General features: G+C 38.4%; 5 protein-coding genes across 5 annotated transcripts in view; all 5 read left to right on the forward strand.

The window, feature by feature from the left end:
* Positions 1–5,536: 5,536 nt before the first annotated feature.
* Positions 5,537–6,502, forward strand: LOC140833321 (probable glutathione S-transferase). The gene is made up of 2 exons (XM_073197697.1): positions 5,537–5,925; positions 6,018–6,502. The coding sequence occupies exons 1-2, from the start codon at positions 5,614–5,616 to the stop codon at positions 6,360–6,362; spliced, it is 657 nt and encodes a 218-aa protein (XP_073053798.1). The 5' UTR covers positions 5,537–5,613; the 3' UTR covers positions 6,363–6,502.
* A 16,093-nt stretch (positions 6,503–22,595) lies between these two features.
* Positions 22,596–23,570, forward strand: LOC140835287 (uncharacterized). Its single transcript, XM_073200775.1, has 2 exons — positions 22,596–22,660; positions 22,880–23,570. The coding sequence occupies exons 1-2, from the start codon at positions 22,596–22,598 to the stop codon at positions 23,568–23,570; spliced, it is 756 nt and encodes a 251-aa protein (XP_073056876.1).
* Positions 23,571–24,306: 736 nt separating this feature from the next.
* Positions 24,307–24,870, forward strand: LOC140835288 (uncharacterized). Its single transcript, XM_073200776.1, has one exon. The coding sequence runs from the start codon at positions 24,307–24,309 to the stop codon at positions 24,868–24,870; it is 564 nt and encodes a 187-aa protein (XP_073056877.1).
* Positions 24,871–42,423: 17,553 nt separating this feature from the next.
* LOC140833793 (probable glutathione S-transferase) lies at positions 42,424–43,525 on the forward strand. Its single transcript, XM_073198205.1, has 2 exons — positions 42,424–42,915; positions 43,008–43,525. The coding sequence occupies exons 1-2, from the start codon at positions 42,604–42,606 to the stop codon at positions 43,350–43,352; spliced, it is 657 nt and encodes a 218-aa protein (XP_073054306.1). The 5' UTR covers positions 42,424–42,603; the 3' UTR covers positions 43,353–43,525.
* Positions 43,526–71,299: 27,774 nt separating this feature from the next.
* LOC140833795 (cullin-3A-like) overlaps positions 71,300–72,089 on the forward strand; it is a 5,876-nt gene continuing 5,086 nt past the window's right edge. The window contains exon 1 of the mRNA XM_073198206.1: positions 71,300–71,821. Coding sequence (XP_073054307.1) covers positions 71,658–71,821 — 164 coding nt within the window. The 5' untranslated portion in view covers positions 71,300–71,657. The remainder of the gene's footprint in view (positions 71,822–72,089) is intronic.

Genomic DNA, 72,089 nt, shown 5'->3' on the forward strand with positions numbered 1-72,089 from the left:
TAGGGATGGGTGGTGATACCCCTATAAGGATATGGGTTCGTTCACCTGATACCCGTTTATACAACCCAGGGTACCGGGTCGTTTTGTGAAAGCCCGGGTAAATCTTCCCTTCCCGGGTGTGATGGCTTTATCCGCAGTCCTTTTCCAATAGCCCGGGTCCTCATAGAGTTGGCCGGGTGCTTCTCACCTTTCCGGGTATAGTTCCCGGTTGCACAACCACTTGGGCAACCTCGAGAATGGCGCTGCCTCGATAAGTGAACCGCACTCGAGTGTGAGCATTGCAAGCAGTCCAATCCTTCAAAACAACTTGGGCTTGGAGTGTCCGAGAAGTCATCAGAAGCTAGTATGGTAAACCGACTTAGTAGATGACGCGGGAATCGAGGTAACTACCCATTCCTCTCCTATAAATATCAGGTATTAATGTCATTAAAAGATCGTGAAAAACCTTTGAACTTTAAGCACTCTACGTATTTTTCTTCAAATATTGCTCGAGTTCATCATCTTATAACCTGCTGACTTTATCATCGGAGTGGCTACGTCGGATATCCCTCCGGCGCCCATTCACGAGTTCTTTTCATTGTTCGCAGGTGTTGTTTAGGCCATTGTCTTCGTTCAAAACTCCCAAACATTATAAATTGTTGATTTGATCCGTTGGAGCTCCTTACCCGGCTCGCCCATTTCAACGAGATCTTATCAACTTTCAATAAAACATGGTACAAAACACAGCATAACTGACATGTATGATGCAGAAATGAAAAGGGTGAGGCATGCCTGATGAGTGGAAGAACCAAAAACGTTGCCAACGGAGGCCCGGGAGAAGTTTTCTTTGCAAACACAAGCCAACAACCTATGATTTCAGCTGCTGGTGAAGAAACCGAGGGGAGGATGTTTGAGGGAGGGGTGTGTCGGCTGCTTAGAATATTAGGTTTAGGGTAATTGGAGTTTAAGTGTTAATTATATAGTAAACAATTAATTAACGGGTCAAAATTTGTAGATTTAAAGTTTAAAAAGATTATTAAGCCTAATAAACTTAAAAGTAGGCCCATTAAATCCAAACGCACTCTCGAAAAATATTTCGAGTTGAAAAGATTTTGAAAATATTAGCCGAACCCTTAAAAAGTCCTCCGATTCGCTAAAATTTACGTACCGTTAAAAATAAAATCTCGCGGGTATAAATACCCTAATAAAATCCTATTTTAGAAAAATACACTTAAAATGCTCTAAACTAATTTATAAAAATTAATCGTGTCATTAAAATAATTTCCTGAAAATTCTCCGGTCTCCGATCCTCGTTCGAACGTGAAATGCAACTTAAAAATCTTAATGTACGAACTTTTAAAATTTCATGAAATAAATTCTATCATGCAATAATTATGCCTAAAATGCATAAAAATAATTAAACATAAATTAATGAAATAAACATGCTAAATTACCACTTCTTAAATAAATCTTTATTAGCTTATCTCAATACTCCATCTCCAGTCCGGCCTCACTTATTTAATTGAAAAGATGACAATTAAACTACTGCGTAAAATAAATAAATTTAAAGAAAAGAATTTAAATACTCATGCAATAAAAATCATTTTAATTTAATTACTAGAAATTATGCATGGCTTATACGCAGTCCAATTTACGGGTTCTATATTTTCGTTCATGAATTTGAATATTAGATTTTCTTCTAGTTTTGAATTTATAGAGTAGTTTTTCTTATGATCGGGACCACGATAGAGACAAACTTTTGATCTTGTTCATTCATTGGATTATTTGATTTATGAATTAATTTATGTTATTGATTAATGTTTGAGTAATTTTCGTGCTTTTAAATTGGGCAATTATTTGCATGTTTGTTGTTGATCTTGACTCGAAAGAGAATAGATTGAATTTAGCTTCAAAAATATTAATTAACACACGGTTAAATCGACTAGAAATAGTATTCGGTTTCAATGTGTGATTCTAGGCTGTGATTCCATCGTTGAATAATGTGTTTTTGTCTGATTAAATTCAATTAGAAATAATTGGACTAATAAATGAAAATATGATTATAAATTCTATAAATAGATTTATAGGTAATTCAGGGAATTTCATCGTGGCATCGAATAATTGGTGGTTAATTAATTCCAATGCGTGACAATAATCAAAGTTTGGACCGTTGTGTGTTCCCGATCATTTTGTTGAATTTGAAAATTTCTCAAGTTTAAATCTGTTCTACAATTTCGATCTTATTATTAATTTAGCATATTTTATTTTAATTTAATTAGTTTAAATTAGCATCAAATCACTTATTACTGTTTGACTAGATTAAATCGAATAATTTAAATCTTATTATTTAAATAATAGTCTGTGTGGGATTGATACTTGGACTTTTCGTCCATTTATTATAGTTTGACCTAGTCCGCTTGCTAGAATTTTTCTCAATCGAAATCGTCGTTTAGTCATATTGCTTTATTTTTCTATGTCTTTTTTATCACATTAATTTTAATTTAACAAATATGATCTTTATTCATGTGTCACGTATGATATAATCGATGTTAAATAAATCATATTTTATGGATTTAGTGATTCCAAAATTGACAAGTTAGTGCAATATAGAGTTTTTCTTTGTTCAAATTTATTATCATTGATATCAAAACTCCGTTGTCGATCAAACAAAACGGTACAAAAACAAAATCAGTTTATTGGACTTTTAAGACTAATTTTTCACAAATTTATTTATAAATAGTTTTATATATGGTAAGTAATTGCTGCAAGAATCCATGAGTTATTATTATTATTATTATTATTATTATTATTATTATTATTATTATTATTATTATTATTATTATAATATATATATATATATATATATATATATATATATATATATATATATATATATATATATATATATATGGTAAGTAATTGCTGCAACAATCCTAGAGTTATTATTATTATTATTATTATTATTATTATATATATATGGTAAGTAATTGCTGCAAGAATCCATGAGTTATTATTATTATTAATCCATGAGTTATTATTATTATTATTATTATTATATATATATATATATAACAATAATCCATGAAGTATTGTGAAACTTGGGGTTTTTTTATAATTAATTTAAAAATTAAAAAAAATCAAAAATACTTCAAAAAAAAGTTATTTTCAAAACTACTTTAATCCGCGCTTACAAAGCGCGAACGCTCGTCCACATAAGCACTATAGATTATTATTATTATTATTATTATTATTATTATTATTATTATTATTATAATATATTTATTTTGATAATTAATTTAATTTGAATATATTATTATTATTATTAATTTAATTCGAATGAAATATATAAAATATAAATATTTATAATATATGTTAATTATTAAATATTTTGTATTATTTAGTTGGGTGATTGAAAAATTAGAGATACGAGAGGATTGAAGGAGAACATATATAAAATCAACATTTAAAAAAAACGAGAGGATTGAAAATATATTTATTGTTCCATTTTAAATATATGAGAGGATTGAAAAAATATTTATGGTCTCATTTTAAAAATATGAGTGGATTAAAAAAATATTTATTGTTCCATTTTAAAAATATGAGAGGATTAAAAATATGATAAATATGAGAGGATTGAAAATTATTTTTATTTTTAAATTATTGTTCCATTTTAAATTATTGTTCCAAAAAAACGTACACAAGATCAATTGATCAAAGGATATTTTAGGAAGACTCATTTCGAATTATCTCAAAATTATATAAACACATATTTTATAAAAAAAATTAATTGTAAAACATATAATTATATATAATGGGTTTATTATTATTAATAGATTTATTAAATAAATAAATCTATAAAAATGAGAAGGCCAACAGTGAAGGAAGCAAGCAAACATTAATAATTACTTATATAATATATTAATATTGTATTTTTATGTTGTGATTAATATTTTATTTTAATGTTGTGACTAAAATTCAATTAATAATAATAGCTTAAATAGAAAATAAAAAATGTACATTTAGAAATAGAATGAAAATATTATAATCCAGTATAAATTTTATCGATAATATATGCTAAATTTAAACATCTTATTGGTATATTGATGAAAGACTATTATTTTTATTCTCCTTAATTTTCTCCTTTCAATTCTATCATATCTCTAATTTTTCAATCACTCAATCAAATAATACAAAATATTTAATAATTATCATATATATATATATATATATATATATATATATATATATTTCATTCGAATTAAATTAATTAATAATAATAATAATAATAATAATAATAATATATTTATAAATATACTTTCACGCTTGAGTTTTATGTTGCGATTGAAATTAAATTAATAATAATAGCTTAAATAGAAAATAAACAATGTAAATTTAATAATAGAATGAAAATATTATAATACGACGTAAGTTTTATCGATACTATATGCTAAAGTTAAACCTCTTATTGATATATTCGTGAAAGGCTACTGTTTTTATTCTCCTTAATTTTATCCCTTCAATCCTCTCATATCTCTATTTTTTCCTTTCAATCCTCTCATATCTCTAATTTTTCAATCACCAAACCAAACAATACAAAATATTTAATAATTAACATATATTATAAATATTTATATTTTATATTTTTCATTCGAATTAAAATAATTAATAATAATAATAATAATAATAATAATAATAATAATACTAATATTACTACTAATAATAATAGTAATAATACTAATACTAGTACTACTAATAATATATTTGAATTAAATTAATAATAATAATAATAATAATAATAATAGGTTTTAATTTTGGTTCACTATACTAGACTAGACCAGGTCCAGAACAACATTAAATAATTTATTATTTTTTAGGTTTTAATATTTTATTTATTATTTTATAGGTTTTAATATTTTTTGTAAACATATAATATTCATACATACATATATATATATATATATATATATATATATATATATAACACTTAATTGATTTTAATTCAAACTTTTGTTGGATGGATTTTAAAGCAATGGTGTTTTACTTTTTAATTATTATTTACACTTCTTTGATAAACCATTTTCTGTTTATGGTTTTCTAAATTCTAATATGTGCGTGTTTGATACATAAAAATATATTTTTTAAAATTAAACATAGAATCAAGTGTTTCTTTGGGAGAATAGCAATTTTTCCTTTGAATTAAGTAAAAAAAAAACATTTCATCGTGAAATCTATATTAGTAAATACTTATGTAGTTATAGAAATAGAATTAGAAAAACAATAAGTTTAATAATATCCAAAATATTTATAAAATGCGTTAGAAAAAAAATATTTGGACAATAAAAATGTTATAACAACAAAAAAATATTTTTCATATATAAATCGACCATATACAAACTTCAAAAAATAAATATTTATGAATTATCTACTCAATTATTTTTAGGTTAGGCCTCTCATCTAAATAAAAAAGAAAAAAGAAAAAAACTTTATTACTTTCGTAGCCTTGTTTTGTTCGCACTTTCGTAGCCTGACCAGTCCAATTTCCCTATAAGAACCAGAAAGAGCTCTCAACAAGAAAAAACTACACTGAATTTCGTTCGGAATTAAACTCAATCAAGAAATCTTGCTAGGATTATAATGGCGGAAGTGAAGGTATTTGGCGTTTGGGGAAGCCCATTTAGCCGCAGAGTCGAGATGGCGCTGAAACTGAAAGGAGTTGAATACGAATACGTAGAAGAAGATCTAACCAATAAGTCCGCACAGCTTCTTCAGTACAATCCAGTACACAAAAAGATTCCCGTGCTGCTGCACAATGGTAAGCCAATCGCGGAGTCGTTGGTGATTCTTGAATATATTGATGAAACTTGGAAAAATGGACCATCCATCTTGCCCAAAAATCCTTATGACAGAGCCATGGCCCGTTTCTGGGCTAGATTTATTGATGAAAAGGTATATTCTTCTACCACGCTTTATTTTTCAAGATTTCCTTTAGTTGGTGTAAAGCTAACTAATGTAAACTGGTAAAAATTTCCATGTTCCAGTGCTTTCCAGCAGTGTGGAAGGCTTGTTGGGGTGCAGGGGAGGAGCAAGTGAAAGCCAAGGAAGAAGCACCAGAACTGCTAAAATTTCTTGACAAGGAGCTAGAAGGGAAGAAATTCTTCGGCGGAGATAGCATCGGGCTGGTCGATATTGCTGCCAATTTCGTCGCTTATTGGTCTGTGATTATCACTGAATTGGTGGGACTCGAACTCATAACAAACGACAAGTTCCCGAATCTGTGTACATGGATGGAGGAGTACGTCAACTCGAGTTTTGTGAAGGAACACCTGCCTGATCGGGAGAAACTGGCCGGGATTTTCAGGGCTCTATTCCTTCAGACCAAATGAGAGCCATCTAGAATTTTCAGACCTTCGGTTTCTTGGACTTGCTTGTGTTTTGTTTTGGGGAAAATAAGGAGAATGAGGCAGGTGCTTTGTTTGTCTCACATGTTTCTATAAAGTGTCTCTGTGTGTGTGAAGTCAGTGCTTCAAATCTGAATAAAATTTTTAATTTTCTAAAAAGCTCAAAGTCAAATACTTTTTTCATATATAAATCGACCATATACAAACTTCAAAAAAAAAAAAAAAAAAATAGTGCCACGTGGTTTTTCATTCTTCTTAAGAATTAAGAATATTAATCAAGACTATTGAAAGATGGTCTCGCAGATTAATTTTATGAAATTGATCTATTACTATATTAGATCATAAAAAAATAATTATTTTTTATATTAAAAATATTATTTTATAACGAGAAAATTTTTGTTATAAATATAAATTAATGATACAATTTCACAAAAAGAATTATTCAAGTTAATGAGTAAGTATTTTTCACTAAATTAAAGAAGAGAAACATAAATGAGTGGGTCTCATGTGAGATCGTCTCACAGATCAAATTTGTGAGACGGGTCAACCATACCCATATTCACAATAAAAAGTAATACTCTTAGCATCAAAAGTAATACTTTTTCATGGGTGACCCAAATAAGAGATCCGTCTTACAAATATGACCCGTAAGACCGTCTCAACAAGCCAACATAAATTTAATGAAGTGGCACACAATAATCGAATGAAAGGCTTCAATGAATTGATTTGTCATGATATCTAATCTAACTAATAAAAATATAATCTCACCTTTCATGACAAAAAATAACATTTATATATTTAAACAGGTTTCTAATAAATATTTCTACTGTGTTTTTAAGATGAAATCCGTCGCTGCATATTGAGTAAATCTCCATATTAATTAATTAATTTGTAAATTATGCTAGCCAATAAACAACATTTGACATATCATGTGTGACAGACTCGTCCTAAAAAGTATCGATATGAAAAATCAAACTATCGAAGATTGATCAACTCAATCATCTCGGACACCTTATCACAGACATCCCATTTCAAAGTTTTTCTTCTATGACCATAAGTTTTTGTTGAATATTCATTTTTGAAGGGGGTTTACCTCATCAAAAGAGCGGGAAGTAAGTCCATCGTCATTGATACCCCGGGATGTCCGGGGTCATGGATAGGTCCTAGGACTTCCCGGGCCATGGAGCATATCCATGGATGGTGCCCGAGTCAGGATAGAATGATCTCGGACCGGTAAAATGACGAGGTGGATTAACGCCCCAAATCATGGAACTGCCCGGGACGAGGAGGGTACGACTAAATGAAATCATGAAGTGGGCAGTCAGTCAATAGGCCGGGCCATTGAATCACCTGGAACATGACTTCCCCGGGACATGAAATGCCCGGGCTTCTATATAAATCCCCGAGAAGCGTTCTACCCTAGTCACCTTGGTATGAGTGAAGCATTTAATGGCGCCGACTCGATAGAATATGTACAACCGACCTACCTCTGACAAGTAACATAAATGGTTGACAAAATCAGGTGGGCTGGATGTGACTAATATAAGATTTGACATGTCAGAACAATAGGGTATAATCAGCCACCCTATTACAATTAATGCTCAAACACAAAAAACGAGCTCATAATTGCATCCTCTACTATAAATACCAGGTTCTTTACTTGTATTTATTCTCTATTCAGATATTAACTCACACATTTAATACTCTCATTTACTCTCCATCTACCACACCAATCACACAGCCATTACTTGACCACATTGGTTTTATTGCTTGAGTACCCTGCTGACTTAAGCATCGGAGTGGTCACGCCGGACATCCCTCCGGCGCCCATTCACGTGGTTGTCTTCTTGTTCGCAGATATCTTAAATTACTCGAGGAGACACAAGATTCAAGCCAAACGTCCAACTCATATTTCCTTCAACATTTTGATAGCAAACACGGCAGAGTTCCCGACCCGACTCGTCCATTTCGCTCGTGTTGCATCATTGGCGTTGTCTGTGGGAAACTTGAGTTCTAAGGCGTTGATATGGCTCCTACTTGAAGTGCAAATCAAGACACCTCCCGAGTTCATGAAGAAAACAACACCCGCCTTTCTGGTGCAGGTGGCCGCCCCACCTGATGGTCCCCAGCCCACTAACCCCCGAGGCGTTGACCAAAATTGTGACGGATGTTGTCAAAACGTCCCTAGCGAAGCAAGACACCACCCATCATTCTAGTCACCCCGAACAGCAACATGAGCAGCCACATGAGGAGGAGAGAATGGAAGAGGAGAGGGAATCAAGCGCAGGTTCTAAGTCTCCCACTGTTGCGAAAGAATTGGAGGAGTTGAGGAAGAAAGTAAAAGTACTGGAGAGGCAGGTTGGTTCTAAGGGCAATGCTCCATTTGTAAAGGGTTGCCCATTTTCTGATTATTGTCCGAGAACCACTACCCGAGCATTTCAAATCAGCCAAAATCAAGGACTATGACAGGAGTTCTGATCCCGAAGAGCACCTTGCTCGTTTCGAAAACATGGCCATGCTGCATTGCTTTGGAGACCAAATTAAGTGCAATGTGTTCCTAACCACATTGGTCGACTCTGCACAAAGATGGTTTGAAGGGTTGGCACCACAAAGCATTCATTTCTTTGAAGATTTCCAAAAGGTATTCTTGCATCAATTTAGCAGCAGCAAGAAATACAAGAAGACTGTTTTCAGCTTGTTTGAGGTAAAGCAGAGACAAGATGAAACTCTAAGGGCATATATCAAGAGAATCAACCGGGTGGCCCTGGATGTGCCGGCCTGTGCACCCGAGACAAAAACTACCGCGTTTATGCAAGGACTGTGGGAAGGGGATTTTTCCGATCCTTAACCAAGAGGTTGCCCGGGAATTTTGAAAATCTCTTGTCCCGGGCAGAGAAATACATTAATATGGAAGAAGCGCATAACCAGAAGAGAGAATCTTTGAAGAGGTCGAGAGGAGACCGGGCTGTCAGGCCTGAAGAAAGAGCTCCCAAGAAAAGTGGCCCGGGACATTTCTCTCATGTACCTTTGAGAATTGTGATAGACGTAGTTTTTACGTGTTTTAATGCATTAGTTTGCGTGTGTTTGCATTGTGCATGCGTCCATTGCATTTACATTTGTGTTCGTTTTAGAGTAAGCATATGCATTTGATCGTTTCTTACTTGTGCGTGACAAATTTGTAGGTAAAACGACCGAAAATCAAAATTGGAGCGAAGTATGCAATCGAAGAAGAAAATGAACAGAAAAGGTGGCGCCCGAGCGGTAGAAAACTACCGCCCGGGCGTGAGAGTTGAATGCCAAAGGTGATGTCCAGAACATGTGGTGCTCGGGTGGTAATTTTCTACCGTCTGGGCTCGGGATTTATCTTCCGAAGAGCCAACTTACCGAAGACTCGGCGCTCGGGCGGTAATTTTATACCGCCCGAGCGCGACTGCCGCACATCCCAAGCAAGATTACAGAAGATGTGGCGCTCGAGCGGTAATATTCTACCGCCCGAGCGCCACCTATTTTTGGAAAAATATATTTGCCGATTCCTTACCTTAGTTGAAGAAAGGGGAGGATATGGGGAGGATTTTTGGACGGAAAAGGGACACTCAGACATAATTTCAGAGCCGCCACAAGCCTTGGAGATTTTTCGCGTCAGAAGTTGAAGATTTGAAGATTTCGGGCGTCGTCTTTGCGATTTTCGTCACGCCGAGTATTTCTGATCTAGTTTCTATTCTTTAAACTTTGTTTTGTTTAGTTTTAATATGAACTCGAGTAGCTAAACTTTTATTATTTGTTGGGATTTAAGATGATCCTACCCCGAACGTTGATTTGAATTAATTTATATTTCGATTGTTGCGTTATTCTTGTTTATACTACTATTTTATCGTGTTGTTAGAGCGTAGCTAACTTTGACAACGTTTTTATATTGTGAGTGAGTTCGAGAGAATAACTTGTGATAGGAACGATAGTGTAATCCGTGGATCTACAATTTACATAGATATATGAAATTGGATACGCGCCGATTGTCATAGTCCTAAGGTTCGAAAACTAGAGGATTTCATAAGTCGACATGCAATTCACTCTTGATAAATAATTAAAGACATTTAATTACTTCATTGAGTAGAATTAGTTTGGCATAGCTCGAGAGAGTGTGTTCCATTGAATAGGAAATTCCTCTCAGGAAGCATAAAATCAATATCGAACGAATTAATTAATTAACAAGGGGTAGATGAACCGATATTCCCAAAAAATTCATTTCTCTTTGAAGTTTAAATCTATCATTTTAGATATTCTATTTCATTCTTTAATTCCTGAATAATTTTATTTTCATGTTTATTTGATCACAATAGTAATAATCAACCAATAAACCTTCCTTGGTAAGGATTTAATAACTGAAAATAATAATTGTTAAATACAGTATTCAGTGGAACGATACTCGTAGTTACGTACATTGTAATATTACTTGACATCGTGCACTTGCGATTAATTTTTGAGCATACAAAACCATATTTTATTAAGGATTCCACACTGCAAGTTTTGCTCGCTCAAGTTTTTGGCGTCGTTGCCGGGGACTGTTAATCTACAATTTTATTTTCAATTATTTACTTTAGCATTCTCTGTTTTCACTTTGGTTGACACCTTCGAATTTTTTTTTCACAGATATCTCTCTTGTGCATGCCAAGGTCTCTAGAGTCTGAACTAGAGACATTCGATCCCGAGATTGAAAGAACCTTACGTAGAAGACGACAACAACAAATACTAAGAGACATAATGAACAGGAACGAACGTGAGGAGGAGCATCACGAAGATCCAAGTATCGAAGAGCCAAGGCGCATACCCATGCTTGAGTATGCGCAACCATCGCTTGATGGAGCACGTCCAAGCATAGTGCGACCAACTGTTAGGGAAAACCAGTTTGAGATCAAGACAACAATAATTCAAATGATCCAGAACACTGTCCAATTCGGGGGAAATGCGCTAGATGATCCAAACACTCATATCGCCGACTTCTTAGAAATTTGAGATACTTTTAAATTTAATGGAGTTTCAGATGATGCTGTTAGACTACGTTTATTTCCGTTCTCTTTGAGTGATAAAGATAAATCTTGGTTGAATTGTTTGCCTGTAGGTTCAATCACAACTTGGGAGGATATGGCCAAGGCATTCCCTTGAAGTACTTTTCTCCATCAAAAACCATGAAGCTGCGAGCGGACATAACCACCTTCTCTCAATTTGAGCAGAAGTCACTCTACGAGGCTTGGGAGCACTACAAAGATTTTTTGTGAAGATGCCCACATCATGAGTTGCCTCTTGGGTTAGTGGTCCAAACTTTTTACTATGGTTTAATTTCATCTAACCGAACCATGATAGATGCTGCAGCCTGCGGAAATCTGTTGAGGAAAACGGCCGAAGAGGGGTATGAATTACTAGAGGAGATGGCTGCTAACAACTATCTCCCTCAATCTAAAAGGAACACTCAGCGAAGGAATGCAGGAGTACAACAGGTAACTGACTTTTCAGCTGTCACCGCACAATTAGAAGCACTCAACAGGAAAATAGACAGCATGAACGTAAACGGGACAGTGATGCGCCTGCAAGAGATATTTTGTGAAAAATGCGGAGGAGAGTACTATGTTAAGGACTGTCAAGACAGTGGTCCTTTCTATATAAATGAGGAGGCACCAGTGAACCAAGTGGGAGTTCACAACCGTCCGAGGAATGATCCGTACTCAAACACATACAATACTGGATGGAGGCAACATCCCAACTTTTCATAGGACGGTCAAAACAGTCAGAATCAACTGCAAGGAGGACAATCATATGGGAAACAACCATAAATCTGATCCTCCTAGAGAAGAGAAGTGCAACCTGGAGCAAATGATGTCTAAGTTTATTTCATCCACTGAAACTAGACTTCAAAACCAAGATGCATCAATAAAAGGGCTCGAGAATCAAATTGGACAGTTGTCCAAGATGATAGCAAGTAGAGAGCCGGACACCTTGCCAAGTAACACAGAGACAAATACAAAAGAGCAAGTGAAGGCCATTGAGTTGAAGAGTGAGAAAGTTTTAGAGTCAAGAGAAAAAGATAAAACTCAAAAATTGGATGAGCATTCTGAACCAAAGTTAAGTCCTCTAACTCTACACCAGCACCCACTGCACAACCTAAAATTGTTATTCCTCCACCTTTTCCTACAGCACTGAAAAAAGCAAAACTAGATGCACAATTCGGTAAGTTTCTTGAGGTATTTAAAAAATTGCATATCAATATTCCTTTTGCCGATGCTTTGATGCAAATGCCTAGTTATGCTAAATTTTTGAAAGATATAGAGGATCACATGAAGGTGAATCTTACTGAAAATTGCTCTGCTTTGGTGCAAAACAAGATCCCACCGAAACTTAAGGATCCAGGGAGTTTCTCTATTCCTTGCATGATTGGAGATGTTGTTTCTCATAAAGCGTTATGTGATCTTGGTGCAAGTATTAACCTGATGCCTCTTTCTGTGTTTAGGAAACTTGGATTGGGAGAACCTAAACCAACGCAGATGTCTTTACAACTAGCTGACAGATCTGTCAAGTACTCCCGCGGAGTGATTGAGGATGTGCTAGTGAAAGTGGAAAATTTTATTTTCCCTGCGGACTTTGTGGTACTTGGCATGGAGGAAGACATAGAGATGCCGTTGATTCTGGGGAGACCATTCCTTGCGACTGGCAAGGCCCTGATTGATGTTCAAGAAGGAAAGTTGAGATTGAGAGTGGGTGAGGAAGAGATCACTTTTGATATTTTTAATGCACTTAAGCACACACTGCACTCTGATAGTTGTTATAGAATTGATGCACTCGTGTCTAACTATGTGCATGATACTCTTGGGGACCCTTTGGAAGCCACCCTCACAAGTGAATTGGAGGATGACGACTTGGATGCAGAAAAAGCTGAAATAGTGGCATACTTTAATGCCAACCATCCATGGAGAAGGCCGATGAGGATGAGACTAGAAGGTCTAGGAGAGCGCAGAGATTTGATCCCTCCAAAGTCAAGCATCGAGGAACCACCGACGCTTGAACTCAAACCCTTACCTCCGCAATTAAAATACGTATACCTAGGTGAAAATAACACTTTGCCTGTCATTATTTCTGCTGCTTTGACAAATGCTATGGAGAAAAAATTGTTGCAAGTTCTCAAAGAGCACAAAAGAGCATTCGCCTGGAAGGTGGCAGACATCAAGGGAATCAGTCCATCGATATTCATGCATAAAATCTTGATGGAAGAAAAGTACTCACCTCTCGTGCAACCTCAAAGACGACTAAATCCAAAGATGCAAGAGGTAGTGAAGGCTGAAACTATTAAGCTTCTCGATTCATGTATTATCTATCATATTTCAGATAGTGCTTGGATAAGTCATGTTCAATGCGTGCCAAAGAAAGGTGGGATTACGGTGATCACTAATGAAAAGAATGAACTTATTCCCACGAGAACTGTCACGGGGTGGAGAGTGTGTATTGACTATAGGAAGTTGAATGATGCCACCCTTAAGGACCATTTTCCCCTTCCCTTTATTGATCAAATGTTGGAGAGATTAGCGGGGCATGAATTTTATTGTTTTCTAGATGGGTATTCGGTGTATAATCAAATCACTATTGCACCTGAGGACCAAGAGAAAACCACTTTCACTTGTCCTTATGGAACTTTTGCCTTTGTATGCCTTTTGGTCTTTGTAATGCACCTGCTACATTTCAGCGCTGCATGACTGCTATATTCCATGATATGATTGAAACCTTTCTTGAAGTATTTATGGATGCCTTTTCTATCTTTGGTGCAATTTTTGATGAGTGTTTGCAGAATTTGAGATCCATGTTGAGAATGTGCGAGGAGACGAACTTGGTGTTTAATTGGGAAAAGTGCTATTTCATGGTACAAGAGGGAATTGTTTTAGGGCACAAGGTTTCAGAACAAGGAATTGAGGTGGACAAAGCTAAAATTGAAGTCATAAAGAACCTACCGCCACCAGCCTCAGTGAAGGGAGTTAAAAGTTTTCTAGGCCACGCCGGTTTTTATAGGCGGTTTATCAAAGACTTTTCAAAAATTGCCAAACCTTTATCTTCCTTACTCATGAAAGATGTGCCTTTTGATTTCAATGCTGACTGTTTACAGGCGTACGAGGATTTGAAGGAGCGCTTGGTGATGGCTCCTGTCTTGGTGGCACCGGATTGGGATCTGCCCTTCGAGATCATGTGCAATGCCAGTGATACGGCGGTGGGGGCTGTGCTTGGCCAGCGTCAAAACAAGGTATTTCATACAATTTACTACGCAAGTAAGACCCTTGACGAGGCTCAATTGAATTATGAAACAACTGAAAAGGAATTACTTGAAGTAGTATTTGCGCTTGACAAATTTCATTCATACATTGTTTTGTCCAAAGTAATTGTTTACACAGATCACTCGGCATTGAAATATTTACTTGCTAAAAAAGATGCAAAGCCACGCTTACTTCGGTGGATTTTATTATTACAAGAATTTGATTTAGAAATAAAAGATAAGAAAGGTGTCGAGAATGTGGTAGCGGATCACTTGTCTAGGTTAGAGCTGAATAGTAATGATTGTGTAGATCAAGCTATAAATGATTGGTTTCCTGATGAGCAGCTATTTGAGGTGAGACACTGACCTTGGTATGCAAATTTCGCTAACTTTCTTTTCACAGGCACACCACCACCAAATCTATTGTTTCGCCAACGAAAGAAATTCTTCTCTGACGTGAAATACTATTTTTAGGAGGAACCATTTTTGTTTAAGATTTGTGCAGATTCCATGATAAGAAAATGTGTTGCAGAGGAGGAGTTTGGGCAAATGCTCAACCATTACCATGACCGTGAGATAGGTGGTCATTTTGGACCAACAAGGATGGCATCTAAGGTACTTGAATGTGGCTTTTATTGGGCAACCCTCTTTAAAGATGCTCGTGCTTATGTGCTAACCTGTGATAAATGCCAGCGATCAGGTAACATCTCTAACCGTCATGAAATGCCGTTAAACAATATTCTTGAGTGTGAGGTTTTTGATGTATGGGGGATAGATATCATGGGACCGTTTCCCAGTTCGTTCACGAAAAAATATATCTTGGTTGCGGTTGATTATGTGTCTAAGTGGGTAGAGGCAGAAGCGTATGCCACTAATGATGCTCAAGTTGTCCTGAAATTTTTAAAGAAAAATATTTTTAACAGGTTTGGGACACCAAGAGCAATCATTAGTGATGGTGGCACCCATTTTTGCAATAAACTATTTGAAAAACTCTTGAGAAAATACGGTGTCGCACACAATATCTCTACCCCATATCACCCCAAAACGAGTGGTCAAGTGGAAGTGTCGAACCGAGAGATAAAGCGGATTTTGGAGAAAGTTGTAGGTGTCAGTTGGAAAGACTGGTAAGTGAGATTAGATGATGCGTTTTGGGCATATAGGACTGCTTTTAAAACACCTATAGGCACTACACCATATAGGTTGTTGTTTGGTAAAGCATGTCATTTACCTGTAGAGTTGGAGCATTCAAGCATACTGGGCCACAAAAACATTGAACTTTAATTTTACTGACACAGGTGAACGAGGTCTGCTGCAACTGGATTAGTTAGAGGAATTCCGGAACCTGGCATATGATCTTGCACTGTCATACAAGGAGAAGACGAAGAAGGCCCATGACAAGCGGATCATCGAGAGGGAATTCAAGGAAGGTGACAATGTTCTACTCTACAACTCTTGGTTGCGACTGTTTCCTGGAAAATTGAAGTAGCGATGGTCTGGACCATTCGTGATTTCTAAAGTATACCCGTCGGGAGCCGTGGAACTGCACGATGGGAAGGATGGGACATTCACGGTCAATGCCCAACAACTGAAGCGCTACATGGGTAGCATAATTGAGCCACAACTTGAAATCACCCGGTTCCAAGACAATTCAAACTGAGACCGGCCGACAGTCTAGCTCTCGACTGTAAATTGAAAACTACTTTTATTTCCCTTCTCTTGCATTTAATTTAATTTTTCTTTCTTGTCAGTATGTTTTATTTTCTTTTACTATTGTTTAGTTTTTATTTCACAAAAAAAAAAAAAGAGAGGTGGGTGTCAATTTTTCAGAGAGCTCGGCGCTCGTGCAGTCATTTCTACCGCTCGAGCGCGACCATTGATTTCATAATCTACAGAGCGCCCACTCATTTTGCGAAAAAATTCCAAAGAACCTGGCGCTCGAGCGGTAATTTTTTACCGCTCGAGTGCGCTTGCAGATAAAGACGTGAAATCTCTTTCCCTTTTTCATTCTGCGAAAATTTCTCCCCAAATCCCTAACTCTAACTCAACACCCTCTTTCGATTTTCTTGTGCAGACACTTAATCTCCACTCCATTTTCCGGCAACAAGGCACAACCCTCCTTAGGAAGCAAGAATAACCCTCTCCGGTCACCCACTATCTCCGTCACCACTACCATGGCTCCCAAGAAACAACGAGGTAATCCCGGTTCCTCCTCTTCATCTTCATCCTTTGATAGACATCGGTTTGTGAGTGAGGCGGCTAGGGCTAGATACGATCATGCTAAGATTCACAGAAACCCTATAACCGAGAGGGGATTTCGTAGACAATTTTAGGACAGATATCTAGGGCCTCTTGTGGATTTGGGCCGGCGTGGATGGGAACAATTTGGGACTCAACCCAAGGCGGCGGTAGTTTCAGTTGTTAGAGAATTCTATGCGAATGCGGCAGCAGGGAAAGATGGTAGGGTCTTTGTTAGGGGTCAACTAGTTCTGTGTGACTCTGTTACGATCAATGCACTATTAGAAACAGCGGAAGTTGATGACTCTCAATTTGAGGCATTGGGCACCGACTCTGATTATGATACAATCCTCGCAGAGCTGTGCCACCAGGGCGCAATGTGGAAACCGTTGGGCGGACCGCCGAGCTGTTTCGTTGAGAAGTATTTGAAATCGGAAATTGCCCTTTGGTACCTATTTGTGGCCCCACGGATGATGCCTGTCTCGCATAAGAGCGAGGTGCAAAAATAGCGGGCGGTGCTCCTGTATGCTTTGACAGCTGGATACAACATAAATGTAGGCAAGCTGATAAATTCTCAAATAATATTGAGTGCCCACAATAGTCATGTCGGTCTCTTTTTCCCCACCATCATCTCTGAATTGTGTGCGAGGGCGGGAGTTGTCTTCCGTGAGGATGAAGATTGGTTGCAGCCGATGAAGGCTATTTGTGTAGATGACTTAAAGCGGAAGATGGGAAAAAGACACGTCGACCTCCCCACTCAGGAGGAGGAGGCAGGTGGATCAAGCGCCGCCAGCCGTCGCCCACAGCCCCGCAGGCGCACCCAAAATGAAAAAATGGACGAGAGCCTTGCCTTCATAGCTCATCAGGAGCAGGTCAACGCAAATGTGGCGACCCATCTTGCCCACCTCGACTCCATGATGCGCACTATGCTCCTCCACGGGGGCGTAGATCCAGGGGCCATACCGCCACTTCCGCTGTTTGTTCCTCCCTACCAGTTTCAGTATGACTACCTTCCGCAAGGGGATGCCACAGGAGTGCCACCACCAGAACACGATGAGGATGAGCTTTGATTAGGGGAGTTTACTGTTTCCCCTTTCTTTTCTTTTATTTTGTCTACTGCATAATTTTGTTTTCGGATTATTGTTCGTTCAATCATTTATTTTGCATTTGTTGCTGTGTTTGCATTCATGTTTGCATTTGTGTTCTTCGTCTTTTGTGCAATGGGGACATTGCACACCTTCAATATGAGGGGGTCGTTTTCGTATTTGTTATCTTTCGTATTTGTCTTGCATGAGTGTCAGTTGATGGTGAAATTAGTAAATTGGTAGCCAGTGATGATTTTGGGCTAATTGAACTGCATGTTGCTTAGTCTTATCACTCGTTATGAATCCCCCGATGTATTGAATTTTTTTTATGCACACATAGTGGATTTTAATAGTGTTGTCGATGATAGTTAAGTTCAAAATAATCTGTGAGGGGAACTAAAGAAACATTAGATGCGAGTGGAACTTGAATGAAAATCTGTTGAAATGAGTGACTAACCAGTAGCATAAACTCAAGTAGAAAATCAAATGTATTCCTCAAATATCCTTCATCCAATCGTGCATAAGACCTAAAAATCCATCCCTAGGCCAAATAAATAAAAATACCCTATATCCAAAGCCTAGGGAGTACACATGAGAAAACTATGCACAAAAAAAAATGAAATAATAAAAGGGATGTAAGGTGAGGGAGAGCTAAAAAGGGATGGAATCCTATCCCAAGGCTAAAAAAGATGGAGATGTAAGGCGTTGAGGAATGTCAGAGAAAATTTCTGACAAGTGCATAGTGAAAATGATCTATGTACTCCCCATCTTTCTAAACCACTTGAGCACGTTGGCAATTGACTCCCTACATTTTATTGTTCAGCTATGAAACTCTACCACTGTATGTGTTTACTGGTTGGTCCCAAATAGAAACATGACTCAGAAAAGAGAAACTTGCGTTGACTGGTTGATTCGGCAACCCGCATGATTTGCGAATAAAACTGTTTGAAACACAAGCTAGAAAGATCCACAGCACACACGACCACACCTTTTGGAAAAATACAGTTTTGTTGTGATGTTCTGAAAAGGGGTAGTAATGTATGTTGTCATTTTACTAAGTGGATGTGGTTCAAAAACCCGCTGAGGCATGAGATGCCAGTTTGCTACTTCACCATCAGTTTAGTTAGTTTAATACTCTTCACTTTGTGTTTGTTGCATGTTGAGTTGTAGTCTGTAACCTATTTTGCTTGAGAGCAAGCAAAATGTTAGTATGAGGGGGTTGATAGGCGTAGTTTTTACGTGTTTTAATGCTTAGTATGCGTGTGTTTGCATTGTGCATGCGTCCATTGCATTTACATTTTTGTTCGTTTTAGAGTAAGCAGATGCATTTGATCGTTTCTTACTTTTGCGTGAAAAATTTGCAGGTAAAACGACCGGAAACCGAAATTGGAGCGAAGTCTGCAATCGAAGAAGAAAATGAGCAGAAAATATGGCGCCCAAGCGGTAGAAAACTACCGCCCGGGCGCGAGAGTTGAATGCCAAAGGTGATGTCCAGAACATGTGGCGCTGGGGTGATAATTTTCTACCGCCCGGGCTCGGGATTTATCTTCTGAAGAGCCAACTTACCGAAGACTCGGCGCTCGGGCGGTAATTTTATACCGCCCGAGCGCGACTGCCGCACATCCCAAGCAAGATTACAGAAGATGTGGCGCTCGAGCGGTTATATTCTACCGCCCGAGCGCCACCTATTTTTGGAAAAATATATTTGCCGATTCCTTACCTTAGTTGAAGAAAGGGGAGGATATGGGGAGGATTTTTGGACGGAAAAGGGACACTCAGACATAATTTCAGAGCCGCCACAAGCCTTGGAGATTTTTCGCGTCAGAAGTTGAAGATTTGAAGATTTTCGGCCGTCGTCTTTGCGATTTTCGTCACGCCGAGTATTTCTGATCTAGTTTCTATTCTTTAAACTTTGTTTTGTTTAGTTTTAATATGAACTCGAGTAGCTAAACTTTTATTATTTGTTGGGATTTAAGATGATCCTACCCCGAATGTTGATTTGAATTAATTTATATTTTGATTGTTGCGTTATTCTTGTTTATACTACTATTTTATCGTGTTGTTAGAGCGTAGCTAACTTTGACAACGTTTTTATATTGCGAGTGAGTTCGAGAAAATAACTTGTGATAGGAACGATAGTATAATCCGTGGATCTATAATTTACATAGATATATGAAATTGGATACGCGCCGATAGTCATAGTCCTAAGGGTCGAAAACTAGGGGATTTCATAAATCGACATGCAATTCACTCTTGATAAATAATTAAAGATATTTAATTACTTCATTGAGTAGAATTAGTTTGGTATAGCTCGAGAGTGTGTGTTCCATTGAATAGGAAATCCTATTGGAAGCATAAAATCAATATCGAACGAATTAATTAATTAACAAGGGGTAGATGAACCGATATTCCCAACAAATTCATTTCTCTTTGAAGTTTAAATCCATCATTTTAGATATTCTATTTCATTCTTTAATTCCTGAATAATTTTATTTGCATGTTTATTTGATCACAATAGTAATAATCAACCAATCAACTTCTGTTGCTAAGGATTTAATAACTGAAAATAATAATTGTTAAATACAGTCTTCAGTGGAACGATACCCGTACTTACGTACATTGTACTATTACCTGACATTGTGCACTTGCGATTAATTTTTGAGCATACAAAACCATATTTTATTAAGGATTCCACAGTGCAAGTTTTGCTCGATCAAATTTCCCGGGACCGAGAGATTCAAAATGCAGCTCGGACGTAGCCCCGCTTCCCAGTCCAGTGGCGAGGGCATCAAGGCCACAGCAGAGAGGGTACTGCACCCTTCATAAAGAGTGTTCTCACAACACTAATGAATGGCGGACCCTGAGGAAAGAATTCTGTAAACGTCCTATGCCAGCATCCCATCCCCCTCAAGATAAGTCTAGACAGCCACCTTGATTGTCTAGACGTCCCGGACCAAATATTCCTCTAATGTCAACAAACACCCCGAGCGGAAGCAGAAGGGGGGAAGCGAATTATCGGGAAGAAAGGGGCAGATCAGCAGAGATGAAGGACCCTTCCCCAAGCCGAGGAGTAATTAAAATGATTTCGAGGGGGGGGGGGGGGGGTTTCCACCGATGGCGATTCCAACCGGGCCCGAAAAGCCAGAAGCAAGAGGGAATGCTTAGAGATCGATGGGAGGAGGAGAGAAGAGCCAATCATAAGCTTTGGACCAGAGGACCTCAGAGGAGTTAGTCTACCCCACAATGACGCTCTGATCATTCAGGCCCGAGTGGCTAACTATGATGTATTGAGGGTATTTGTTGACAATGGCAGCTCTGTCAATGTCATATTTAAGGAAGCCCTGGTCCAAATGGATTTACACAAGTATCAATTCGAGGCGGTTACGGCTGTCTTGTTTGGTTTTGCTGGACATGCTGTGTACCCTGAGGGGGAAATCACTCTACCCCTGACCCTGGGCACTGGAGACCTGAGGAATACTGTGATGACTGTTTTTACAGTGGTGGATGCCCCATCCTCGTACAATATCATATTGGGAAGGTCGGCCATGAATGAGATGAGAGCCGTGGCCGCCACTTATCACCAGAAAATCAAATTCCCAGTGCGAGGACAGGTTGGGGAAGTTAAGGGAGATCAGCCCTCTTCTCGGAGGTGTTATGGGGAGACAGTCCGGGTATATCAAAAGAAGGTAATGAGGGAAGGGAAAGAGAAAGAATGTCAAGAAGGGGCCAAGGAGAGAGAAGTGCACTTTGTTGTTGAGGAAGAGGAAGAAGTGGTGGAAATTGAGCTAGAAAAGCACGTCCGGGTGGCCCGAGACACCAGCACGTCCACCCGGGTAAATCTCTTACAATGTTTAAAAACTAACATTAGTGTTTTCGCCTGGTCTCAACAGGAGTTGGCCGGGATCTCGCCCCAAGTGGCCGAACATAAATTGAACATCCTCCCGGGATCCCGGCTCGTGAAGCAAAAGAAGAGGCATTTTGGCCCTGAAAAAGATAAGGTAATTGAAGAGCAAGTGGGAGAGTTGCTGAGGGCCGGGCATATCAGAGAAGTCCAGTTCCCTACCTGGCTATCAAAAGTGGTCCTCGTCCCAAAATCCACTGGGAAGTGGAGGATGTGTGTTGATTTCAGAGACCTGAATAAAGCTTGCCCCAAAGATTGTTATCCACTCCCCCCAGATTGATCAGCTGGTAGATTCCACTTCTGGATGCGAGTTATTAAGCTTTCTGGATGCATATCAGGGGTATCACCAAATCCCTTTGGCTCTGGAAGATCAAGATAAAGCCAGTTTTGTCACCTCCGGGGGCACCTTCTGCTATGTTGTTATGCCTTTTGGCTTGAAGAATGCGGGAGCTACGTACCAGCGCTTGATGAATCTTGTCTTCCAAAAGCAAATAGGTCGGAACATTGAGGTGTATGTGGACGACATTCTAATCAAAACCAGGGAAGTCTCACACTTTATTGATGATCTAGCTGAAAATTTCACCACTTTGAAACAATATGGAATAAAGCTCAACCCGGGCAAGTGTGTGTTCGGGGTCAGGAGCGGTAAATTTTTGGGTTTCTTGGTAACTGACAGGTGAATCGAAGTCAACCCTGAGAAAATCAAAGCAATAATGGACATGCCTTCTCCTCAATCTGTCCGAAATGTACAGAAACTAAACGGGAGGATTGCTGTCCTGTCACATTTCATTTCCCGATCTGCCCATCGGAGTTATCCATTCTTCCAAGTCCTAAGAAAAGCGCATAAATTTGGTTGGGACGACAAATGTGAGCAAGCTTTTCAAGACTTGAAGAAACATCTGGCTGAATTGCCTATCTTGGCCAAGCTCGAGCCCGGGGAAAAATTATAGGTCTATCTCTCCGCCACGGAATTTCCTGTTAGTTCTGTGCTTATCAGGGAAGAAGAAGCCGATCAGAAACCAATATATTATGTCAGTCATGCCCTTCGAGGAGCAGAATTAAAATACGGCGAGGTGGAAAAAATAGCATTGGCCCTGGTGATGACGGCTCGGAAACTGAGGCCCTATTTTCTCTCACATCCCATCGTTGTCCTCACCAATTCTCCCCTCGGGAGGATCATGACCCATGCCGAAGTCTCCGGAAGAATGGTTAAATGGACTGTGGAGCTCAGGGAGTATGACATTGAAGACAAACCACGAGCTGCTATAAAAGCCAAAGCATTAACAGACTTCTTGACAGAAATGATCCAACCGGTCGAAGAAGAGGTATGGAGGGTGTTTGTTGATGGCGCATCAAACCTATCAGGGTGTGGAGTGGGGGTGGTCCTAATTGCCCCATCAGAAGAGAAAATCAAGCTGGCCTTGAGAATTGATTCCAGGGTCACCAATAACGAAACCGAGTACAAGGCTGTGTTGGCAGGGTTTCAAGCTGCCCACGAAGTCGGTGCTTCCTGGGTCATTGTTTATTCCGACTCTCAGTGGGTCACGCAGCATATCAATGGAACATATGAGGCCAAGAACGAAAAAATGCTCAAATATTTAGGGCTCATCACGGCCCGAGCAGCGTATCTGACCGACTGGAGTATCGAACAAATTCCCCGGAAGAAAAATGCAGAAGCTGATACCTAGCCAAATTGGCTGCCTCCATGACAGATATAAGCACCCGGGAAATTCTATGTTTTACCCGGCTGGTGCTCTCTATTGATGAAGAAGTACCCCCGGTCCAGAAAAGCTCATGGTTGACGCCTATCGTTGAATACATAGTCCATGAAAAGCTCCCAAAAGATCGGGCCCAGGCTGCAAAAATAAAAAACAAGCGCCCAGGTTCGTCTTTTTGAATAATGTGTTGGACAGGCGATTCTATCAAGGCCCATTACTAGAGTGCTTATCAGAAGGTGAGGTAGAGTACGTCCTCTGGGAAATACATGAAGGATGTTGTGGAGAACACCTCGGCGGAACTGCCCTATCCCGAAAAACTATATTGGCCGGGTTCTGGTGGCCCCGAATAAATCAAGATGTTGCCCGACTTGTTCAAAGATGCCAAGGTTGTCAGCACCATTCTAATTTCCATCATCGTCCAGCTATAAGTATGCAACCAATCTCCGCATCATGCCCTTTTGACCAATGGGGTTTGGATATTCTGGGTCCTTTCCCCATAGCCCGAGCACAGAAAAAATTCCTTCTTGTTGCTGTGGATTATTTCTCCAAGTGGGTAGAGGCTGAGCCATTGGCAAAGATGACTGAGGATGAAGTCATGAAATTTCTTTGGAAGAATATTGTTTGCAGATAAGGTATCCCGAGAAAATTAATTTCAGATAATGGAAGGCGATTCCAAGGGAATAAAATCACGTCGTGGTGCCAAGAAATGAAGATCGCTCAATCCTTCACCTCAGTAGCCTATCCTCAAGCCAATGGCCAGAATGAAGTGACTAATCGGATCATTGTGCAAGCATTAAAGGCCCGGCTTCATGGAAAGGGTAAGGACTGGGTGGAAGAGCTACCGAGTGTATTATGGGCGTATCGAACTACACCACGATCATCTACCCAAGAAACACCTTACAGTCTTGTATATGGTTCAGAAGCAGTCCTACCTGTGGAGATTGGGCAACCTTCTACTCGGATAGAATCTTATCCAAGCAACAACGATCAGGCCCGGGCCATTGAACTTGATCTAGTTGAAGAAAGGAGAGACCGGGCAGCCATTCGAATGGAGGCTTATCGCAATCGGGTAATAAAGTCCTACAACAGGCATGTTCGATTACGAGATTTTCAGGTGGGAGACTTGGTTATGAAAAAAATCAAGCCAGTAGGTGACGTGGGAAAATTAGAAGCAAGGTGGGAAGGACCCTTCAAAATAGTTCGAAGGGTCAGCTCGGGTGCAGCTTATTATCTCGAAGATTCTCAAGGACACGTTCTTAAGAGGCCATGAAATGCTTTTCATTTAAAGAAGTATTATGTTTAAAAGCACGTGTATCTATTGTTTCTTCATCAAATAAAGAAATTGTTCAAGGAAATGTCTACTAAGCCCGGTGACCCGTACCCTGGCCCAGGGACCCGCACCATGGTTATCTACAAAGCCCAGGGACCCGTACCCTGGACCAAGGACCCGCACCCTGGTTGTCCATTAAGCCCAAGGACCCGTACCTTGGCCCAGAGACCCGCACCCTGGTTCTCTACAAAGCCCAGGGACTCGTACCCTGGCCGAGTGACCCGCATCCTGGTTGTCCATTAAGCCGGAGGACCCGTACCTTGGCCCGGAGGACCCATACCCCGGTTATATCCTAAGTACAGGGACCCGTACCCTGGCCCAGAGACCCGCACCCTGGTTGTCCATTAAGCCCAAGGACCCGTACCTTGGCCCGGGGACCCATACCTTGGTCGTCTACCCAGCCCAAGAACCATTCCAATGACTTACATCCTGATTACCTGTCAAGACTAATTTCCTATTGAACCCACGGGTCTATGTTTTGTGAAGGTAGATTGAGTAATAATTGATAAAATCCACAAAGTTATTACAGAATGCAAGTCAATATTTTGAAGTAACTATCAAATGCGAGAAAAAGGGAACATTTCATTGAAAGAGAACATTTCATTGAAAGGGAAAATATTTACAAGGAGCCCGGAAGCCCGGGAAACAAAATAAAAAACCACACAAGTCCTAATCTACTTGGGATCTCGGCCTTGGTCCTCCTCCTCTTCTTCCGGGAGAGATGCAGCAGCCTTCTCCAAGTCAGGGAAGTCCTCCCGGTCAGTCGGAACAAGGCCTGCCTCTTCGAACTGCTCGAGGCACTTGTTGAAGCCCTGTTCAAAATAAAGGAAGGCTTTATCAGCCACCATCTTCTTAAACTCCGGGGACTTCAAACAGTTGGCCATTTGCTCATCCTGAGCAGTCTTGATGAGGGTCACAGCAGCCTGGAAGTCCTCGGCTCGGACTCGGGAGGACTCTGCTTCTTCCTTTGCCGCCTATGTCTCTGCTCGGGCCTCAGCAAGTTCCGCCCGGACCAGATTCATTTGCTGCTCCCAGACAGCCCTCTCCCGAGCCAGCACATGCTCATGAAGCTCATTCAAACGACCCACCTCCTCTTGGAGTTTAGCATGCATCTCCCGGGCCGAAGTAGCCTGATCATTGGCCCCCTTTGCTGCTTGAGCCAGTCGCTCGTAGGAATGCATGAGCATCTGCAAGCTCTGAAAACATAGAAAAGGTCAGAGAAGGTAATGTAAAAGAGTGTAATTTTATGAACTTACAGAGAAGGTCCGAGACAGTCATTCGCAGAGCAGCATATTGGGATGAACTCCCTGGAGGTGTGCCACCTCGTCAGGGCGCAGAAGGCCTCGGATCATTTTGATAAGATCCGAGCTGATATCATCCCCAAAGATGTTGGGGAGGATCCAGGGCCTTCCCCCGGAGGGACCGGCAGAAGAACCAGTCATAGGAGGAGATCGGGCGATCTCCTCGGCCTCATCCTCTACCACCACCACTGCTTTCGCGACCGGCTCCTTGGTGGCCTTTCTCTTTCGCTGATTTAGAGGAGCCGGGTCCTCCTCTGCAGCCTTGGAGGTGGATTCCTCCTGAGGAGGGGCAGTTTCCTCCCTAGCTTTATCTTCTGCTTCAACCCGACGCTCTTCAGCTTCCCGGGCCTCAGCCGCCTCCCTGGCTTGGCGTTCCGCTTCCTCTTGCATTTCCCGGGCCCTCTTCTCAGCTCGGATCTTCTTCTGCTCGGCTTTCCTTTTTGCAGCAGCTTCTTGAAGGCTAGCCTTAATCATTTCTCCTTCTGCATTGGGAACTCGTAGATTAGAAAAATAACAAATTTTGAATTTAAGAGTTGGAAGTTGGGAAGTTATTTACCGGCCTGAGGACCAGCTTGACCAAATTCATCTATTATCCGATCTACAGGGTCTTCAGGCCGGGACCCGATCTCGTAATGAATTAGATTACCCCCTCCCCCCTCCAATCAGCACTGAGGATAAGTAAGATTGTTTCTCCAGAACATCCCAAGCTTGGGTAAAAGGGGAGGAGTTTAAAGTCCCGGGGAAGTTCAGGCTGTGTGGGCATAGAAGACAGAAAGCCCAAAGCACAGGTTGCCGGAGTTGGGAACTGAAGAAATAAAATTTCATCTTCCACCCCTTCAAAAAGGAAGGGATGTCAGTTAAAAACCGGTAATGCATTCAGGCCATGAAAGAAAAGACCTCGTCATTAAACCGACAAGAATAAAAATAATGGAAAATGGAGGAGTTAATAGGCATAAGTTTCATGCGAAACAAAACAAAAGTAGCAGCCATAATGCGAAAAGCATTTGGATGGAGATGGTTAAGGGGAAGATCAAAAAACAGGGCCACCCCTTCAAAGAAATGATGAATGGGAAATCGGAGCCCACTTTTAAGTTGTTCAATAAAAAAGGTGTGGTAGCCAGGAGGAAGGGTGTGCGGGTGGTCACTAGGTTTAGGAATTAGTACTTTATAGGTGGGGGGATGGATCTTAAGGACCTTATTTCCTCTATACTACCCGGGCGAAGGGTAGAATTCACAGTAGAGAACCACAAGGGCCCTGCTACCTGGTCTTTCCCCTTGCCCTGAGTGCCAGAGGGTCGGGAAGAAGAAGCTTTGGATTTTTGGAGCGGTCGGGAACGGGAAATAGGAATACCTATGAGAATATGAGCAGATTGCTCGGAAGGAGTCGGGGAATTATCTTTTGACCGACCCCTGGCATTTTTGCCAGAAGTAGAGGATGTGGAGTTTGACATGGCTATGGAAGTTAAGAAGGGAGAAGAGACTTACTAGGAAGAAACGAAGATGATGACCGGTAGCCGATGAACGGAAAGGTCGCTGGAATAAGATCTACGCGACGGAAAAGCTCGAGAGAGGAATTTGGCAGAGCTTCGCTACAAGTTTGAATTTGCAAGTGATTTTTGGAAAATCGGTCATCTACTATATATAGGGGAGAGAGGTGATCTACACCGTTGATCTAAAACAAATCGAACGAGCCAGAACAACCTCGGAAATTGAGCGGCATGATTAGGCGGGATATTTGAAAAGACCGGTGCATAAATCGAGGCGTCATGATCATTTATCTGCTCGGAATACGTACAGATTCTGACAACTTGTTAGTAGGGGACACATCATTCTGACATCGCATTAAATGCCCGGGGAAACCAAACGACAAAGTACTATAAGCCCGGGTGGTGCGAGAGCCCGGAATTTTATCTATAAGCCCGGGAGACACGTGGCCCCGACACTTTATTTATAAGCTCGGGTGGTGCGAGATCCCGACACTTTATTTATAAGTCCGGGAGACACGAGGCCCCGGCACTTTATTTTAAGCTCAAGAGACATTAAGTCCTAGCATGTCAATTTCACTTATTGATTATATATTATCCAGTTTGCATTGATTCATTTGCAGAAGATTAAAGAAACAAGATACGATAATTGAAATTTTATTAAGGAAATTGTCGATGTCGTACAATATCCGCTATTCTCGAAGCTACATAATCTTGCCACTCAGTTATCCAATCCATCAATTCCTGAATGCGAAGATTGGTGAAGGACTCGGCGGTTGAGATCTTGTTCAGCATCGCATGCGACAAAACTTGGTCGGTGGCTAGATCTGCAACTCAAGCTACTCCAAGCTCTCGCCTATATTTCCTCGCCACTGCTCTTTGTGCACGAGTAAGGGCCAAACCTTTCTGGTGCATGTTATTGATATCTTGAACCTTATACCACGTAGACATGACTTTTACCCAGATATATTCTTCGATAGTCCTCTTCAAATCCTCTATATGAGGACGTATTCCGCCTGATGCTTGAGCAGGCGTACCACTGCAAGCACTGGTATCACTCGAACTCGACATATTGAACTGATACTCACATTTTGTTTCTACCATCTTATTTATAGAAAAGTGGCATTTAATATTGAAGAAGTCGAAAGGTCTCAAACCAGGCGAAACGCCTTCTCATTTATTCAGGAGAAGGGAGCCAATCGCAGTCGTTGATCTATAAACACATAAAAGTTCAGGATGAATTGTTGGAAGTTGAGCCGAACAGACGAAACGACGTGCACAAATATTAATGCATCAGACTTATCGAAATATGAAACAGTTTTCGGCAATATAAATGCTAAAGCATGCGTCATAGTGACACCCTGTGGACTACCCGAGAGTGCTAACCGGCAAAACGTCTAAGCCCGGGAGATATGGGGCCCGGGCATCTTATTCTAAGCTCGGGAGATATGAGGCCCCGGAATATTATTCTAAGCCCGGGAGATATGGGGCCCGGGCAGCTTATTCTAAGCTCGGAATATATGGGATCTCGGCATTTCTATTTGTCATTTATCCGATTACTTATCTTCGACTGGTATCAGTTCATCTTATGTCATTCTGTTCAGTTCATGATATATATAACTGATGAAATTAAAATTCTTGCAGTGAAGTAAAAAACAGAGAAATTAGATAAGCATGTTATTTATTTAAGAGAATTTTTGCGGATTACATCGAAATACTCCTCCTCTACAAAAAACAATCACATGGTTATCCATTTTTTCACTTCTCCAGTGGAAGTCTCGTGGAATCTATCGGAGTCGGTGATGTCCGTCAAAATATTCCTCTCCTTGTGAAGCATCAGCTGGTAGACATAGTCATCCTCAAAAAGGTTCACTGTCCCGGCAACGTGCAAACTTTCCCGATACTTCTCCAGTTTTGCCAGCAGTCGAGGAGTGATAGCCTCTCCGCATTCGTAGAGAAACTACATTCCCTGCAGTTCCTCCAAGTAGCGAAGGATCTTGTGGAAGACTTCATCTTCCATTTCAGTCTTTCGCTTCTCAAAAGCTGCATGCATGAACTCTTCCGCCAGATCAAGAGTCTGTGAACTACTCGCACCTGCCATTATACTGCTTGGATAATAATTTGCTAATATGATTGACAAATAGGTAGGTTTCTATATATAGGAGGAAGGAGTTGATCACAGCTGTTGATCTTGAAATGCATGAATGGTTATGATGTATATCGGAAGTTGTGCTAGGTAGCCAAAAAGACGTTCACAGATATCGAGATATCATAACGAATATCCTCTGGAGTACAAAACGTTTCGGATAAGTTTGAAGTATAGGGCTCACGTCAGCAATATCCACGTGTCATACACTACAACCAGCCTAGCAAAGACCAAGCGGTAGGGCGATTTTCCTGACCGGACACATGAGACCAATCGGGACAGAGAGTGGACTCTAGCCCGACTAATTAAGGAGGGAGTGATGATACCCCGGGATGTCCCGGGTCATGGATAGGTCCTGGGACTTCCCGAGCCATGGAGCATATCCATGGATGGTGCCCGAGTCAGGATAGAATGATCTCGGACCGGTAAAATGACGAGATGGATTAACACCCCAAATCATGGAACTGCCCGGGACGAGGAGGGTACGACTAAATGAAATCATGAAGTGGGCAGTCAGTCAATAGGCCGGGCCATTGAATCACCTGGAACATGACTTCCCCGGGACATGAAATGCCCGGGCTCCTATATAAATCCCCGAGAAGCGTTCTACCCTAGTCACCTTGGTATGAGTGAAGCATTTAATGGCGCCGACTCGATAGAATATGTAGAGCCGACCTACCTCTGACAAGTAACATAAATGGTTGACAAAATAAGGTGGGCTAGATGTGACTAGTATAAGATTTGACATGTCAGAACAATAGGGTGTAATCAGCCACCCTATTACAATTAATGCTCTAACACAAAAAATGAGGTCATCATTGCATCCTCTACTATAAATACCAGGTTCTTTACTTGTATTTATTCTCTATTCAGATATTAACTCACACATTTAATACTCTCATTTACTCTCCATCTACCACACCAATCACACAGCCATTACTTGGCCACATTGGTTTTATTTCTTGAGTACCCTGCTGACTTAAGCATCGGAGTGGTCACGCCGGACATCCCTCTGACGCCCATTCACGTGGTTGTCTTCTTGTTCGCAGGTCTCTTAAATCACTCGAGGAGTCACAAGATTCAAGCCAAATTTACAACTCATATTTCTTTCAACATTTTGATAGCAAACCTGGCAGAGTTCCCGACCCGACTCGTCCATTTTGCTCGAGTTGCATCAGTCATGTTGCTTATAATTTATTTGATGGTTAAGATGGAATTTCACGTTTCTGATTTTTCCAAAAAAATATTACGTGTTATGCATATTTTTAAGGGTAAATTGTAAATAAATCTCTAACACCCAACTCAAATTTATTCCAACTCCCTATACCTAAAAACCTTTGTTTAAACTCCCTATAAGTTTAAAAAAACAAAAATACCCCTTATTATCTATTGATTTTAATTGATCATCCGCGCTTTTGAAAATGGTATCAGAGCGAATGGTTGATTTATTTCAAACCCAAACTTTATTATTACTAGTAACTAATTGTATGAGAAGGAGAATTTTGAAAAATTATGAATCCGAACTTCGGTTCGAGAAAAATAATTTACAAGGAATATTCCAATATTTTGGAATATAAACAAGTGTATCTAACTATGGTTAGATATCAGAAACAGAAAAGGAAGCTAATGCACCCTCAGGTAAAATCTCAGGTAAACTTATTGTGATAATGTCCCACATCGAAAAAAATCAAAGATTTAAAATGAATTTATAATGGCTTACAATGGACTTCTACAACAACTTGGGTTAATCATTTTCGTAAAGCGAGGACGAATACGAAGTAGTTTTCTATAGGGGCCTATTGTGCAGTCACGCAGTCGCGGGCCCGGGCCTGGGACAGAATGGTATCAGAGCCGGTCACCGGCATGAAACACCGGGAAATAAGTGCTATGCGGGGCAAAGTGCTACATGCATGGGAGCCACCTCTTGAACCTGCGGGGCAAAGTACTACATGACGGGAGCCACCTCTTGAACTTGTAGGAGCCACCTCTAGATTCTCGGTGCTGGTGGATCGAGGGGTCAGGCCGCGACGAGGACGTCGCGTTCTGAAGGAGGGGTGATTGTGATACCCTTGTCCCACATCGAAAAAATCAAAGATTTAAAATGAATTTATAATGGCTTACAATGGACTTCTATAGCAACTTTGGTTAATCATTTTCGTAAAGCGAGGACGAATACGAAGTAGTTGCTATAGGGGCCTATAGTGCAGTCACGCAGTCGCGGGCCCGGGCACGGGACGTGACACTTATGATTCAAACAAATAAAATTCTGGAGATAGTTCCAGATTCCTCTAAGCTCTCTTCAGATCTTAGAGAAATACAGAAGACAGTACAAAATTATGGCAATATGCTATATTTTGTACCGCAACGAGTTGAGAAAATCCTTGAAACCCAGGAAAAAAATTCTGGAAATGTTAAAGGATATTCAAACAAGAATTCAGAAAACTGGAACAACAACCAAATTCTAGTAGACGAACTTCAGGAGGTTGGTTACCACCATCCTTTGGTACTGAACCTTTGTTACATCAACAAGGGAAGGCCAGAGTGGTGTCAAAACCTTTGACTGAAGAAGAAAAGATGATCAATCTAATCAAGTCTGTCTCAGAAAAGAAATTAATCTGATGTCAACTTTAGAAAGGATTGGTCTGGAGGATCTACAAGAGATTGCGGAATCTTTCGCAAATCTCAAAGTAGTAGATCTAAAGATGAACACAGCAGTAGGTGAAACACCACCTGCTATAACCTGGTCATCTTCTCAGGAACCACCAAGGGAAAGTATGGGATCTCATAATATAAATATGCGAGAATCTCAAACTGATTTCCATACTGATGGAGGATCACACCCAGCGGGAACAATGGCAAGGAGAAATCAAATTCCTTTGCACCAAACACCCTATGGGAAAACTGTTTTGGATCCTATACATCCTTACGTGGTTATGCTTAACCTTGATGTATTAGACTTCAAAAACAGAGAAGATCTCGTAGATGACTGGACATCTGCTATGAGAATTGCAGCAGGAACACTCGATGTCAACAAAGAAGGATTCATTAAACTTTTGGAAATGATTCTTATGGGATCAGTGAAAATTGCTTGGGACATGACTTCATTAGACATGAAGGAGTCAGTCCTAGCGGGTGAATCTCTTAGTGAGATCGCTGGAAAAATGGATACCCTATTTAAAGCACACTTCATAGGGGTAGACTATTTCAACAGTCAAGATACAGAGAAGAAATGCTCATAAGGGAATACGTACCTGGAAATCCAGATACATTGACAAGAAGAGCCTCTTTCCTTAAAGGAAAGTTGGCAGAATGGTGTCACATGGCAGCATTACAAAAGAATTACAAACGATTAAGGGATATCAACAAAAGAACTCCTTTGTGTTGTAAGGAAAATGATCTTCCAACAATCATTGAAAGTAAACCACAGATGCATAAAAGGAAAAGTTTTAGAACTCATCCTTATGGTTGAAGTGGAAGAAGTTCTTGGAAACCACGAACAATATGGTTTAGACAGAAAGCCAGATCTTACAAATCTAGACAAAGAAGCGGACCATCAAGAAGTAGGATATCATCCCAAGCATCGAGCATCTCGAAGCGCAGGAAGAACACCTACAAAGAAAACTTTCAGAAGAGCTCATACTCGGGCTAATGAAAGTTTCAAGGACTGTAATTGCTGGACATGTGGAGCAAGAGGTCATATCTCGACTAACTGTCTAGAAAATGAAAAAAGAGGTATTAAACGCTTTGATCCTACCCCGGATATTGAAGAAGCAGTTTATTACCAAGATCTTATTCAAGTATACCGATTTGAGGATATTGCCTCAGATGAAAGTATATATGAAGAAGAAGAAGTCTTAAGTCAGGAAGAATCTAATGGAACAGAATCGGAATCTGACTAAAGACGAGGTGTTTCGACACGAAACACACGAAGATCTGTCTGGATTTTTCAGCCAGACTACAATATCTCATAACATGGTTCAAAGAATCATGAGAGAAAATCTGAATCTACAGAGATATCTAGGTTTCTCTGCAGGACAGGTAGAAAAATTCTTAAGAAGTCTTGGCCTAAGAAACAGAAAGCATCATCTAATCTATAAAGATTCTAGAAGGGAAATGGCAATCCCGATGGCACTAAAAGAAATAGAATGGAGATGCAGTTAATTCCTTCCGAAAAAATTCAGGAGGAATTACAAAAACTCAAGATAGAAGTAGCGAGGACCATGTCATGGATTCATATCGGAGCAATCCAGATTATGATAAAGGCTACTTTCAAAGAGGGAATAGATTCACCTATTGATATTGCTATATGCGATAAAAAGAAAGGGGAATCTACAAGATTCAGCACTGGGAACAATCTCAGGAAACTTCTGTGCAGGAAAGATTGTAGGAGTAATCTATCCAAGGATAGCCTACAACCTGGGAGATCGAGATTTCAGCCGAGCCTTGACATTGCATCAGAACTTCAAGGAAAAAAGGCTGATGAAAGAAAGTAATAGGCCATATTCTTTTACGTATCAAATTTCATATGCTCTATCTAATACACATCATTCTGAATTGTTTATTAAAAATGAGTTTATTGAAATCCTGAAATATTTGGAAAAGTTGCTCAGGCAATTTATCCAGAACGAGTTGAGTTTCCTTTAATACAGGAAACAGATATCCAAATACAAGACAAACCGATTCTACAAAGAAATCAAAGTCTTAGATTGGAATCAAGAAGACTATCTTTTCAAGGAGATAGAATAACAAGTTACAGGTGGGGAACAACGCCTGTCATAGAAACCCAACAGGAGCCAAAAAGTTTTTCTACAATAGGAAAACTTAGATGCCCAGAAGGTTGGAAGGAAGTAGAAATGATATTTGATATTACGAAGCAGAGGAATCAATTTCCTTGTAATACCATATATTATTTGGAACAACCTACGATAGGAACTTACCAAGGACTGATTAGTATCGGAGAATTGGAAGTCCATATCCAAGGAATTCCAGGGAAAGAATCAGATCGACTGATTCTTGGACTAGAGTTTCTCGAGGAACACAAACCTTGGAAACGTCTAGAGTATGGAATGGAGTTTATGGAAGATGATAAAATGTGGAAAATCCAATGACCACAAGTCCATTCTCAATATACATTCTAGTAGGGATGTTGTATGAACAATATAAGGCAGAATATTTTGCTGCTTATATTGATTCAGGAGCTGGAATCTGTACAGCAAAACGAGGAGTCTTTCCAAATAATTTGGAAGAAGAACTACCAAAGATTGCTGGAAGAGATTTTTCCAGAAGAATTTTAATATTATGTAAAGGGATTAAGAGGACTGAAATTATGATTGGCGGTGCGGGACAAACACCTTGGTACAAGGTAAAGACACCCCCAATTTATTTTCATGATACATGAGCTGACATATTGTTAGGAAATAATTTCCTACAAATGTTTAAGTCCTATTGTAACACTCGTGACTAAAATACGTAATTAATTCGGAAGCTTTAAAATGTAATTTGGAGAAAATGTGTACTTTTAAAAAATTTGGGCAGCATCTCCCCGTAAATGGGACATGCCACCTGTCTCAAACAACACATAATACACAAGCAAAAGATTTTCATATACATCAAATACCAGTAAACAAAGTATCTACACATCTTGCCAAAACCAAAGAGCAAAACAAGATTTTCAATGTTTTCCAAACTAGTTAAAAGCTTGACAATAACAAAATAACATCCATTCAAAGTCTCCAAAGTTTGCCAATTTCCCTTCTCTCGCTTCGACAACTCCGGGATGGTCATTCTTTCTTACCTGTGCCTGCATCACATGAACATAACTGGAATGAGTATAAAACTCAGCAAATGGAATCAATACTAACAAGATACATATATATCATTTTATTTGTAAAACATAAAATGTAGCCTCCATTTCATTTTGTTGAAAACGTCAACCTCATCAGATCATAAACGTCAAAACATCATTTAATATCATCCGTCAAGAATCATAACACAACAATACATAAGGATGATATTCATTTTTATTGATTAACTGAAGAATTGATAGTTCTTATAAGATAGTTCATTCATTGCTAACCATCTTCGTAAAAACGAATCTTATAGGAGGGACATGTACCTCTGCATAAAATGCATCTTATAAGAGAGCACATGTTTTCATCGTTAATTGGCCAATTACATTGCGGATTTAGAATTGCCAGAGGCAACACCGCTACTATCACTATCAATCCAATCATTCAATCATATAAAACTTCATTCAAGCATTTTATCAAACACATTAGAGGCATCTTGAAAAGTTTAACTCCTTTCAATCAAAATGCATATAATTGCACTACCATATATACATATTTACATATATATATATATATATATATATATATATATATATATATATATATATATATATATCATGAATGGAATATGAAAGGAGTTAACATCATAAAATCATCAAAACTCATACATATAGGATCATGTGATGCATTGAAGAAATGATTCCACTTACTACACTTGGAGCAATTGGTTTCTTAAACCTTGACGATGATCCTACAACAATAAACCCAACAACTAATCATCAACATCCAAATAATAACCTTTAATAATCATTTAATCCAATATATCAATCACAACTACCAATCCCCAACTTCACCATCTACAAAAACTCAAGAACAAGAAGCAAAACAACTTACCTTAGCTCCTTTCACTAAAAAGGTGAAGTTCCAACTCCGGATTGAAGATTAATTACTTGATATAAAGAGAAAATAAGAAGAAGATGAAGAACCCTAGCTTGGAATCGATGGAGAAGAGAAAGGAGAAGAAGAAAAGTGAAGAAAAATGAAGTCTCAATCGAATTTAAGCCTAAAAATACCCAAAACACGTTTTTACACTTTGCCTAGCGCCCGGGCGGTCATAAATTACCGCCCTAGCGCGGAACTCTCTGCCAAACACCAAAAAAACATAACCAGTGGCGCTCGGGCGGTAGTTTCTTACCGCTCGGGCGCCGCTCTGCGCACAGCCTGCTCAAAGATCGCCTCTGAAACGCCTCTTCCCGTCATAATTTGGAAAAATGGTAAACTACAAAGTTGTAGCTCTATGTCTTATCTTCCATCCCTCAAAATTTCAAATCATTTTGAGGTCTGAGTAAAACGTTATGCTCAATCTCCCAACATGTGTCACTGGAGGAACGACGATACACATGACACACTTCGGGGCGCTTTTGGCTAGTCTTCCACAATGATTTGGACAAAACTCAAAATAAGAAAGTTATAGCTTAGCCTCACATCATTTGGATCAATATACAAAACATTATGCTAAAAACCACAACTACTGCCACAGTTTCATACAGTTTTAGCACTTCTATTACTTATTTGGATAAATATCAACTTTCTATTTTACCCATACATTCTCGGTTTCATTCTAAATCATTCAATACCATTCATATCATATCTTGAAGTCATAAACCATCACCATTGCATAGCATATCCCAAACGTTCATCATAATAAACCATAAAAGGAATAATGACCATACTTAATCATAATCATTACCTTACATCATATGCATACGAATGTCTGGGCGTTACACCTATACTCAAGAAAATGAGACTAGAAGATTAGTGTTCACAACACCATGTGATCACAAAATCATAGTACAGAGACTTAGAGAGACATTTTACAGAAAATTGTCAATCCAGTTTCGCAGCAAGCGTGGTGATTCAGGAAAACTTCTGAACCCAAAAATGAAGGATTCTAGACGGTTTGGAGAAACAATGCTCCAGTTAAGAGCAGATAAGGAACTCCAACCAGAAGATATAGAATTCCTTAAGATAACTCTACAGACGAATGAAGTAGAGTTTGAATCCAAGGTATCACTGGAAGATGTCAAGAAGATGATCAAAGAAAATTATAATGAAGATCCCTTGGCATGGTGGGACAAAAATCAACTCAAGGCTTGCCTTAAGATCAAGGAAGGAAAAGAGTATGAATTTGTCCGTTGTAAACCCATCCCAATGAACATCATTGATCAAAGGGATATGCAGATTATAATCAAGGAACATTTGGACCTTGATTTGATCAAAGCAGGTATGTCACCATATAGCAGTCCAGGTTTTTTGGTAAGAAATCATGGTGAGATTAAACGAGGTAAACCCAGATTAGTTATTAATTATCAAGAAATTATTAAGATTCTGGAGTTTGATGGGTATTTTATACCAAGCAGAGAACATCTAATTAGTTGCATACGCAATGCCAAGATATTCTCTAAATTTGATTGCAAGTCCGGATTCTATCAGATTCGGATGCAGGAAGAAAGCAAGAAATTCACAGCTTTCTCCACACCTCAAGGACATTATATTTAGGAAGTATTACCAATGGGATTGGCTAATTCACCCCAGATATTTAAAAGAAAAATGGATAATCTTTTTAAAGATTATTTTAAGTTTATGTTTGTTTACATCGACGATGTTTAATAGCATCTAAAGATATAAATGAACATGCTAAGCATTTGAAGATTTTCTCTAATGTTTGCAAAAAAGAAGGACTGGTTTTATCTGAAAAGAAAACAGTCATTGCAACAAGAAAGATTGAATTCCTCGGAATTGAAATCGATGAGTCAGGAATAATTCTGCAAGACCACATAGTTGAAAAGGTGCAGAATTTTCCAGAAAGTCTCAAAGACAAGAAACAACTTCAAAGTTTTCTAGGAGTTGTTCATTTTTCTGGAATATTTATTAAAAATCTAGCAAAACATAGGAAAGTGTCAGTCCATTATTGAAAAAAGATGCAAGATTTATATGGACAAAATAACACACAGAAGAACTTATCCATTTAAAAAAAAAAGTTTGTAAAAAACTTCCAAAAATGGCTATTCCTCAAGACGAAGATGATCTGGTATTATATACCGATGTCAGTGATCATTGGTGGACAGCAGTTCTTACTAAGCTCACACCAGATGGAGAACAACCATGTAGATATTGTCGTGGGTTATTCTCAGATGCAGAAGTCATCAGATGGCATATCAGCGAGAAAGAATTTTATGCAGTAAAAAGGACTTTTGAAAAATGGCTATTATTCTTACTTGCAAAGAAATTCACTTTGAAAGTTGATAATACACAGGTGAAAAATTTCTTAAGGAATAGAATCGAATCTAAACCTGAGAAAGCTAGATTATTAAGATGGCAAGCACTATGTCAGAATTATATTTTTGATATTGTGATTATAAAATCTCATGAAAATATTCTTGCAGATTTTTTAACAAAAGATGGACATCATTGACATTGATGCTATTATCAAGATGCAGAGGCATTTGAGGGAACACCTTGAAATGCTTCAAACCGATTTTAACAAGTTGGCCGTTAACGCAGAAGTTGCGGGAAGGCTACAACAAGCTTATAAGAGAATTGTCTCTGATCGAATTACAGGTTGTTTACAGGCATATACTCAGTTATGGTCTGTAATGCAAAGGCCTATCCTCCAAGGCATTGAGAAGCCATTGGTTTCCCAAATGGAGAGTTTTCGAGTACATGAATCTATACCTGTAGCGGGGGATTCAAATACCCCTTGCACAAGTGTTAAGTCGGGATCATCACCAGATGAGTCCGCTGAAAACAAATTTAAGACTCCTGATCCTTATCTTGAGTCTTCAAGTCAACCCTTCACCTCGAGGATTGAAGAGGGAGAGATCAACCTCAGGCCTCATATTGACAAAGGCAAATCTAAGTTTGGTACTAACGAATCAACAATTTCTCCATTTCAGGTTTATCAGCAGAATTGGGAGAAATTGAAAACAAGAATTGGAATCAACCCAGCTACTAACACGGTTGATGTTTCAGGAAAATATCCAAGGGTATGGATGAAACCAAATTCATATCCATAGGAGGTTAAAGCATGGTATGAATTCGGGGCTCTTGCCTCAGTTTATACTACATCACCCAGCTTTCCAGAAATCTCAGGTCTACCAAAGTGGATCCAGGAAGCTGTTCACGAGACGTGGGCGAATCATGATTATTTGTCCAGAGGAGATATTTTGGAGCTATACTTTTTCAGTGCAGCACCAGAACCAGCAGGGAAAGATTCTCACCAAGCCTTTCATTTCATCAAGTTAAGGAGGCCAGATTCAAACATTCAAAAATTTATCAAGGATCCTCCAACAGAAGAAACACCCCTGGTTGCTTTAATTACTGAAGACGACATCTCTACACGAAGAGCATGGGGTTTTTGGGTCTGTCTCACTGAGATGGACAAAGTCAAGTTCCCGTTCAAATTTTATAATCATTCAGTGAACGGATCATTCCTATTAAATACCATGACAGGAAAAACCACAAGTTTTGCCGAAGATTTATTCGAGAAAAAGAGAAATCTTTTGTGGAATAGCAAGTTGCCGGCTAGTAAAGAAACTCGTCGAAAATTCTGTAACATGGCACATATAGGAAGATGCTCAGAAAAACATCTGCCTAGAATACCAAAATCAGAAGGAACCTGAATTCGGTAAAGGATTCAAACCGAGATCTGATCGGAAACACTTTATCGACACAAGCACAAGTGGGGATGGACCACATTCACGTTTTCCTCGAGGACACCGAAAGCCAAAGATTCCTCGACAAAATTGAATGTGGACATGTGACTAGTCCACTAACAAAAAGAAAATCCACCATGTGAGTGGAAGGACATGACCACCAATAATCGATGCAAAATGACAAGAACCATTGGATACTAATTTAAAAAAGGGAATCCAATGAAGAAAAACAAGAAAACTGAACCCCAACTTTACACTATAAAAGAGGGTAAATGGAACCAGTTAAACACACCAAAATAAAAACTAGAAGATGTACCGTGTATATCTCAAAGTCTTGAAAAGAAGAATCAATTATAAGAGAAAACAGGCGGATGCTCTTAAATGGCTAGTTCAACGTTTCCAGGAAAAAGGAGACGAGATTACCGCAGATAACTTATATACTCATCGTCAATTGTATCTCAGAGAGATAAAAGAAGATGATAAGTTAATTTCTAGATTAATAATCTAGAAAAAGACAGGTCAAGGAGGGACCAATCAACCACTATATTGTCCCCAAGCAAGCTGTAAAGGCTTATGAAGATTTGAAGTCCGAGTTTCAAATCCGAAGGAGCCTTCTATAAATAAAGAAGCGGAAGGAAGATGAAGGCATCAATCAACCTCTTCATTTTTCTTCAAATCATTTGTAATATTTTCCTTTCGAGTTTATGTGTGTAGTAAGTTCAGCTACTATTAGTAGCTAAAAAGTTTCTCCTCCTCTACAGGAGGTTGCTATGTATTAATAAAATGTTGGTGTTTGAATAAAAGAGATCTTTGCTCTAAGCCCTTCTCATGTATTATTTTCAAAAATTTTGTTTTATACTGTACACTCTAAGGTAGGAAACGAATTAGAGTTGTGCCAAGTGCTGCTGAAGGAATCTGCGTCTGTAACCATCGGTTGCGATCGTGTGGTTGGACTGTGAAGAGCAGTTCGTAAAATACGGTAGATATAACCCGGTGATACTCCGGTCAAAAAGGTATAAGATTAAATTTATTTTACGGAAGCATGATGAGCCATTAATTTAACAAAGAAAAATCAATTACTAAAACAATGGTATAAAGGTATTATTGAAAATTTTAAAAAATCAAGGAGCTAAAACGAAGAATTAAAGAGATAGAGAGTAAAGATAAAGTTGAGAAGAGATGTAGGGAGTTATTGAAAGTTTGCTTTTTTTTTTAAATGGAACTGAGGTTTTAACAGGATAGAACAAATTTGACTTTTATAAAAAGAGAAGAACTTTCAAGTTTCAACCTGTGAAACTCACATAAGTCATTCAAATGTTCGATTTCCCCTTCTGCAAGACGAGATGGTATGAGCTCATGCCATACGTCAGCTTTGATTTTCAAATTTTTTTTTAACTTAAATCAGCTTTTATTTTGGTTCACGATACTAGACTAGACCAGAACAACATTAAATAATTTATTATTTTATAAGTTTTAATATTTATTCTATACATATACTATATATAACACTTAATTGATTTTAATTCAAACTTTTGTTGGATGGATTTTAAAGCAATGGTGTTTTACTTTTTAATTATTATTTACACTTCTTTGATAAACCATTTTCTGTTTATGGTTTTCTAAATAGAAATTCTTATATGTGTGTTTTTGATAGATAAAAATATTATTTTAATTAAACATAGAATCAAGTTTTTCTTTGGGAGAAAGCAATTTTTTCTTTGAATTAAGTAAAAAAACATTTCATCGTGAAATCTATGTTAGTAAATACTTAAGTAGTTATAGAAATAGAATTAGAAAAACAATAAGTTTAATAATATCCAAAATATTTATAAAATGCGTTAGGAAAAAAATATTTGGACAATAAAAATATTAAAACAACAAAAAAATATTTCTCATATATAAATCGACCATATACAAACTTCAAAAAAAAAAAAAAAAATTATGCATTATCTACTCAATTATTTTTAGGTTAGGGCCCCTCATCTAAATAAAAAAGAAAAAATATTTATCCTGTATTTATTGTCTCTCCATTCTCAAGGCCTTGGAAGAAATTGGCAGGTCAACAAGACAATCACCACCGCTCGTTTACTGAAGTTATTCAATTGTTTTGTTCGCACTTTCGTAGCCGACAAGTCAAATTTCCCTATAAGAACCAGAAAGATCTCGCAACAAGAAAAAAAAAGTACACAGAATTTCGTTCGGAATTAAACTCAATCAAGAAATCTTGCTAGGATTATAATGGCGGAAGTGAAGGTATTTGGCGCTTGGGGAAGCCCATTTAGCCGCAGAGTCGAGATGGCGCTGAAACTGAAAGGAGTTGAATACGAATACATAGAAGAAGATCTAACCAATAAGTCCCCACAGCTTCTTCAATACAATCCAGTCCACAAAAAGATTCCCGTCCTGCTGCACAATGGTAAGCCAATCGCCGAGTCGTTGGTGATTCTTGAATATATTGATGAAACTTGGAAAAATGGACCATCCATCTTGCCCAAAAATCCTTATGACAGAGCCATGGCGCGTTTCTGGGCTAGATTTATTGATGAAAAGGTATATTCTTTTACCACGCTTTATTTTTCAAGATTTCCTTTAGTTGGTGTAAAGCTAACTGATGTAAAGTGGTAAAAATTTCCATGTTCCAGTGCTTGCCAGCAGTGTGGAAGGCTTGTTGGGGTGCAGGGGAGGAGCAAGTGAAAGCCAAGGAAGAAGCACCAGAACTGCTAAAATTTCTTGACAATGAGCTAAAAGGGAAGAAATTCTTCGGCGGAGATAGCATCGGGCTGGTCGATATTGCTGCCAATTTCGTCGCTTATTGGTCTGTGATTATCACTGAATTGGTGGGACTCGAACTCATAACAAACGACAAGTTCCCGAATCTGTGTACATGGATGGAGGAGTACGTCAACTCGAGTTTTGTGAAGGAACACCTGCCTGATCGGGAGAAACTGGCCGGGAATTTCAGGGCTCGATTCCTTCAGAACAAATGAGAGCCATCTAGAATTTTCATACCTTCGGTTTCTTGGACTTGCTTGTGTTTTGTTTTGGGGAAAATAAGGAGAATGAGGCAGTTGCTTTGTTTGTCTCACATGTTTCTATAATGTGAGTGTGTGTGTGTGAAGTCAGTGCTTCAAATTTTAATAAAATTTTAATTTTCTAAAAAGCTCAAAGTCAAATACTTTTTTTATATAAATCGATCATATACAAACTTTAAAAAAAAACGAAATAGTGCCACGATGTTTTTTATTCTTCTTAATATTTAAGAATATCATGGATTAATTTTATGAGATAGTTTTTTTTATTAGATTGAATCATGAAAAGTGATTTTTTATGTTAAAAATATTATTTTGAATCGATACAAAATATAATTATCTTTATTGAGGTTAATGAGTAAGTTCTTTTCACTAAATTAAAGAAGACAACCATGAATTTGATTAAGTGGCACAAAATAATCGAAGAAAGGCTGATATCTAAATAATAAAAATATAATCTCACATTTCATAACCAAAAATAACATTTTTATTTTTATTTTGGTTTCTTAACGTTCAATATATTTGATTGAGAAAGTAACAGTATGAAAAATCTAAGGCTGTGTTTGGTTTGAAGGATAAAATAAACTAATGATAGAGAAAATGATTGTTGTAGGAATGTAATATATGGTGTTATGTTTGATATGATTTTTAAGTATAGGATAATTTTGAATTTTTTGATTGAAAGACAAAATTGTCCTTTCTTCTCTTTTTTTTTTCTTATTCTACTCTGGCGGCGACGGCGGTCCAACGGCGGCGGCGGTGGTCGGTGGCGGTGTTCGTGGCGGGAAGTGGTGGTGAGGTTGGATATAGGAGAAGGGTAAAATTGGAAAAATAAGAAGGATTAAGAGTTGATAAATAATCCTAGGGGGTGAAGAGGTATTATTTTAACCCACCTAATATAACATAATCATTCATAAGAGGTATTGACTTGGTTAAATAATCACGTGTACCAAACGAGAGATAAGATGGGTTAAAATAAATAAACCCTAACACTCCCTAAGTATTGAAGATTGATCAGCTCAATTCATACATCTCATCATAGATATCCAGCCGATTATAAAAAAAATATTTTTATTATTTTATCATAGTATAAGTAAATTGAAAATATTTAATATGATATTCAAAAATATATCCGATCAAAATCTTTATGCTTTGGTAATTAAAGAAAAAACAAAACTCAGTACATTCATTGATTGGGTATCATATAAGACCATCTCACAGATCATAATCTGTGAGACGGATCAACCCTACCGATATTCACAATAAAAATAATACTCTTAGTATAAAAAGTAATATTGTTGGAAACTAAATTCTGGAGTTTGACAAAACATAAATCAATCGATTAAATCAACTAATACGCGAAAGCAAATTCGGCAGCTGGACTTATCAACTGAAATCAGCTGACACAAACTGATCAGTTGAGAACTGATCAATTAAAACATTCAGCCGAAAATATTAAAGTCTCTCAACTGAAGATACCTCGGGAAAGATCATTCAACAGACAGAAAGACATATCAGACAGCAACTGAATATGGAAAGCCGCACCGCATAGAACAACGTATTTCGGCTATTGAAATTAAAACGCCGTTTTACAATCAATAATGAAGTGGCAATCAAGAACACTGTCCAAGAAATGATGAAGTGGCAATCAACGGATACATAAATTCAAAGTTACCGTTGAAAGATAAGTCTATAAATATGACTAAAGAGCAGTTGAAGAGTGACGACGATCTATCAATCTCAAACTTGCTATTACTCTGTCAAAATCTCAGCTCACTCTTATTAGATCTATTCGTAGCAATCAAGGCTACAAGTTGAGCAAACTAGCACTCTGTAATATTGATAATTCAATAAGTGCTAAGTTCAGTTACTCACAGAGATCATTGTATTATACTAAGAGTTTCAGTTTAGGCAGTAGATAAGTCCTAACTGAAGTGGGTCTGTACAAGTGTTGTACTCGATCAAAGTCTTTTAGTGAATATCCTATCCTTGAGATAGAAGGGGTGACGTAGGAGTTATTCAAATCTCCGAACATCCAGAAACATATTGTGTTGTCTTTACTTCAGTTTTTCATTTTCAGTTAGATACTCTATCTTTCAATCAGTTTACTTTCCGCAACTGCTTATTCAGTTTAACTGATTGTTATTGACCGGCGGGATACTTAGTTCAGTTCGTAATAAAAATGAACTATCTTTTTCGAAGAACATTTAAATTCGTAAAAGTGTTTATTCAACCCCCCCTTCTAAACACTCCTTAGTCAATAACCGATCCTATCAAGTGGTATCAGAGCGGGTTGTTCTTGAAAGAACATTGAAACTGATTTTGATGTTTAAAATTCAAAATTTCAGATTTTTTACACATATATGCAAAACTGAATTTTCGCGCAGCTTGTAGCGACCATGGGAAAAATGGCATATCTCCTTGCTCGAGTGTCCAAATGACGAACCGTTTTTTGCGTTGCAAACTAGACTCATAGAGGTTTACAGCGGTATAAAATTTGCAGTCTAATTATGCCCGAGAAAATACAGTTTATTTGTTGAAGACAGAGCATATGTGTTGCAGCAGAAAATGAGCCATGGAGAAAATTGGTTAGTTATCCCTCTTCTTTTACATTTTTCAAAATTTCAAAAATATAGGCGGAGAACTATTTATAACTTTAATGAGTAGATTATTTTTAAATATTGAGGGGGAGAAAATTTTGTTTAAAATGTTTTGAAATATGATTTTTTGATTCACACAAAAAGGGGGAGAAATATGTTAGTTGAGTTGATTGTTTATCCAAGTTTTGTGATCATCAAAAAGGGGGAGATTGTTGGAACTTTTCAAGTTCACAATCTTTATTTTGATGTTAACAAAACTTGTTATTGTGTTTCTAACATATTTACTCAAGTGTGAAGTTGCAAACACAAGAAGCAAGCTGAAACTGAATTTTGCACAAACTGAATTTCTGGCGAGCTTCGGTATTTTGATGATATCTCTCAACTGGATTATCCAAATGACAATCCGCTAACTACACTGATCAGAAAACGCAATTTGAAACAAGTCGTATTTCACGTCAGTTGGGCAAAATCGGAAGTTATCATGGCCTAACTGATCGCTCAATTACCGAACTGATCACACGAAAACAGCAATCAGTTGTGTTTGAGCAGCTGCCGTATTTTGGTCATATCTCTCAGCTCGGTTATCGAAACAAAGCGATTCAGTATGCGTTGGAAAGATAAGACAAAGATCTACGAATCATTCTTATAAGTCAAAGTCTGAATCGAAGCTTACGATGCTGATAAATGACGATGAAGTTACTGGTTCTGCACAAACTGAAATCAGCTAGGTTGATTTCAGCACACCAGCTGAAACTGAACCAGCTGAAGACCAGTTGAACCAGTCCAACTGAACCAGTTGAACTGAACCAGACCAACTGAACCAGTCCGACTGAATGACCAGTTGAGTTGACCTGAGTTGACCAGTCGGGAAAATGTCCAGCAAGACGAATTTGACCGTTGCAATTCCAGAAACATTACAGAAACTTTCCAACGGTCATATTCTTGTGTCTAACGTATATATCAGTGTTGGAGCCTATAAATACAACATCTTGAAGATCAAACAAGAGCTTTGGAAGAGGTTTCAAAGCATGGGCAGTTAGCATGGAGAAATCAGCTAGTTGAGAGCATAAGCCCTTGTGTGATGATACATTTGAGATGTACACTGTTAAGGATAAATTCCTCACACACAATCACTCACACTTATACAAGAGAGTTGAACTTCAAAGTTTAGTTGAGTGAGTCTTGCACAAAGACGTAAAACTTGTGTATGTAGTCTTTGCATATGAGACATTAAACAATATGCTGATTGTGAGGTGCTGCCTACAATCTTGAGTGCTAGGAGTTCTAGTTGGGTGCTGCCCTTCCGGAATGGGTTTGTACAAGTAGTTGTATAAATCAAAGTCTTCTACTGGATCCTTCCCAAGGGGAAGAAGGGGTGACGTAGGAGTGTTGAAATCTCCGAACATCCATAAACAAATTCGTGTCTATTTGTTTATTGCATTTACTTATCATTTCCATTAGTTTTAAAGATGCATTGTTGAAGCATTTTATGTGTTCTTCAAATACCAAAATATTGCATACCAAGTGTTTGATAAAATGCTTCAACTGAAATATTTTTACTCATTCAACTTGCATATATTTTAAATGCTTTACAAAATATTTAATCGGTTTCTACGACAAGAAGCCTTACAGAAAGAAACATGAAGTACTCCTTGAAAGCGGACCGGTTACGGTGGCCGGAAGCGCAACGGAAGTCAAAAATTTTTAATTTTATGCTTAAAATTTCGGCCACCCTAGGTTATTTGCAATATTTACAAAATAACACCATACATAGGATGTTAAAGAGATTTACCTATCAACCCCTTGAGGTTGATGTTTGGCTCCAACTAAAGTGTAAACACTTTAGCTCTTGATGGATGAAGATCTACAAGCTCCTCCAACTCCAAAATAAAGCCCACCACTAGCAATGTAAATCCCTTCTTGTTTTGCACTAGAAAAACAAGAAGATTTTTCAAGGAGAAGACTTTTATTCTCCAACACTTGAAGAACAAAAGAGAGAAAAATTTGAGAGAATTTTTGAAGAGAGATTTCGGCCAAGTGAGAGGGTGAGAATGAGAGAGTGAAGTCTAGTCTTGGGTGTGGGAAAAGTTGGGAGAAAAAGTTGCATGCCATGCAATATTTTAATCAAAAGTAATCCACACCCTTTCACCTCCCAAGCATGCAAACCCTAGCATGTTTTATATTATATGGTTTTTAACACATTAAAAACCATGGACTAAATTTTAATTATCTCAAACACATTTGAGATTAATTAAATATTACTTGAAATTACCCAAGTCCCACTAGTTAAATAATTATTTTTAATTGAGTTCTACAAGACTCAATATTATTTAATTAATTCAACACTTGAATTAATTTAATTATTTGGACTCTACTAGGTCCACTAGTGTTTTAATTAATTCAACACTTGAATTAATTTAATTTAGTCCACAATAATGTCTATGAAAATCACAATTTTCAAATACATTATTCACTTGACCAAATTTTAATCTAGGAACACTTCCATAAATTAAAATTTATATTTCTCTCATAGAAGTCATACTTCTATTTTTCTTTACGCTTATAAACACATTTATAAGCCGTTCAACACATTGAACTATTTTACTTCTCATCGAGATTTACAAAGCTAGTACTTGTGTGGCCCTCAATGGTTCATTGATACAACTAGCCGTGGGTTCACATCTCTATGTGATTCGGACTAAATATGTCCTTATTCGAGCATACCCCAATTACTCCATTCTTACTTATCAACTCTTTGATAATAAGAACGTCAGAACTCAAGTCTGATAATACCCAACCAATCACGTTAAACGCCTAGCAGCATCGCTTACGTGATTCCCTAGGTATCACATGATAGTGCCTGCAAGAACCATTCAATTATGGTTAGCGTACAGTACGGTCCCTTCAACTCATATATCCCGACCGATTCGACAACTATTGGTTTATCGAGAGTTGTCAATGAATCGATACTATGTGTCATGTTGTGGTTGCATCGATGGTGTAATCTATGAAACCCCTTTCATAATTACCACCATACTCTGATCAGAGATTTCAACCCACACATACATGAAAAACACATAGGATATCCATACCCGTAGGTAAGCGGTGAATCCCCGGCTACAATGCATCGACTCCTATATGTTTCGTCGTAACACCCAACCTTGCCACCTGACGACCCCACAAGAGTCGGTAAACAAGTCAAAGTGAAACGCTAGCACATAGAGTCTCAATGTTGTCCCGGGTCATAAGGACTAATGGTGTACAACCATAAACTAGGACGTTTCCACTCGATAAGTGAGAACCACTTGGAAAGTCCTTTATAGAGGGTTGTTCAGTGCACTCTACCAGGAGCACCTATCTGCATGCTCGGACATCACAATGTCCCCTACCAATGAAACATGGTACTCACATCGCAGATACTAGTCTCTAACTCGAGCGGCCTATATCCTTCTTAGTGGCGGCTGAATCGACTAGGAACCGTTTAGAATATACAGTATTACAAATATGAGTTTCATGATACTCATCATATGAGCATCTCATATTCTTTCTACTATATGTATATTCAAGGACTTTATCTATGCAACTAGCATGGGTATAAAGATAAAGATGCGCCAAATTAATAAATTCAAATATTATTAAAATAAAGATCGTTTATACAAAGAGTTTCATCGTGAACAGTCGGCCAACACTTGGCTCGACGTGCACCTACTCTAACAATCTCCCACTTGCACTAGAGCCAACTACCCATATACTTCAGACCCATTGATTCGCGATGCTTCTCGAATGATGGTCCTGGTAAAGGCTTAGTTAGTGGATCAGCAACATTATCTGGGGAGCCGACTTTGTCAATCGTGACATCTCCTCTTTCCACGATCTCTCTGAGGATGTGGTACTTTCTCAATACGTGTTTGGACTTCTGATGAGACCTTGGCTCCTTCGCCTGAGCTATGGCTCCCGTGTTGTCGCACATCACCGGGATAGGAGCAACTCCATTTGGAATGACGCCCAACTCTTGGACGAAATTCCTAATCCAAACAGCCTCCTTTGCTGCAGCCGATGCAGCAATGTATTCTGCCTCAGTGGTGGAATCCGCAGTACTGTCTTGCTTGGAACTCTTCCAAGAGACAGCACCACCATTGAGCATGAATATGAATCCGGAGGTTGACTTCGAGTCATCAACATCGCTTTGGAAGCTAGAGTCGGTATAGCCTTCCAATTTCAGTTCTCCACCCCCATAGACCAAGAACAACTTATTGGTCATTCTCAAATACTTGAGGATGTCTTTCACAGCTTTCCAGTGTGGAAGACCAGGGTTGGATTGATATCTACTCACTACACTTAGTGCAAAAGCCACGTCAGGACGTGTAGATATCATCCCATACATGATGCTACCAATAGCCGAAGCATACGGAATTCGTGTCATCGCCGCTATCTCTGCATCAGTCTTGGGAGACATAGACTTGGATAGGGGCACGCCATGACACATTGGTAGATGTCCTCTCTTGGACTCATTCATCGAGAACCGCTTCACGATAGTATCAATGTATGTGGACTGGGTGAGACCAAGCAATCTTTTTGATCTATCTCTATAGATCTGTATTCCCAATACAAAAGATGCTTCACCCAAGTCCTGCATCGAGAACTTACTTGTTAACCATATCTTAGTTGATTGCAACATTCCTACATCATTCCCAATGAGTAGAATGTCATCAACATAAAGAACAAGGAATGTCACAGCACTCCCACTGACCTTCTTATACACACAGGGTTCCTCAGGATTCTTAGTAAAACCAAACTCTTTGATTGTACTATCGAATCTGAGGTTCCAACTCCTAAATGCCTGCTTAAGATCATAAATAGATCTTTGAAGTTTGCATACCATATGCTCACTTCCGATAGATGTAAACCCTTCAGGTTGAGACATGTAAATATCTTCCTTAATATCCCCATTAAGGAAGGCAGTCTTGACATCCATCTGCCATATCTCATAGTCATACCATGCAGCTATGGCTAGCAAAATCCTAATGGACTTGAACATCGCAACTGGAGAAAAGGTTTCCTCATAGTCAACACCTTGCCTTTGAGTATACCCTTTTGCTACCAATCGCGCCTTGAAGGTCAATACCTTCCCATCCGCCCCAAGTTTCCTCTTGTAAATCCATTTACACCCTATGGGAACAATTCCCTCAGGTGGATCCACGAGATTCCACACTTGGTTCGAATGCATGGAATTCATCTCAGATTCCATTGCTTCAAGCCATTTGGATGAATCAGCATCAGATAACGCTTCCTTGAAGGTCTTTGGATCACATCCAAGGTTAGGCTCATCATGGCCCTCTTCAAGAAGCAGACCATACCTCATAGGTGGTCTCGAGACTCTCTCGGTTCTTCTAGGAGCTTGTATCTCCTCTCTTGGCTTCTCGGGTGTGGGTTCTACAACTGTGGGTGTCTCTCGAACCTCTTCGAGTTCTATCATCTCGCCTTTTCTATCCAATAGAAATTCATTTTCCAAAAAAGGTTGCGTTCTTAGAAACAAACACCTTTGTTTCTTGGGGATGATAGAAGTAATATCCAACTGAATTCCTTGGATATCCCACAAAGTAGCATAAAATGGATCGACTATCCAATTTATCTCCCACTGTCTGCTTCACATAAGCAGGACACCCCCATATTCTAAGATAAGAATACTTGGGAGGCTTACCCATCCATATCTCATATGGAGTCTTGTCAAATGCCTTTGTATGGACATTGTTCAACAACAGTGCCGCTGTCTCAAGCGCATATCCCCAAAAGGATGACGGCAACTCCGTGAACCCCATCATAGACCGAACCATGTCCATCAAAGTCCGGTTACGACGCTCCGAAACACCATTCAACTGCGGTGTAGCGGGCGGAGTCCACTGCGAGAGAATCCAATTCTCCTTAAGATACTCTTGGAACTCGGCACTCAATTACTCACCACCTCGATCCGATCGAAGTGTCTTGATGCTTCGTCCCAATTGCTTCTCTACTTCACTTCTGAATTCTTTGAACCTTTCAAAGGCTTCAGACTTGTATTTCATCAAATACACATACACATACCTCGAAAAGTCATCGGTAAAGGTGATGAAGTAGGCATGTCCATGCTTAGTAGTGATGCTAAGCGGACCGCACACATCGGTATGGACCAAATCCAATAACCCTTTGGCTCGCTCCGCATGGCCCTTAAAGGGAATTTTGGTCATCTTTCCTTTTAGACAGGATTCACAAGTCGTGAGAGCATTAATATCGGACATATCAAACATGCCAACTCCCACTAGCTTGTTCATCCTTCTTGAGGAAATATGTCCTAATAGAGCATGCCATAATTGTGCCGAATTAAGAGTATCTTGTTTGCGCTTATTTGTTGTTGTTATTGCTTGGACATTGTTAAGTGGAATATCTTTCAATTTTAAGGTGTAGAGATTGTTTTCTAGTTCTCCGGTACCAACTAAACATTCATTCTTGTAAATATTGCAAACACCTTTGCCAAATAAACAAGAAAATCCATCAATATCAAGCATAGGAATGGAAATAATGTTTTTAATCAAGTCTGGTACGAACAAAACATCTCTTAATACAAACTTAAAATCATTGTTCAAAATTAAAAAAACATCTCCTATGGCCTTGGCAACAACTCTTGCTCCATTGCCCATTCTCAAGAAGGTCTCACCCTCTCGGAGCCTTCTACTTCTTCCCATCACCTGCAAATCATTACAGAGATGTGAGCCACAGCCGGTATCCAATACCCAAGAAGTAGAGTTAATCGAGATATTTACTTCAATAAAGAACATACCTTTGCCAGAACCCTTCTGCGCAAGATATTCCCTGCAGTTACGCCTCCAATGTCCAGGCTTCTTGCAGTGATGACAGATGTCAACTGTCTTCTCAGCCTTGGCTGGCGCGGCTGCCACTACGGGACTCGGAGTCTGCCTCTTCAAGGGCACGCTCTTCTTGGGGCGCTGGAAAGAACGCTTCTTTCCCTTCCCAGGTGGACCGGTCTTCGTGCCAGATGAAGAGCCCACATAAAGAACCTGCTTCTCCTTTTTGATTGTGGACTCAAAGGTCACAAGCATGTTCACCAACTCTTCAAGGCTTGGCTCAAGCTTGTTCATATTGAAATTCACTACAAAAGGATCGAACGAGCTCGGCAGTGACAACAGTAGCACGTCAGTGGTCAACTCCGAAGGCAAGATCAAATCCATGCCAACGAGCTTATCCACGAGCCCAATCAACTTTAGGCCATGCTCATGGACCGAAGCCCCATCTCGCATGCGTAAAGTGATGAGCTCCTTGACTGTGCCATGCCTTAGAGGCCGAGTCTGCTCACCAAAGAGCTCCTTGAGATGCATATGAATTTCAGCAGCATTCTTAGCATCCTCGAATCGCCTCTGCAGCTCATCGTTCATCGAAGCCTGCATATAACACCTCGCCTTCAAGTCATGGTCGCACCAATCCTTGTAGGTCTGCAATTCCTCAGGAGTGCAGCTAGTCGGAGCCTCAGCAGGGGGCGACTCAGTCAGTGTGTATGCAATTTTCTCCGAGTTCAAGACAATCTTTAGATTTCTTAGCCAAGTGATATAGTTAGGTCCGGTTAGAACGTGTTTTTCGAGAATAACGGAAAACGGGTTGCGAATTGATGACATTGTCAAAGATTTGTACTGAAAAGTAAAACAGATAAATGTTAATGACTATTTTAAAATATTTAATAAGATATAAAGTTTGGACTTTTACTTTATAAATTATCGTTCCCACTGTTTTGACATTTTCACTACCCTCTAGTGAAAACGGGAAACATTTTCCTCAGCAGGTACGTAAGGTCCAATTAGCGAATTGTGATCCCGAATAATATCGGCCAATCACAATTCCTAAAAGGTAGTTTCCAATTGCATCGCCATGCAACCCTCTACGTATACTTTTGTCTCACGTTTGATTAGGACCCAATAATATGACGTCGTTCATCTTTACGTGTCAAGCCTAACCCATCGATATTGAACCTTAATGGACGGTCGCCATGAGTTCCCTCAATAATATGAGCCGAAATCATGGGAGTTCCACGTAGTTCACATCACTATGTCAATGGATGTCACAGCTTTCCGGCACCCAGGGCCCCCTCAATAATATGAGTCGAGCCCCGAGTACGGGTAGCGTTCATCATGCATCCATTGTCGATGGAAGACAAGGAAATTATAAACAAATTTATAATTCCCCTTTTCAGTCTTGATATTAATTTTGAATCTTATTCAAAATGAGGGCTTTTTAATTTTGAAAGGTCTCATCATTAATTTATTTTAAAAGCTCGCCATGTTTGATCGTATGTTTGCCGGATTCATGCAACTTTGTTATTATAATAATAATAACGCACATACTCATTATTTATAACATATCATGCATATATTATAAATAGAAAACAATACAAGGATGATCAATCGCCCCAAAACTAATGGCCCGTGTGAGCTAAACACGGGCCTAGGTCCAATCCTAGGGTAAATGCACGGGATGCAAATGCAACTAAATTATTACATTAGCATCCAATATTACATGTCTTCGATCTTCATAATCACCAAGGCCACCATCTTCCAATCTTGATCTTCCACTATTCTAATATTTACAATTACATATCCATGGCACATAGGGACACATCTCATGGGGTGGGAACGGGCCCACTTTAAATTGATAATTATTACAATCATACAACACAAATATCCTAGCATACACCTAGCAAATTGGGCTTGGGCTTTTGATCATCCTTCATGCATAATATCACATATCATACACCATCAATTAATTATCACAATAATTAATTGATCCAATATTATATATCTTGATCCAATCACTAACCGCCACAATTATAAATTAAATTAACAAAGTATACAAACACTTTTGTCTACTTTCAAATTAATTTATTTATAATCGAATTTCTTGTAAATCATTATTTACTATAAATAATTAAAGTCCTACTTCAATTATTTATTTTATGAGAAAATATATGCAACAATTGTAAATTTAAACTTAAGGGCCCAAAACTCATTTTTCACCAAAAATATTTTGGCCCATTTAAATTTCACAAAATATGTTGACCATCTAATGGCCCAACAACTCAAGGCCTATGACACTAAGATTGTCCAAAACACTTTTGGAAACCCTAGTCGTCATCGCCGTCGCCGGAGCTCCGTCGCCGGATTCCGGCAACAACAAAAAAAAAAAAAATTTTAGTTAAAAATAGGAACTTTCGGGCAGCCCCTCGGGCTGCCCCTTGCTGCCCGAAATTTACGGGCAGCCCCTCGGGCAGCCCCGAAATTTTTTTTTTTTTTTGTTTTGATGTAAAATTTTCGGCCTTGACATATCCTTGCACCAAAAATTTCTCAAGCGGTTAGAAATCGATCTCAACATAATATTACGTAAATATTATACAAAAACCGTAACCTTAGCTCGGATACCACTTGAAAGCGGACCGGTTACGGTGGCCGGAAGCACAACGGAAGTCAAAAATTTTTAATTTTATGCTTAAAATTTCGGCCACCCTAGGTTATGTGCAATATTTACAAAATAACACCATACATAGGATGTTAAAGAGATTTACCTATCAACCCCTTGAGGTTGATGTTTGGCTCCAACTAAAGTGTAAACACTTTAGCTCTTGATGGATGAAGATCTACAAGCTCCTACAACTCCAAAATAAAGCCCACCACTAGCAATGTAAATCCCTTCTTGTTTTGCACTAGAAAAACAAGAAGATTTTTCAAGGAGAAGACTTTTATTCTCCAACACTTGAAGAACAAAAGAGAGAAAAATTTGAGAGAATTTTTGAAGAGAGATTTCGGCCAAGTGAGAGGGTGAGAATGAGAGAGTGAAGTCTAGTCTTGGGTGTGGGAAAAGTTGGGAGAAAAAGTTGCATGCCATTCAATATTTTAATCAAAAGTAATCCACACCCTTTCACCTCTCAAGCATGCAACCCTAGCATGTTTTATATTATATGGTTTTTAACACATTAAAAACCATGGACTAAATTTTAATTATCTCAAACACATTTGAGATTAATTAAATATTACTTGAAATTACCCAAGTCCCACTAGTTAAATAATTATTTTTAATTGAGTTCTACAAGACTCAATATTATTTAATTAATTCAACACTTGAATTAATTTAATTATTTGGACTCTACTAGGTCCACTAGTGTTTTAATTAATTCAACACTTGAATTAATTTAATTTAGTCCACAATAATGTCTATGAAAATCACAATTTTCAAATACATTATTCACTTGACCAAATTTTAATCTAGGAACACTTCCATAAATTAAAATTTATATTTCTCTCCTAGAAGTCATACTTCTATTTTTCTTTACGCTTATAAACACATTTATAAGCCGTTCAACACATTGAACTATTTTACTTCTCATCGGGATTTACAAAGCTAGTACTTGTGTGGCCCTCAATGGTTCATTGATACAACTAGCCGTGGGTTCACATCTCTATGTGATTCGGACTAAACATGTCCTTATTCGAGCATACCCCAATTGCTCCATTCTTACTTATCAACTCTTTGATAATAAGAACGTCAGAACTCAAGTCTGATAATACCCAACCAATCACGTTAAACGCCTAGCAGCATCGCTTACGTGATTCCCTAGGTATCACATGACAGTGCCTGCAAGAACCATTCAATTATGGTTAGCGTACATTACGGTCCCTTCAACTCATATATCCCGACCGATTCGACAACTATTGGTTTATCGAGAGTTGTCAATGAATCGATACTATGTGTCATGTTGTGGTTGCATCGATGGTGTAATCTATGAAACCCCTTTCATAATTACCACCATACTCTGATCAGAGATTTCAACCCACACATACATGAAAAACACATAGGATATCCATACCCGTAGGTAAGCGGTGAATCCCCGGCTACAATGCATCGACTCTTATATGTTTCGTCGTAACACCCAACCTTGCCACCTGACGACCCCACAAGAGTCGGTAAACAAGTCAAAGTGAAACGCTAGCACATAGAGTCTCAATGTTGTCCCGGGTCATAAGGACTAATGGTGTACAACCATAAACTAGGACGTTTCCACTCGATAAGTGAGAACCACTTGGAAAGTCCTTTATAGAGGGTTGTTCAGTGCACTCTACCAGGAGCACCTATCTGCATGCTCGGACATCACAATGTCCCCTACCAATGAAACATGGTACTCACATCGCAGATACTAGTCTCTAACTCGAGCGGCCTATATCCTTCTTAGTGGCGGCTGAATCGACTAGGAACCGTTTAGAATATACAGTATTACAAATATGAGTTTCATGATACTCATCATATGAGCATCTCATATTCTTTCTACTATATGTATATTCAAGGACTTTATCTATGCAACTAGCATGGGTATAAAGATAAAGATGCGCCAAATTAATAAATTCAAATATTATTAAAATAAAGATCGTTTATACAAAGAGTTTCATCGTGAACAGTCGGCCAACACTTGGCTCGACGTGCACCTACTCTAACACTCCTAGCTGAAGATAGCAAAGCCAAATGGGCAGAAACTGACAGCGAAGAGTCAGAACCAGAAAGTTCTTGCAGTTCTAGTGAGGATGAGGAAGAAGTAAAATGTCTAATGGCTGATAACATAGAAGATCAATCAAGCTATCAGCAGGTATTTGATTTTAGTTCAACTGATTTTACATGAGAAGAACTCATCTCAACTCTTCATGACATGGTCAGTGAGTATCAAAAGCTTGCTTTATCATTTGAAAAAACCAGAGCAAAGCAAGATGATCCCAAAGACGATAAAACAAAAACTGATGAATCAGTTGATATGTTGAGTCTGAGAAGGGAGATTGCTGAACTCAGTAATGAAAGAAGCAGGGATCAATTAATGATTCAAAAATTGTTGCTTGAAAATTCAAAGCTCAATGAGCTTATTCAGGCTTGGAACAAATCATCTAAAGCTTTAACTAATATACAGAATTCTCAGAAATCAGTTGATGATAAAACTGGTTTAGGATTCTGTAGTAAAGATGATTCGTCTTCCCAAGATACTCAACCAAAACTGAATATGAATAAAGGGAAATATATTCACTTTGTAAAATCAGTTATGGTACAAGAACAAGCAGAGCCGAGTAAACTGATTGAACAGCCATCTCAGAATATGAATAAAGGCAAGAGATGTGGGATTGGGTATAATCCAAAGGGTGAGACTGACTCATGGAGTCAGCAACTAAAAACTCTCAGCAGAAAATATTCAAATGGCTACTCAAACTACTACAACAGTAAGCCAGTTCAGAAAAGATATCGGTTGAACAATCAGTTGAAGAAGGACAAAACACATGTTGTATCATCCACACACCATACACCAAGCACACACAGACAAGGAAGGACCATATGGAATACAGCAACAGGACGGTCAGTTAGACTGATTCAAGTCTGGATTCCTAAAGGACTAATCAACTTTGGACCCAAATAGAAAAGGGTACCAAAATCTTATTTTGTGTTTAATTGCAGATAGTAGGTACAAGCATTGGATCAATATGGTATTTGGACAGTGGATGTTCACAACATATGACAGGAGATTCAAATTTATTATCTCAACTGGTCAAATACACTGGTCCAAACATCAGTTTTGGGGATAACTCCAAAGGTAAAACTGTGGGTAAGGGTAAGCTTATCCATGGTAACTTCACCATTAATGATGTTTTATTAGTCGAGAATCTTAAGTATAATCTGATAAACATTAGTCAGTTATGCGATAATGGATTCTCAGTTCAGTTTGACAAACACTCCTGTTCAGTCAAAAACTCAACTGAAGAGATTATTCTAACTGGCAAAAGGTGTGGAAACACTTACAAAGTCAGCTGGAATGATCAACCTTATACACCAGTATGCTTTATTGCCTCTAAATCATCTCAAAACTGGTTGTGGCATAAAAGGTTAAATCATTTAAATTTTAAATCCCTTGCCTATCTGAGTAAGCATGAACTTGTAACTGGTTTGCCCAAAATAAATTTTTCAAAAGAAAAAATTTGCTCAGCATGTCAGTATGGAAAACAAGTACGATCCTCTTTCAAAAACAAAGGCTGTAAATCTTCATCCCGATGCTTAGAATTATTGCACATGGATCTCTTTGGTCCAATACCAGTCATGAGCTTAGGGGGAATGAAATACACCCTGGTGGTCGTAGATGACTTTTCAAGATTTACTCGGGTTATATTTCTCAAATCCAAAGACCATACGGCTGCACAACTGATTAAACTCTTCAAAAGACTTTTAAATGAAAAATCAGTTGGGATTGATCGAATCAGATCTGATCGAGGAACTGAATTCATCAATCAAACACTTTCAAGCTTTTTAGAAAATACTGGAATCAAGCATGAGCTCTCAGCAGCAAGAACACCTCAGCAAAACGGTGTAGCTGAGAGAAGGAATCGGACTCTTAAAGAAGCTGCTAGAACAATGCTTGCTGATTCTGGTATTTCTCAAAGATTTTGGGCAGAGGCAGTAAACACTGCATGCTACACTCAGAAAAGATCAATGATTAATAAAAATCACATGAAAACACCATATGAGATCTGGCATGGAAGAAAAAGCATAATCACTTACTTCAAAATATTTGGCTGTAGATGTTTTATTCATAACAATGGTAAAAATTATCTAAAAGCATTCGATGTCAAATCTGCAGAAGGAATATTCCTTGGATATTCATCAGTTAGCATAGCTTACAGAGTATTTAATAAGAAAACCTTAAATGTTGAAGAATATGCACATGTTGATTTTGATGAAACGGCACTAATTGATAAGCCAACTGATCAAGTTGAGCTAGCTGATCAATTTACAGATATCAGTCTGGAAGATGATGACTCAGACGAAAGTCGTAATAATCAAAATATCTTTTCATACACCTGAACCTGAGATATTGGATCAACCAGCTGAATTGGAAGCAAATCTTGACAATCAGTTAGTGGAGCAAACTAATGTGAATCAGTTAACAACTGAATCAGCTCCAACTGAAACTGAGAACATTCAGTTACCTAACGAAGAATTTGCTGACGGTGAAGCAACAAATGCTGAACTTAGATGGAAGAAATCACACCCTCCAGAACTGGTAATAGGTAACCCATCTGATCCAGTAAGAACAAGAAATCAGATGCTCAATTTATTTATTCATTCAGCTTTTGTATCTCAATTAGAACCAACAAAAACTGACGAAGCTCTTGCTGATCCTAATTGGATTAATGCAATGCAAGAAGAGCTAAATCAGTTTGTTCATAACAATGTCTGGACTTAGTTCCAAGACCAGTTTCTAAAACTGTTATAGGTACAAAATGGGTGTACAGAAACAAACTGAACGAAGATGGTTCAGTTGTGCGCAACAAAGCAAGGCTAGTGGCACAAGGATATAGACAAGAAGAAGGAATTGATTATGATGAAACATATGCACCAGTTGCAAGACTGGAGGCAATCAGAATATTTCTTGCCTATGCATCCTTCAAGAACTTTAAAGTCTATCAAATGAATGTGAAAAGTGCATTCATAAATGGCCAATTGCAGAAAGAAGTCTACGTTGAACAACCTCCAGGTTTTGTCAATCATAACTTCCCTGATCATGTCTATTATTTGAACAAAGCGTTATATGGTCTCAAACAAGCTCCAAGAGCTTGGTATGAAACCCTTTCAAAATTCCTAACTGATCATGATTTTTTTGTTGGATCAGTTGATAAGACTTTGTTTAAATTTTCGAAAAATGATCATATCTTACTTGTTCAAATTTACGTTGATGACATTATTTTTGGGTCAACTAACCCCAAATTATGCAAGAAATTTTCCAAGTTGATGCAGGATAAGTTCGAGATGAGCATGATGGGTGAGCTGACATTCTTTCTTGGTTTACAAGTGAAGCAACTGGATTCAGGAACATTTATCAGTCAAACCAAATATACCAAGGAATTGCTGAAGAAATTTGGCATTGAATCTTGTTCAGCAGCAAGCACTCCAATGAGCTCATCAGTTAAACTAGACACTGATCAAGGGGGAATATCAGTTGAGACGACACTATACAGAGGTTTAATAGGTTCTTTATTGTACCTAACCGCTAGTCGTCCTGATATTATGTTTGCTGTATGTATATGTGCAAGATTTCAAGCTAATCCTAAGCAATCACATTTTTCTGCTGCCAAACGTATATTGAAATATCTTAAAGGCACGGAAAATGTTGGATTATGGTACTCTAAAGACTCAGTCTTTCAATTTAGTTGGCTATTCAGATGCAGATTATGCAGGATGCAAGCTTGATCGGAAAAGTACAAGTGGATCATGTCAGTTTCTTGGAGACAGACTGATCTCTTGGTTTAGTAAAAAGCAAACATCCATAGCAACTTCCACAACTGAAGCAGAATATCTTGCTGCTGGAAGCTGCTGTGCCCAACTACTCTGGATTCAGCAACAACTGAAAGATTATGGTGTTGATGCAAAGGAATCACCAATATTCTGTGACAACACGAGTACAATTGCTATTACATACAATCCAGTTCTTCACTCCAGGACTAAGCATATAGATGTCAGACATCATTTCATCAGAGATCATGCACTGAAGAAGAACATCAGATTAGAATACGTCTCAACGGAACAACAAGCAGCAGACATCTTCACAAAACCATTACCAGAGGCTAAGTTTTCTTATTTCCGAAATATTCTTGGTTTAATTGATTTATCTTAAGATATTATTAGTAATATAACTTCACTAACAGAATTAAGTGCAGCAAATAAGAACACAACAAATTAAGAATAATATTTCACTAAGAATACCAACGTTCCCAATTTACAGAAGAAATCATAGATCCAACTGTATCTAGCCATGCCCTAACCCAATCATTTAACTCATAAATTCGAACTCCAGCAAATGCCCTTGACTTTGAGATCTTATCAACAACATGCCACTCCTTCCATAGCATTTCTTCTAAAAGACATTTGTCTTCAACCAAATCATTAACATGCCTAACCTCAAAACGAGCAAGGTATTTCAGTGCTCTTGCCTCCTGAGCACGAGTAGGAATGACACCACTGTCACTCACCATCTTCAACTCATAAATCTTTTCCCAGGTTGTCAATACCTTCTGAAAGACATATCTTTCCATTTTTCTTTTAATTTCAGTTAAGCGAGGGGCTGACTGATCAGTCACATGAACGTGAGTGCTACTGCATGCATCAGAATCAGACATGTTGAAATAGTTTTGAACTGATGTGGAATCACATTTTTATCACTATCATCTCATTTATAAGAAAAAGGTGTTGAAGAAGTTGAAGAATCACAAGTCAATTAAAGCGCCTCTCACATTTACCGAGGACATTTAAGATATCAGTTGATCATTGTCAACTGATAACAGCTTGAATTTTATTAGTTGTTTCATTATCAACTTATGAAAATTAGTTTTTCATCAGTTCATTTGTTTACTTATCAAAACTGATGACTGTTAGCATTTCATTAGATCATATAACAGATAATTGTGTGAAGAAATAAAACAAAACGATGCAATAAATATTTTATTCATCCATAAATATTTGAAAGGATTACATTATCATAAGTTTCCTTCACACTAGCTATCCACATATTCATCCAAGCAGCTAGTGCTGAGGACGAAGTTTTGCAGAAACTGTGTGAAGAAGCGATGCTGTTAAGAGTCTCCAACTCTTTGCGCAGCATCAGCTCATAGAGATGGCCTTCCTTGAAGGCATCCACCTCTGCAGAAATCTTTAAGTGCTCTCGCACCTCTCTCAGTTGGGCCATCCTCCTGAACGAAGTAACCTTTCCTGAGTTGTACAGGAGCTCGAGCTCCTGTAATTCTTCCCAGTAGGGAAGACTAGCATAGAAAACTTTGTCTTCTATAGCAGCTTTTTGTACTTCCAGCGAAAAAGGATCAACGTTTGAACTACTTGCTCCTGCCATTTATCTTTGAGTATTTTCTGCTGATGCTTGTGACTAACTTCTCTATTCTTATTTATAGGCCAGGTCAAAGAAGATGAAAGGACACTCCTTTAAAAGACGATTACACTACCAAGCCTTGGGATTTTCTTAATCATGATTATTTTATTTAATGCATCTATTTAGGGGGAATGGAGGTTTAAGAAGTTAACTGAGAAGACAGTTGTTAGTGAATTCTCAACTGAAAGGAATCAGTTTTTCCTAACTGATCGTTCAGTTGATTATTCAACTAATCTTCTCATGAAAGTTAAATAATTAAACCTATTATATTCCACATCAAATGACATGACTGTCTGCTAATTCATGATGAATTTCAGTTTATAACGTGTATACATTTTTAACCGCTCATTATTTTACACACACGATTACAGTACACGTACACATCTTTTTACTCAAAAATTTTACTGGACTGACACGTGTCCGAAAATTCAAACAGTCACAAACATTAGTACTATTCCCCGCTTCATTTCAGCTTTCCTTTACGAGCATTTTATCTTTATAAAGAACTCTCATTTCTCTTAATTTTTATCTTGAGAGATATCAGAGTTTCTAACACTTTCAAATGGCAAACCAGATTCCAGCACATCTTTTGAACGCCATGGCTATCAACTTCAACTCAATTATGTCCATTACAGACGCTGATGTAAAGAAAGTATTTCAGCAACTGGAATCAGCAGGCTTAAAACCCTTTTTGGGTCTATACGCTCAGGAAATTTATCCGAAAGAGCTTCACGACTTCTATTCAACAGGATTCATCAATTCTGATGAAAACATTGCTGCTACCATCAATAACAAACTAATGATCATCTCTGAAGATTATTTTGGAGATTTGTTTTTACTGCCTTCTGATGGGCTAGCACAAATTTCCGAGATCAAAGCATCGGAAATCGAAGAGATGCAAACTTTACTCTCTGCAGATGGACGGAAAATCAAAGTTTCCGATCCCAAGAAGGAATTAAAGCACGAGGTGCAACTGCTGGCAGACATTGTAGCCAAAGGGCTTTTGGCGAAGGCTGGGTCCTTTGCTGCTCTGACTCTGGAAAAGTTTCAACTCATCACAGTAATCATGACTGGACGACGAATCAACTGGAAGCATCTTCTATTCACTATTTTGAAGAACATGTTCTCTTCTGCTAAGCAATCCAAAGGTTTTGCTGTCCAGCTCAGTTATCTGCTGAAAAACCAAGGGTTAATTGCTGATGATTCTGACAGATTATCAAGATTCAAGGTGTTCAATGCTAAAAACATTCTACCATCAAAAACCAAATTAGATCTTTCTCCTGAGAAATTCATCAAGATCAAGAAGGAAATTGGGATGGAGCAGGCTGCTCCCAAATCAGTCAAAGTTGCCAAGAACTTTACAAAGAAAAAAGAGTCAAAACGCAAACTGACTCTCAGTGATCCTGATAGTCAGAAGATTCTACCTCTTCAAATTGTCAAGAAACCAAGGACACTGAAGACCAAATCAGTTGATCATGTTAAACCCACATCCACTAATCAGGTAATGGATACAGAAGCTCAACAGCCAATCCAGGATGTTTTCTCAAAGGAAGTTTCAGTTGCATCCTTAACTGAGGATCAGTTACCATTATCCTCATTTCTGCCAAACATCACTGCATCCAGCAAATCATCAAAACTTCCAGGGGTCAAAGCTCCACTGATTAGTATCTCACCGTACTCTTCTTTGCCGTTTGCCAGACCCACCGGAATAATACTCAGAGAAAATATTGACGCAACTACATCAGGATTAACTATCCCACACATTTTGAGTGACTCTAAGGGCAAGAGTAAACTTCAAGAAGAACCCAGACCCTCAAATGCAATTCAGACTCACATTGACCTCATCTGGCAAGAAGTCAATACATTTGCAGCAGAGAAGCACCAAGTTTTTGAGGAATGGGTCAATTTCAGAGTTAATGTTTTTGCTAAGGAACTGCGCAATAAATCCAAGTTGAAAAGATTTATTGATCTAGAACGACTAGTGTTAAAAACAGTTAAGGCTTCCTCTATTCAGCAAGCTTTGCAAAGGAAGAAATATTTCTTTAACTTATCTCGGGAACAAAAGTTGCAGCAAATAGTTGCTGAACTCAGGCAAAACTTTAATCCCCTTAGTCCAACTGCATTCAACGACAAAGCAGTCTATGCTCAATTGGAAACAGATCTGATAACACTGCAAGCAGAAATTAAAGACTGAGAAATGGGTCAAGAGCTGATCATCCCAGAGATGTCTCAAAAAATTGCTGAAGAAGCTCCAGCTGACCATTCAGTTGCAAACCTAGTCACGAATCTTGCTGGTTCTTCATCTCAACCAGAAGGTATTTCATCAATTGCTCTATCTTCATCTGAGACAACACCTACAACTAATATTCCTAAGATGTATTCTGAGGCTGAGCTGAAATTGGGAAACGTTGATGAAGTCATTCAGTCAGTCGTTCAGGAAATATCTACAATTGATCACTCTGCTGATCAAATCAATCCGGAGGTCACTATTGCTTTAAAAGAATCTGTACAACCTGATCTATCTACTGATCCGGTTCACCCCACTAATGAGCCAGACACTTTAATCAATCATCCTTTAGAGGCACCAACTTCAGTTCTTTTATCATCTGCTGAACAGAACCCTCCTTCACCACCTCAGGATCTAGATGAAATCACTGCTGATGATATTCCAGTTCTAGGAGAAATAAATGAAACTGATATTTCAGTTCAAAATGTTATTGAATCAGTCTCAACTGATCAAACTTTGGTCATTTCTGAGCACATCTCTAAAGAACCTGATAGGATCGATTAGGGGGGTAATCGTTGAGCTACAATAGCTCGGTTCTTGAAATATTGAACACCGATGAATTAAATCGAGTTTGGTTAAAAACCAAGCAGAAGATACTCGAAATAATCCTTCGTAGAAACCGGTTAAATATTTTGTAAAGCATTTAAAATATATGCAAGTTGAATGAGTAAAAATATTTCAGTTGAAGCATTTTATCAAACACTTGGTATGCAATATTTTGGCATTTGAAGAACACATAAAATGCTTCAACAATGCATCTTTAAAACTAATGGAAATGATAAGTAAATGCAATAAACAAATAGACACAAATTTGTTTATGGATGTTCGGAGATTTCAACACTCCTACGTCACCCCTTCTTCCCCTTGGGAAGGAATCACTAGAAGACTTTGATTTATACAAAACTTTGTACAAACCCATTCAGCTAGGACTTACCCACTGCCTAAACTGAACTCCTAGTACTCACGATTGTAGGCAGCACCTCACAATCAGCATATTGTTTAATGTCTCATATGCAAAGACTACATACACAAGTTTTACGTCTTTGTGCAAGACTCACTCAACTAATCTTTGAAGTTCAACTCTCTTGTATATGTGTGAGTGATCGTGTGTGAAGAATTTATTAGTTACAGTGTACATCTCAAATGTATCCTCACACAAGGGCTTGTGCTCTCAACTAGCTGATTTCTTCATGTTAACTGCCCATGCTTTGAATCCACTTCCAAAGCTGTTGTTTGATCTTCAAGATGTTGTATTTATAGGCTCCAACACTGATATATACGTTAGACACAAGAATATGACCGTTGGAAAGTTTCTGTAATGTTTCTGGAATTGCAACGGTCAAATTCGTCTTGCTGGACATTTTCCCGACTGGTCAACTGGTCAACTCTGGTCAACTCAACTGGTCATTCAGTCGGACGGTTCAGTTGGTCTGGTTCAGTTCAACTGGTTCAGTTGGATTGGTTCAACTGGTCTTCAGCTGGTTCAGTTCAGCAGGTCAGCAGTTGGTTCAGTTCAGCAGGTCTGGTTCAGTTGAGTTTCAACTGGTTTGCTGAAATCAGCCTAACTGATTTCAGTTGGTGCAGAACCAGTAGCTTCATCGCCATTTATCAGCATCTTAAGCTTCGATTAAGACTTTGACTTCTCATAATGATTTGTAGATCTTTGTCTGATCTTTCCAACGCATACTGAATCGCTTCATTTCGATAACCGAGCTGAGAGATATGACCAAAATACCACAGCTGCTCAAACCCAACTGATTGCTGTTTTCGTGTGATCAGCAATTGAGCGATCAGTTAGACAATGATAACATCCGATTTTGCCCAACTGACGTGAAATACAACTTGTTCCAAATTGAGTTTTCTGATTAGTCCATTTGGCGGATTGTCATTTGGATCATCCAGTTGAGAGATATCATCAAAACACCCAAGCTCGCCAGAAATTCAGTTTGAGCAAAATTCAGTTTCAGCTTGCTTCTTGTGTTTGCAACTTCACACTTGAGTAAATATGTTAGAAACACAATAACAAGTTTTGTTAACATCAAAATCAAGATTGCGAACTTGAAAAGTTCCAACAATCTCCCCCTTTTTGATGATCACAAAACTTGGATAAACAGTCAACTCAATAACATATTTCTCCCCCTTTTTGTGTGAATCAAAAAGTCATATTTTCAAAACATTTTAAAGAAATTTTCTCCCCCTCAATATTTAAAAATAATAACTCCATTAAAATCTTAATGATTTCTCCCCCTATATTTTTGAAATTTTGAAAAGTGTAAAAGAAGAGAGATAACTAACCCATTTTCTTCATGGCCCATTTTCTGCTGCAGCACATATGCTTTGCCTTCAATGAATAAACTGTATTTTCTGGAGCATAAATAGGCTGAAAATTATACCGCTGTAAACCTCTACGAGTCTAGTTTACAACGCAAAAAGCGGTTCGTCATTTGGACACTCGAGCAAGGGGATATGCCATTTTTCCTACGGTCGCTACAAGCTGCGCGAAAATTCAGTTTTGCATATATATGTGTAAAAAATCTGAAATTTCGAATTTTAAACATCAAAATCAGTTTCAATGTTCTTTCAAGAACACCTGCTCTGATACCACTTGATAGGATCGATTAGGAGGGTAATCGTTGAGCTACAATAGCTCGGTTCTTGAAATATTGAACACCGATGAATTAAATCGAGTTTGGTTAAAAACCAAGCGGAAGATACTCGAAATAATCCTTCGTAGAAACCGATTAAATATTTTGTAAAGCATTTAAAATATATGCAAGTTGAATGAGTAAAAATATTTCAGTTGAAGCATTTTATCAAACACTTGGTATGCAATATTTTGGTATTTGAAGAACACATAAAATGCTTCAACAATGCATCTTTAAAACTAATGGAAATGATAAGTAAATGCAATAAACAAATAGACACGAATTTGTTTATGGATGTTCGGAGATTTCAACACTCCTACGTCACCCCTTCTTCCCCTTAGGAAGGATTCACTAGAAGACTTTGATTTATACAACACTTTGTACAAACCCATTCAGCTAGGACTTACCCACTGCCTAAACTGAACTCCTAGCACTCACGATTGTAGGCAGCACCTCACAATCAACATATTGTTTAATGTCTCATATGCAAAGACTACATACACAAGTTTTACGTCTTTGTGCAAGACTCACTCAACTAATCTTTGAAGTTCAACTCTCTTGTATATGTGTGAGTGATCGTGTGTGAGGAATTTATCAGTTACAGTGTACATCTCAAATGTATCCTCACACAAGGGCTTGTGCTCTCAACTAGCTGATTTCTTCATGTTAACTGCCCATGCTTTGAATCCACTTCCAAAGCTGTTGTTTGATCTTCAAGATGTTGTATTTATAGGCTCCAACACAGATATATACGTTAGACACAAGAATATGACCGTTGGAAAGTTTCTGTAATGTTTCTGGAATTGCAACGGTCAAATTCGTCTTGTTGGACATTTTCCCGACTGGTCAACTGGTCAACTCTGGTCAACTCAACTGGTCATTCAGTCGGACGGTTCAGTTGGTCTGGTTCAGTTCAACTGGTTCAGTTGGATTGGTTCAACTGGTCTTCAGCTGGTTCAGTTCAGCAGGTCAGCAGCTGGTTCAGTTCAGCAGGTCTGGTTCAGTTGAGTTTCAACTGGTTTGCTGAAATCAGCCTAACTGATTTCAGTTGGTGCAGAACCAGTAGCTTCATCGCCATTTATCAGCATCTTAAGCTTCGATTCAGACTTTGACTTCTCATAATGATTTGTAGATCTTTGTCTTATCTTTCCAACGCATACTGAATCGCTTCATTTCGATAACCGAGCTGAGAGATATGACCAAAATATCACAGCTGCTCAAACCCAACTGATTGCTGTTTTCGTGTGATCAGTTCGGCAATTGAGCGATCAGTTAGACAATGATAACATCCGATTTTGCCCAACTGACGTGATATACAACTTGTTCCAAATTGAGTTTTCTGATTAGTCCAATTGGCGGATTGTCATTTGGATCATCCAGTTGAGAGATATCATCAAAACACCCAAGCTCGCCAGAAATTCAGTTTGAGCAAAATTCAGTTTCAGCTTGCTTCTTGTGTTTGCAACTTCACACTTGAGTAAATATGTTAGAAACACAATAACAAGTTTTGTTAACATCAAAATCAAGATTGCGAACTTGAAAAGTTCCAACAGAACCAGGAACATCTTATCAGTCTCCTCCTTCATCTTCTTCAGATGTTGAACTTATCTTGGAAGAAGTTCAGCACTTACAGAATAATATGGAGCAAATGATCTCTACCATCTCCAAAATTCAGAACACACAACTATCTCACACTCTAAAGCTGGACCATTCACATGCATCCAACTTAGAGAAACTGAATAAACTTCAAGCCAATATGGACTCTCTTATCCAAACTGTAAAGGATCTGAAGAAGGGACTAGTCAACTCTTTCTCTACAAATCAGGATGTAAACAGTCAAAGAATTGGGAGACTGGAACCTTCGTTTCAAAGCAGATAGAATTACTGCAGACTTCCATCACTACTATGGCCACAAGTATCTCATCAGATGTAAAACTTCTATCCATCGATGTTAGAAGGCTCTCAGACAAAATGGAGGTATTTGACAAAAAGGGGGAAAGCAGCTGAAACAACTGATATCATTTGTCCAGTTATTTTATGATTCAGAATTAATCAGACTATTATTATCAACTGATATCATTTTCTCAGACTTTATATTATCTACAAGGAACCCAGCTATTCTATGATTCAGTTGCGTAATCTATTATCAACAAAGAGCTGAGTTAAATCTCTTGGTTTTGTCAAAAACCAAAAAGGGGAAATTGTTGGAAACTAAATTCTGGAGTTTGACAAAACATAAATCAATCGATTAAATCAACTAATACGCGAAAGCAAATTCGGCAGCTGGACTTATCAACTGAAATCAGCTGACACAAACTGATCAGTTGAGAACTGATCAGTTAAAACATTCAGCCGAAAATATTAAAGTCTCTCAACTGAAGATACCTCGGGAAAGATCATTCAACAGACAGAAAGACATATCAGACAGCAACTGAATATGGAAAGCCGCACCGTATAGAACAACGTATTTCGGCTATTGAAATTAAAACGCCGTTTTACAATCAATAATGAAGTGGCAATCAAGAACACTGTCCAAGAAATGATGAAGTGGCAATCAACGGATACATAAATTCAAAGTTACCGTTGAAAGATAAGTCTATAAATATGACTAAAGAGCAGTTGAAGAGTGACGACGATCTATCAATCTCAAACTTGCTATTACTCTGTCAAAATCTCAGCTCACTCTTATTAGATCTATTCGTAGCAATCAAGGCTACAAGTTGAGCAAAGTAGCACTCTGTAATATTGATAATTCAATAAGTGCTAAGTTCAGTTACTCACAGAGATCATTGTATTATACTAAGAGTTTCAGTTTAGGCAGTAGATAAGTCCTAACTGGGTCTGTACAAGTGTTGTACTCGATCAAAGTCTTTTAGTGAATATCCTATCCTTGAGATAGAAGGGGTGACATAGGAGTTATTCAAATCTCCGAACATCCAGAAAGCTATAGCTAGTGGTAATGGTGCAACTCAAATCTTTTAAACAGCACAACAACTCAAGCACCACGGTTCGATCGCTCTACCAAGCAGGGACAATTATTGCACCCAACAATCTCCCTCCCAATAATTGCACTCCTTGCAATCAATGGGAATCGAACTCGTGACCTTGGCTCTGATACCAATTGTAGGACCGAGTGCTTACCTCTTTACCAAAAGCTATAGCTAGTGGTAATTGTGCAACTCAAATCTTTTAAATCGCACAACAACTCAAGCACCACGGTTCGATCGCTCTACCAAACAGGGACAATTATTGCACCCAACAAATATTTTTTTAATGAATTACCCAAATAAGAGAACAATCTCTTATAAGTTTTTGTCTCATTCTTAATATATTTTTAATAAATTTATTTTCCTTTAATATTATTACATAAAAATGATGGAAAATATACCCAAACAAAAAAAGCATGGTTGCCCAAGCAAAACCGCAAAACCCCCTAAAGCTTTGCATCAAAATCCAATGCACCATTTAATTTCAGTTTGCTTTTCTCAATCAAAAATCTAAATCTTGTTGAGGCGGATTAGCTTTTCGTACAGATTAATCTTCTCCTAGATTTTAAATCCGGGATTCTTTTTCTTGAACTTCTGAAAAATGAGCAGACTTCTTAATTTTTCATTTTTTCCCGCAAAATCTGGCTTGTGGATTGATTCTTGATTTCGGGTTTCAAGAATTCGAATTTCTGTTTTTTTTTTTTGGTTTAAAAAAGATTACTTTTTTTACCGGAGAAGGGGAAAAAACGAAAGGATGAGCAGTGGGCAGAAGAAGAGGAATTTTCAGATTGAAGCGTTTAAGCATAAGGTGGTGGTAGATCCGAAGTATGCAGATAAGACTTGGAAGATTTTAGAGCACGCGATTAATGAAATTTATAATCATAATGCTAGTGGACTCAGCTTTGAAGAATTATACAGGTTTATTTGAATTATTATCTTTTTGTTTATCTTTTTCCAATTAATCTGTGATTTGAAGTCTGTACTGGTTTTGATTTTGCATTCATGTTTTCACGTACGTTTTCTGTAACAGTACCTACTTTCTTTAAGATTTATAATTTTATATTACCTGCGGTGCGATAATTGTTAACCAGCTGAGTTGATTTTACATGCGTTGGTATTTGGCCTTTTTTGTGTTTGTTTTTATCAATTTTATTTTGGGTACGGTCTTGCTTTGAAATCTTTTCTG

Source organism: Primulina eburnea, chromosome 6 (assembly GCF_022965805.1).
Source record: "Primulina eburnea isolate SZY01 chromosome 6, ASM2296580v1, whole genome shotgun sequence".
Taxonomy (NCBI): domain Eukaryota; kingdom Viridiplantae; phylum Streptophyta; class Magnoliopsida; order Lamiales; family Gesneriaceae; genus Primulina; species Primulina eburnea.

Coding starts and splice junctions, on each gene's coding strand:
- LOC140835288 (XM_073200776.1), top strand. CDS start 24,307: ATGAAGATCGCTCAATCCTTCACCTCAGTAGCCTATCCTCAAGCCAAT.
- LOC140835287 (XM_073200775.1), top strand. CDS start 22,596: ATGGACATGCCTTCTCCTCAATCTGTCCGAAATGTACAGAAACTAAAC. Junction 22,661..22,879: donor AACGGGAGGATTGCTGTCCT/GTCACATTTCAT, acceptor TGTGCTTATCAG/GGAAGAAGAAGCCGATCAGA.
- LOC140833321 (XM_073197697.1), top strand. CDS start 5,614: ATGGCGGAAGTGAAGGTATTTGGCGTTTGGGGAAGCCCATTTAGCCGC. Junction 5,926..6,017: donor CTAGATTTATTGATGAAAAG/GTATATTCTTCT, acceptor TCCATGTTCCAG/TGCTTTCCAGCAGTGTGGAA.
- LOC140833793 (XM_073198205.1), top strand. CDS start 42,604: ATGGCGGAAGTGAAGGTATTTGGCGCTTGGGGAAGCCCATTTAGCCGC. Junction 42,916..43,007: donor CTAGATTTATTGATGAAAAG/GTATATTCTTTT, acceptor TCCATGTTCCAG/TGCTTGCCAGCAGTGTGGAA.